Source organism: Spinacia oleracea, chromosome 1, assembly GCF_020520425.1.
Source record: "Spinacia oleracea cultivar Varoflay chromosome 1, BTI_SOV_V1, whole genome shotgun sequence".
Taxonomy (NCBI): Eukaryota; Viridiplantae; Streptophyta; class Magnoliopsida; order Caryophyllales; family Amaranthaceae; genus Spinacia; species Spinacia oleracea.
In genome coordinates this window covers 63442166-63503113 of record NC_079487.1, presented here as the reverse complement: position 1 = coordinate 63503113, position 60948 = coordinate 63442166, and the positions used below count along the sequence as shown (strand labels likewise).

At 38.2% G+C, this 60948-nt stretch overlaps 3 protein-coding genes across 3 annotated transcripts; all 3 read right to left on the bottom strand.

Annotated features, from left to right (window-relative positions):
• Nucleotides 1–4685: 4685 nt before the first annotated feature.
• On the bottom strand, nucleotides 4686–6052 carry LOC130465402 (uncharacterized). Its single transcript, XM_056834144.1, has 3 exons — nucleotides 5519–6052; nucleotides 5395–5454; nucleotides 4686–5183 (listed from the first exon to the last, which is right to left on the bottom strand). The coding sequence occupies exons 1-3, from the start codon at nucleotides 6050–6052 to the stop codon at nucleotides 4686–4688; spliced, it is 1092 nt and encodes a 363-aa protein (XP_056690122.1).
• Nucleotides 6053–7230: 1178 nt separating this feature from the next.
• LOC110793237 (uncharacterized) lies at nucleotides 7231–8204 on the bottom strand. The gene is made up of 2 exons (XM_021998092.1): nucleotides 7560–8204; nucleotides 7231–7455 (listed from the first exon to the last, which is right to left on the bottom strand). The coding sequence occupies exons 1-2, from the start codon at nucleotides 8202–8204 to the stop codon at nucleotides 7231–7233; spliced, it is 870 nt and encodes a 289-aa protein (XP_021853784.1).
• Nucleotides 8205–13028: 4824 nt separating this feature from the next.
• Nucleotides 13029–15899, bottom strand: LOC110793236 (uncharacterized). Its single transcript, XM_021998091.2, has 3 exons — nucleotides 14735–15899; nucleotides 13513–14300; nucleotides 13029–13373 (listed from the first exon to the last, which is right to left on the bottom strand). Exons 1-3 carry the CDS (start codon nucleotides 15897–15899, stop codon nucleotides 13029–13031), a joined length of 2298 nt encoding a protein of 765 aa, XP_021853783.2.
• Nucleotides 15900–60948: the final 45049 nt, after the last annotated feature.

Below are 60948 nucleotides of genomic sequence, written 5' to 3'. Positions count from 1 at the left end.
TTTTTAAACTCAATATTACTTGGACCTAGTTGTTTCTATGTTGGTTCGATTATTTAGTGAACTTAAAACTAATCGATTCATAGGAAACAACCTGTTCATGCAAAGCATACATACATTCATACATTCACGCATAATATATATATATATATATATATATATATATATATATATATTAAATTCCATAAATAAATGGTGATCTAGTATGGCCCAAAACATCTTGTCTTGAAGCTTCCAATCTTCATCACCTCCTTGTTAGCTTGGCATCGTCTTGAATCTTCGTTCAAATGCTAACTTAAAGTTCTAAACTTAGAAATACTTGAAAATAATAAAATTACATCAAAATTTCCATGGTACGCAGACCATATTTAAAACTTTAGATTCAAAGATAGAACGGTACGCAGACCGTATTTAACTATCCTAAATTGGCCATACTAGTCACTTGGAGTACCTGCATTGCATAAAATATATATTCTATGCATTCACCCATTCGTATGCTAAAACGAATGGCCCATGTTAATATGCAAGTATTTACGTGAATTAATTAAAATTCACGTTCACATAAACGCGTCCTAAAAGATTAATCAATTTCCAAATTATTAATCCTTAGACTTTATTCTAATTAAAATTGAATTTAATTAAAATAATGCGACCTACGAAATAATTAAAATAATTATTTCATTTTAATTTCATTTAGTGGCTCCCACCCAAACCAATAATTATTCCGGATAATTAATTATGAAATATTAAATTAAAACTCGCGGCCCGGCCCAAGCAAATAAAATATTAAATTAAATATCCCGTTAGCCCAAATTAATGCAAATATGTGAAGCCCAACTAATTAAACGATTTTTAACAAAAAAAAGTCCAATTGCTAAATCGGGCTAGGCTTGCGCCCAACCCCGCCTTGCGTGAGGCCCAAGAGCACACGAGCAAAGCTCGCGCACCCCCATCCCCATCGCGCGGGCGCGCACACCGCGTCCCCGCAGCCATGCTGCCCCTGCGCTGCGTGTTGTGCATCGTGTGTGTGCTAGACGTCGCAAGGCTTGCGCCTCGCTTCGTCGCAGCCCCGCAAGCTCCCTCGCCTGCCCCTTCCTCGCCTAGCGCGCACGGGGCACGCAGCATAGCTGCTACTGCCCGTGTCGCATGGCTCGGCCTAAGCGCAATGGCCTTGTATGGCTCGACGAGCCATACTTCCATTATGCTCATGTTCGTGCCTTTGGTTCGTAATACGGACCAACTTAATTAAAATTAAATTTAATTCACGAACTTGCATTAATTTTATTTTTCAAAAAAAAGTTACGATTTTTATTTTCGAAAAACAACGATTTTTAACGATTCAATAAACTTTAACGACAATCCAATTTTGTAAAATTATTAAATCAAGGGCTAACAATATTCAAACTTTTATGAACGAACGAATCAACATTAAAGTTTGAACTTTTAATTAATAAAATCCGAAGCTTTAAATCGTCCATAAACAATTAAATTTCAGATTATTAATAATTTGGTTTAAGTGCGATTAAAATTAACGAAACCATTCAAAATTTTAATCCAATAAATTTTAAAATTAGCCACTGACCCATGAAATTATACCCCCTTCCCCAATTAACCGAATTATTAAACCAAAATTAATTAAAATTCAATTAGGGTTGCAAATTTTACGAATTGGGAAAAGGAAAAATTAGGGTTTATAATTATCGGAAAAATCTGAAATTTTTACCATAGATCAAGCATGTACCCAAAAACATTGGGTCAAAATTTCAAGCAATTCCGAGTAGTTTAGGTCGACCTTTTAATTGAATTACTGTCTGACACTTTTAATTTTTAATGAAAAATTAACAAAAACGCCAAAAAAACGATACTCCGAGGCCTGTTTTCGCAATTCTATTCTCATGAGTTATCTTAGAAAATCGTTTTCCATCAGATTAGGATTTTAAAAGTCGAAAAAGCGATGATTTTTGATTTCGGACCTGATTATACGCAATTCATCCAATAATTCGTAAAAAATTCCGAAAAATCAACAAAAAATCCAAAATTTCGACAGATGCAAAAACAATAATAAGCATGCTAATTCATGCTTTGAATACATAAGGCTCATGATACCACTGTAGGGGAATACAGTTAAACATAATAACATGTGTGGAACAATCCCCAAAGCCAGGAAACATGTATAAAGCACAGATTAAGCAAACTTACATTCGAAGCGTGTTTTCCACAATAACCTGTCAACGAACACGAACAAAGAACTCCACTTGTCGTTCCTCTACTTGGTTCACCGACACGACCAGATCCGTCTTGATAATGGTAGCTTAGACAATTGATCAAGATACTTTGCTTTTGGGAAGAACTCACTTTGGAGGCACAGAGAGAATTAGGGTTCTCTGTGTCTCTAGGGTTTTAGTAATATGAATTGTGTTAAGTTGGAAATTAGGTTGTAAGGTTATTTTCATAACCTTACTAACCGACCAAGCTAAGAAGCAAGGCCGGCTAGCAAGCCGTGCAAGCCAAGCAACACGGACCGCACGCCCGCGCCCAGCGACACACTGCAGGCCGAAGCCCACAGCGCGCGCGCCGAGCATCTGGGCCGTGGGCCTTGCTCGCTCGTCGCTGCTGTGCGCTATTGCGTGCTGTTGCGTGCTCGCGCCCAATGGGCTGGCCTTGCTCGCCTTTGCTCGCGAGCTTGCTGGCTCGGTGGGCCTTGCACGCTTACGTGCTTGGCTCGACGGGCCGGCAACTCCGATGCCCTTCGTATTCGCGATTTAATATATTTCCGATATATTATTTATCGTTTCGTATACGACGAATCACCGTCGTACGATACGATTTATTCGTGTCGCCCAGCTTACGAATATTCGCGATAAGATATACGATTCCGACAAAGGTCGTATCGTATAATACGTTTCCAACTAATTCCCGAAAAGCTATTAAATGAATTTCCTATTCATTTAATCCTTTATTTAATCCGGTGATCTGTTACGTGTCATTGGTGTGACCTTGTAGGTTCAGTCCAGAGTAAGTTTTGAGTTCAATATCCATTAGAATTCACTGATCGGAAGCATTGCTCCAGCTAGCTGTTCCAATCACTTGATCTCACTGAATTAATTGTTCGCAATTAATCTGAACCTTGGTATTAGACTTAATGCACCTTGGGTGAAGGACATATTTCCTTCAATGAGTTGCTAAGGGAGTGGCTAGGATTTGATTATATAAGTGATCCGGAATGTAAGGTTTAATACAATCTAACATCCATTTCCCATCGCGGATGATATCACACACAAACCAATGAGCTATCCTGTCGGTAATGTCCTTAATTACATACTTATAAAGAGGACCCGGACCCACCTAATGATGATACCAAAGAGAAGTAGCCCTCCCATTACCTATTCCTATAATTAGACCTTTTTCCAATACCGAACGTCCTTTCAAAATGTCCCTCCACATTGGAGATTGGCTCGAATTAGGGATACAACTTAAAAAGTTTGTTCATTTTAAGTATTTTTCCTGAAAAATGCGAACCCATAACTTATCCGACTTAGTAATCATTTTCCACCCTAACTTGGCCATAAAAGATAAATTCCATTCCTTGAGTCTCCTAATACCTAGACCCCCTTCATTCAAAGGCCTAGTAACCTTATCCCAACTTAGTCTAGCCAAATAACGAGATCGATCCACTGCATTCCATAAAAACTTTCTACTCCCCTTTTCAAGTTTGTCCAGAATGGTTTGGGGTAACAAGGTGGTTTGCATAGAATACATTAGGTATGAACTCAAAACCGACTTAATAAGAGTACATCTACCGGCCATATTCAACAATTTGGATTGCCATCCTTTAATTCTCTCCAAAGTCTTATCAAGAAGGCCCATAAAATAAGAAATTTTTAATTTATTGGGTCTAATGTCCACTCCCAAATATTTACCGAAACAGGAAGTGGTTTTAAAATTGTACGGGCCAGCAATAGAATCCCTAAGCACATGATTCATACGAATAGGAAAAATAACTGAAGACTTGGTCCTGTTGACACATAGACCTGACATCTCAGAAAAAGTGGAAAGAGTTTCCATAATGTTGTGCATATTAGTAACTGAAGCCTCCCCAAATAAAAATACGTCATCAGCATAAAAGACATGTGACAAGCGAATGTTATTCGTAACGCGTAAAGGGGTCCAAAGACCCTGCTGAACACGACCCTCTATTAAGGTAGATAATCTATCCAAACACAACACGAAAATATAAGACGACAACGGATCACCCTGCCTAATACCCCTAGTGGGACAAAATTCCTTACAAACCTCCCCATTCCACAAAACTGAGATTCGAGGAGTTGTAATACAACACATAATGAGACGAATGAAAGTAGGTGGGAAATTAAAACTAACTAAAGTATCATGGATGAAGCTCCATTCCAAGCTGTCATAGGCCTTGGACAAATCCAACTTTAGGGCCATGACATTTCTCCCTTTTTTGCACTTATGGAACATATGAGCAATTTCTTTAACAACTATAACGTTATCCTCGATACCTCGTCCGTGAATGAAGCTAGATTGAAGGGGGCTAATAAGTTTACTCAAAAGGGGGCGTAACCTGCCTGAAATAATCTTAGTAACGAGTTTGTAAATCGTATTACATAAACCAATTTGGCGAAAATCTCTCATTACCTCAGGATTATCTTTTTTTGGAATTAAAGCTATGTACGAACTATTAATCTCAGAAGGAATGGTATAGGTGGCAAAACAATGAGCACAGAAATCAACCAAACTCCCCCCAAGTCAGCCCAAAATTTCTGGAAAAAAATTGGTTGTATGCCATCTGGGCCTGGACTCTTTATAGGGTCCATTTGGAACAAGTTGGCCTTAACCTCCTCTATGGTAATGGGCTCTAGAAGCCTATTACTATTAGCATCAGACAAGGTACTATGATTCAAAGTGATTGACTTGAGACTACTAAAATCCATGGTAGTGGCAAACAGGTTTTCATAGAACCCAGTTGCCAAATTTTTAAGATCCTCTAACTTAGTAATCCAATCCCCATTAGAATTCTTAAGAGCCAGAATCTTTCCCCTACTTTTCTTAATTTTAGCTAGTAAATGAAAATATTTAGTGTTGTAATCCCCATATTTTCGCCAGTTTAGACCTGCTATTTGGGCCCAAATTAGCCTTTCTTTGCGAAAAATATCATTCAAATCCTTTAAAAGACTTTGTTCCAGATTAACCAAGAAATCAGAGTGATATTTTGCTAGTGCGATTTGGATACCATTAATTCTACCTAAGAGGCGTCTTTTTTGTTTATTAAGATTACCAAAAACATTAGTGTTCCAATTCTTAATATTTGCAAGAAAATTCTGTCTTCCTCGTAAAAAATTATTATCAGCTATTAGTTATTAAGGAAAAATTCACCAAAAGTAGGGTGTTCCATCCACACTTCTTTACATCTAAAGGGGAAAGGGCCAGCAACAACTGAATCAAAGAAAGAAATAACAATAGGAGCATGATCAGAGTTAGTACGAGGCAAGTGATGTACCTTTGTCTGGGGGAAAAGATCCAGTAACTTAGGGCTAGCAAGGGCTCTGTCCAACCTCTCCTTAATCATCTCAATACCATCACGAGCGTTGGTCCAGGTGAAAGGGCAACCACTGAATCCAAGATCAATCAATCCAGCCGCATCCACGAAATTTGTAAAATCACGACTTTGATTTCTCCACAGTTGATGACGCATTCCCGGAACACTCGGTGCATGCATTCCCGTAACAAGAACCTCCTGTTGGATATTTTTGAAGTGAAAGAGCACATGGAAGTGACTTGTCTCCGCCGTGAATAAAACCAAGTACACCTCGTATTTCCAAAGTAACCAAATACCCCCACGTTTGTCATTAGGGGGGATCACTCGATAATCATTGAACTTCAACTGAAACATCACCTCTTTCGCTCTGTAATCATCACTTTGGGTTTCAAACAAAACAAAAACATGAGGGTGCTGCTCCTCAATGATGGACCATACAGCTGGAAAAAAATCCTTTCGACACGCTCCCCTTACATTCCATAGGCAAATCTTCATCTTCAAGTTTGGCAAAGGTCTCTGTATTGTCACCCCTGGTTTAGTCGCCGGCCCTGCGTTCTCCGGGTAGTAAAACATCTCCCAATCCCTCCAATACTCCGTCACATCCATCATTCCCAGATCCTCCATTCGGATAGGAGTCACATATGCTAGAATCTTCAGGGGATTCATAAGTTTTTGGTAAAAGTTTCCCTGAATTTGAACCCCCACCACCTCTGGTTGAGTCACGTACACCGCCATACGGCGTTCTAGCCACCCCATATCTATGCTTTGCGTTTCGAATTGCAAAGGTTGAATGACGACCTCGTTTGGAGGAATTGGTGGAATATGAGGCCTCATGTTTATGGGGTTGAAATCCGGCCCTGTCCCCGTTAGATGAGTTAATGCATGTGTCGACTTCATCCCCCAATCCAACCTCGGCCGAGGAATCGCACAAAGGTTCTGCATCTCTTCCCGTCTCTGCAACGCTTCCACCAACTGAATGGAGGTGGGCTGCGCCGCGGACATCTTGCATGTGGCCGTCGCTGGTGGCGCCGGCGACCAGATGCTCGTATTTTGTTGTGGAATCGTCATGAAAACCTGGTGTACCTCCGCCTCCTTCTCCGGTGACTTGTTTCTCCCCTGAAAATGCCTCGGTCCTCGTTGCACCCAATTTTGCCTCTGTCTTCTGTTGAAATTGTTGCGTACTGGTGGTGTTGCCATGCATGTGGTCTGATTGGAACTGTGAGAACTCATGATTAACAGTAGGTGAAGCTTCTGAAGAACGAGTTTGAGAGAGAGAGAGAGAGTTGGGATTGGTAGAAATAGAAGGAGAAGTGTTATATATCTCGGATAACCCCTTGAATTAAACCAGAAGGGGGAAGAGAAAAGTTACTGGATGAATCATTGCCTTGAGCCAAGTGTTCAACTGTATTTGCCAAGTGTACCGCTTCCACTTCCTCCGACCTTTCATCTCCAGCCTTTGTATTAACTTCATTAGTGGGAGCATTAACCATTGTTTTGGAACTACACACCCTCGTTTCTGCCACATTACTTTGTTTATCACGCACTGACAAAATCTTTTTGGAAGATGATCCCTTCTTATACTCATTAATTCGGGCCTAATGTTCTTTTTGAGTTAAAAACCGACTTTTCATATTACGCTTATTGGTGACTACAATCCAAGGCCCATATTCTTCCTAGGTTGGGCTATCCTGTAGCCCATTACAAGAGGGCGCCACGTCAGCAACAATTCTGTGACCCAAGTCATTGTTATTTTGGTTTGGTATTAGTGGGCCTTCCAACACCGCTTTCCCCTTGTCCAGTTGGATTGGGCTATGCTGACCATCTTTCTCAATAGCACCTTTCTGAGAAGTTGGACTTTGACTTCGACATTTCTGCTTGTCGTGTCCAATTATTCCACACTTGAAGCACAAATTAACAATGTTCTCATACGTAATGTTCTGCCAACCACCCCCCACCCATACCCTAGTGACAAGTGGCTTGGAGAGATCAATTCAATACAAACTCTTGCAAACTGAGCACGAGCCACCTTGTCAGTAGCGTAGTCAACCCTAATGGGCTTACCAACCACCCTGGCTATGGCGAACAACGCTTCTTTGTCGTAATATTCAACTGGAAGCTCCTCGATGCGAATCCAAACTGACATGGTGTCGAATTGATTAATCGATGGACGAAAATTCGGCTTCCAAGTAGTAATCATCAGATAATGATCAAGAATGAACCATGGTCCCCAAAACAAAGCACGCTCATAATCAACCGTTTGAGTAAATCGAAATAGGAAGACGTTTTTCCCTAAATCTATGACTTCCATAGAGCCTTTGACTCGCCACATAGCTCGAACCCTCGCCTCCATGAAGTTAGGTCTAACATTAATGCCCATGCACTTACCCATTAAACATAGTTTCCATGGTGATCTCAATCTGTCCAACGTTAATTTACTAAACGGAACAGATAACTCATTTTTCGGCATCATAGTCTCACCGTCATTCCATTCCATAGTATTATCCACTATCTTTTTTGCCTCCGAGAACCATTGAGAAGAGGAAGCAACCGCTTCACGAAAACTACGGGGATGTAAGCCTCGACTAGGGGACGTGGATTTACCGCCATCCTTCTCCATCTGATTCTTTGAATACTTTTGCTCCGCCATGACTATGGCCTTGTTTGGAAAATGGCTTTTTGCTGGCTTTTTGGTTGGCTTTTGGCTGTTGGCTTTTTAATCTGGTCAAACAGCCAAAAAATGTGTTTGGTAACTGGCTTTTTAGCTTGCTGAAAAGCCAGCTTTTCCGCCAAAAATGAAAAGCTAGTAACACTAGCTTTTTGGAGTTGGCTTTTGGCTTTTCACTATCTAAATTACTTTTTTGTCCTTGTTTTTTACTAATTAACTAATAATTAATAATTAGTAATTAGTGATTAGTGATTAGTGATTAGTGATTAGTGATTAGTGATTAGTGATTAGTAATTAGTAATTAGTAATTAGTAATTAGTAATTAATAATTAATAATTAATAAATAATATTTAATAATTAATTATTTTTAATAATTAATAATTAATAATAATTAATAATTAATAATTAATAATTACGGAGTATTAATTAATAATGACTAAGAACTAAAAGTGAATAATTAATTAATCATTAATTATTAATGATTAATTAATAATTAATGATTAATAATTGTTATTAATTTAATTATTATTAATTATTAATTATTAATTATTAATCATTGATTATTTATTATTAGTTATTAATTATTACTCCGTAATTATTAATTAAAATAATAATTTATTCATACTATTGCATAAAGTAATTTATTTTTAATTTATATTTATTTATTTGTAATTACGTTTTACTCCGTACACAATACACAGTATGTATTGAAAAATGAATAAAAGACATTAAATGTCCTTAAATGTCATTTTACATAGCTACAGCCAACAGCCAACAACTGATTTTACCAAACATATTTGTAACCAATCCATAGTCAAACAGCCAACAAAAGCAGCCAACTTGAACAGCCAGTCAAACCAGCCAAGTAAAACAGCCGACAGCCGACAGCCAACAGCCAACAGCCAATTGCTCTCCTCCATCATCGCAAACAACTCTCACGTGATATCTCTAGCTGAGGTTTCTTAACTTTCTCTCACTAACTTTCTCTCACCAACTGTAACAAGTACCTGATCCAGACCCTTGAACCACTATCGAAACATAAGTTTATATATTTTTGGGGTCTTCAAACCAAACATATTCCACATCCAGTTGCTCCAAAAATATGACAACGAAGGGTTAACCGTTTAGTTTTTCTTTATTTTAAGAACCCTTACTATTTACAGTACCAAGTTAAAAAAAAAAAATTATAGATAGAAATTTTAAATAGTTAACTTTATATAAGAAACACATTTTAGGAAAATAATAAATTTTATAACTGAAAAATAGATAACTTTAATGTACATCAGGATAATTTTTAAGGATTTTGAGTTACTTTTTACTCCGATATACTCCCTCCGTATTTATTTAAGGGATACACGGCCTTTTCTGGCCGTATTTATTTAAGAGATACACTTGCCATTTTTAGTAACTTATCAACCCCACCCTCTAATTAAATAATATATCTACACCCCACCCCACCCTCCACTCCCTAAAATGACATGGTCCCCACTTGTTTTTCTTATTAAAATATCTACTTAACCCCACTTGTTTTATTACTTCATTTCATTCAATTCTTTTTCTTAATACCCGTGTCCGACCAAGTGTATCTCTTAAATAAATACGGAGGGAGTACAATATTTGTTGTACAACACCTTAAAGTAGAAATTTGTGAAAATAAAATCGACAACTTTTGTGTAAGACCCCCTTACCGAAAAGACCACTTTGATTACTTAACTAATCGGTTTCGTTGTTTAACTAATTAGTTTCAGTGCTTAAATAAATTAGTTCTAGTGTTTAACTAATTGATTCCAGTGTTTAACTAATTGATTCCAATGTTTAACTAATTGATTCAAGTGCCTAACTAATTGGTTTTATTGCTTAACTTATATGACGCCAATATATCTTTTGTGTAAGACCGCCTAATATTAAAGTTTGTAAAATGATATTGTCTATTCAATATTTTATTTTATAATAACATGATATTTATTAATTAATTAAACACATACTCCGTATTATAAATTTATATTAAAAACAACTAGTCTTGTGTCTTATCATTTGACACTATTGTTAAACCATATCGAATACTCCATAGTATGACAGACGGCTAGAAGATAGTTGACATGACATGTGAACTGACAGTAAAAATTATTAAACGATCTTAAAATTAATTGGGCCACGAACACGAGCATCCTGTATAATAGGGTCTCGGCTCGGGTCCGGGTATGGTTCCCTAGAAAAACTAGTGGTAACTCTTTGGTCGATCGGGTCCCTTATTACAACTGTCTTCCATGTTTACACAAACAAAATAGAGGAAACTCTTGTATTTTTCTCCAACATTCTCTTAAGCATTGCATGTTCATAGTTCCCCACTTCCAACTCAATAATACATCCCTCTTCTTTTCTCTCTTCTGCCTGTCTTCACAAACCAATGTAGGTTTCTACTTCTCTTTCTCCTTTCTCATTACAATATAAAGCTGCATTTTCTTGGATTTTTTTAATTGGAACTGCCCGTTACATTTAATACTGCACATTACCATTTGTTTCTTACTTTCATGTATATTCCGTATAATCGTTTGTACAAAGTACTCCATCTTTCTCGTAATAATGTTCTAATTTTTACTTTTCACATTAATCGATGTAACATTTTTGTCTCTAATATTTTTATATTATTAAAGTACTCATTTAAACGAATTATACAAGACCCACATAAATATGTATTTTTCTTATGTATTGGAAATTATTTCTTTGTAAATAGTGACAAAACTCTAAATTGAAATATCATTATGGAACGCAGAGATTACGGAACGCGAAGAGTACTTTGTAAGGTAAAATCAATATATTTTTATCACTTTTTTCTAAAGTACAAGCATACAACCAACCATCTAGGCAAAGAAATATTTTCTCCGTATATAATTAATTGGTGCACTTTTCATAATCGGTCGTATTAATTAGTGCACTTTTCAAAAATAGTGAAAAATTCCCCCCTTATTCTATAATTTACTTCTTACCCCTAAAGATCTCATCTATCTATTACATTATACTAAAACAGACACCAGAAATGACACGTGTCACTTCCTGGTGCAATATTTTCTCACCAAAAATATTTTTCCTAAACAATATTTATTTTATTATTTTCTATTTTTTATAGTTAATTGTTTATGTATGGAAAAAAGTATTTGTTTATACATTATGGAAATAATATATGCCCCATAATAATAACTTGCTAAAAATGATTGATGAATAACATTTGTATAGGGTATTTTAGGCGCAATTAGGTTGCATTTCTAGGCATTAGTCTCATTTTAGTTGCATATAGGGCCACTTTTGCATAAGTTTCCGTTATCGTACTCTATTACGATCCGTTTGTGTAGTCTTTAATTCAAGTGATTTTACGGTCCTTTAGAGGTTTTCGGAGTGTCTAGAGGTGATGTGAATGATTATCGGATGTTTCATGTTGAAGACAACGTTTTGATTGAAGAATGGAGTTTTCGGGAATAATTCGCGGCGGCGAGCCATGGGAATGCAGCGACAATGCCTTGAAATTGAGTGTGCGTTGGCCCAATAGCACGCTCAAACATCCAGCGAGATGGCTCGACAGCCAACGAGAGATCTCTCGCCATCCCTTGCACGCGAAAACCAGCACCCATCCAGCGGGCACGCTGGCTTGTCAATCTCAAATTCTGTTGATTCTGCCTTGCCCGCTGGCAATCCAGCTCCCACGCTGGATTTGCCGCCCACCATTCTTCGTTGCACAAAGCTTCACCTAGCGAAGGATGTCCCGCTGCGTTACCCCCCTGCAAGCCCACACCAATCTTCGTCGCCCACATCGAGGTGCTTGCGCCACAACGCGCTCCTAGGCCTACATTACTTGGGACTTTGTACGTGGCCTCGTGATACAAACGTTATCGCTCGTCTCGCTTAGTTATCGTTCATCGGCCAATCATTGATGACTTCTACTTTATTTTCTTATTTTCTTTTATTTACTTTTTATTTTAGAAAGTAGAAAATTATAAATACTAGAAGGGATATATTTTATTTCCCTCATGCTTTTAATTCCTAGAATTATTTTTCTACGTTATTTTGGTTTTCTCTCTTAATTGTTGAACCCTAGCTTTTTCCTTTCTTCAATTCATCAATCTAAAGGTACTTTTATAATTGTTTTTGTTATATTTCATTCTGATTATTTTCGTTCTTTAGATTAATTTGTCCATTGATTATGAAATTCGTATTTATAATCTTTTTCATGCTTGGAGATTTAATTATGAGCGAGTAGTCGTTTTTTTAGGTCTAAGTAAGGGAAGCCATATTTATACCATGATCGTCATGCATTGAAGTTTGTTAATTTATAGATTATGCTTGAATAATTTTAATTGATTTGTGCTTAATTGTTGATTTATGTAATTGGCCAATATCGTGGATCGATTATTTAGATAATAGGAAAAAGAATTGAAATATCGTATTCTTAGAGGCTTGGTACAATTGACAATTCTAATTATGTTAGCGAACGTACTGTATATGTTGGATTTAAAGTGTTAAGACCCGACCGTAGGATTAACATGTACTTTAATTATTCGGCCTAGTTTATTTATTTCCGGATTGATTTGTGTTCTTGGATTGGTATAAGCATGGTGGACCTAACATACGCCCTAGACTTTTTATTCATTGATAAATCCTACATTTTTTTTTGACAAGTAAGAGAGGATTTTATATATTAATCAACCAACTATTACAAACTAAGCCAAACTAAAGGGAGACAAACCTTCTAGGAAGGACTCCCTCCACTTTAGCAGGCAAACTAGAGCTCAAAAGAGCAGAAAACCAGAATCATTACAAGGAATATAACCAATCCTTGTCTCTAGTACTCACTTTCTTACCTAGGATACTCTTAATTCTATGTCTAACATCAAACTGAATACAGTTAACACTGCTATCCAGAGATGGAACCTTAACATCCCAAATAGCTGAATTTATTGCCTTCCAAATCTGATAAACCACCCCTGCAACAGCAGCATAACAAACTCTCCTTCTAAAACCACCCACACAGTGCCTATGAGCCCATTTGAGGATCATGAACAAGCTTGTTCTGTGAGTGTTGAACCCCCAACCAGTGCAGAACTTTCCTACAACATTCAGTGCTGTAGTGACAGGAGAAAAACAGATGAGAGCTATTCTCTGTATGTAAGCCACAGAGAGCACACAAATCATCATCAGTAACCCCATAAGGGAACAACCTGGCCTTAGTTTTTAACCTGTCCTGCAGAGCCAGCCAAAGAATGACCCTATGTTTTGGAATGGTGAATCTATTCCATACAAAATGAGACCAATTGGTCTTAGCCTGTTGCTCACTCAATTGCTTATACATGTCACCAATAGAGTATTTTGTGGTTGTCAGCCAAGAGTCAGAATGCAGCCTATTGGTACAATCAAGTTTGACTTTGCAGAGATACTTTACTGCCCCACTAGCAGCAATAGAGGGCATGTACACCAACCAGTTCTTCTGTTTAACATAGACTGCATGCACCCATTTTACCCATAAATTATCTTCTTTCTGAGCAATGGACCATGCCAGTTTTCCAACAGCTGCTTGGTTCCAAATAGCAAGGTTTCTAAACCCAAGCCCACCCTGTGTTTTTGAAACACACAGGTTAATCCATGCCACTGGACCGGGCCTGCTATCATCATACGTACCATGCCAAAGATAGGCTCTGCATATAGAGTTAATTTTCCTAATAACACTCTTAGGAAGGATGAAAATCTGGCACCAGTACACACTGACACTCATTAGAACTGAGTTAACAAGCTGCATTCTTCCAGCAAAAGAAAGATGTCTTGAGCTCCAAATTTTAATTCTAGCAACCATTTTGTTCACCAGTTGGTCACACTCACCAGCCTGAAGTTTCCTGGTACTGATTGGTACACCCAAGTACCTAAAAGGTAGCTCTCCAAAGCTGAAACCAGAAACAACGCTGATTCCTTCTTTGTCAGTATTAGAGATACCACAACAGTATACTGAGGATTTGCAGGGATTTGCTTGCAAGCCAGTAGTGTTTGAGAATAGGTTAAAACTTTCCAAGAGCAGACTAACTGAAGTAATGTCACCTTTACAAAACATCAAGAGATCATCAGCAAAACACAAATGATTCAACTGAATAGTTCTACACCTGGTATGGAAATAAATTGAGGGTGTTCACCAACTGTAGACATGGCTCTGGAGAAATACTCCATGCATAGGGTAAAGAGGAGGGGGGAGAGAGGATCCCCTTGTCTGAGTCCTCTTTTAGGTTGGATAAGATCAGAAGGGCTACCATTAATGAGAAGAGAGTAACTTGTTGTTGAAAGACAAGTCATGATTAGTTTGGTGAAGAAAATAGGAAACCCAAGCTCAGTCAACATTTCCTCAATGAATGCCTACTCTACTGTGTCATAGGCTTTCCTAATATCAACTTTCATCAAACAGCAAGGAGGGGTGTGAGATTGGTTATACATCTTAACTATATCTTAACAGATCAGAACATTATGCAGAATTGATCTACCAGAAACAAAAGCTCCCTGATTGGGAGAGATTAGCTCAGGAAGCACCAAACTGAGCTTGCTGCAGATGAGTTTGGATATGCACTTGTAGATGACAGAACAACAAGCTATTGGCCTGAAATCACCCACAGCTGCTGGAACTGGGATTTTAGGGACTAGAGTAATTGATGTAGCATTAACTTCTTTGAGGATTTTCCCTGTGGTAAAGAAGTCAGTAATTGCCTTATAGAGATCATCTTTGACAACATGCCAAGCAGTTTTAAAGAAATAGCTATTGTAGCCATCCATTCCAGGAGCCTTGTGGTTAGGAATCGAAAATAGAGCCTTCTTCACATCATCCATTGGGAAAACACAATCCAACAAGGATTTCTGAGACTCATTAAGTGTTGGCCCTCTACTAATAATCACAGGTTTGACATGAGTTCTGTGTTCCATTTGAGTACAGAACAAATCAGAGTAGAACTGAGTGAAGGCATCTTTCACCCCTTCAATTGTTGTGACCCTATCACCTTGCATGTTCTGAATTGAGTGAATTGTATTGTGTCTTCTTCTCTGCTTGATACTCTGGTGGAAAACTCTAGTGTTCTCATCCCCCTGAGCTAGCCAATTAATCTTGGCTGTCTGATGGAGATAAGACATATAAGCATTGTGAGCCTGTTTATAATCAGCTGCAGCTAACTTTTCAGCATCAGCCAAGCTTCCATCATTTGGGGTGGCATGTAATCTAGCTTGGATTTGTAGTAAATTAGAGTAGAGTTTGGTGTTTTCAGCTTCAACATTACTAAAACCCTTCTTGTTCATTTTCTTTAGGTCCACCTTTAACCACTTGAGTCTCTGTAGGATTCTGTACATGGTACAACCAAACAGAGGTTTCTCCCAATTGGTTTGAACAACATCAATAAAGTTCTCAGCATTAGCCCACATATTAAAGAATCTGAAAGGCCTTTTTAAGTTATCATTTTTGTGAAAGCAAAGCAACATAGGGCTATGGTCAAACTCACCTTCAGGGAGGTAGTTTGCTTCTGTAGTAGGGAATAGATCCAACCAGCTAGTATTGGCCAAAACTCTATCAATTCTTGAAAAAACTCTTGCCTCCCCTTCTTGCTTATTGTTCCAGGTATATTGTCTACCCACTGTCTTAATGGTGGAGAGATTGCAGTGGAACATGTTAGGTTATGATACATATGACAAAACATAAATCATGCGGAAAACCTTAATGCCTGGAAACATATTATTTACACATAATCATATAGCATAATTTAGGAGCATACACTTTGTAGCGTGCCCTCCCTAGCTGCGCCCGAACCGAACAAGAACAAGTCTTTAGGACTCCAAATGTCGTCCCTCCGTAGATAGTCCACAGTACGTCCGGATCCGCCTCAAGTTAGACCAACTAGAATCGCCCTTAAGGTTACTAGGAATTTCGGCTATTGTGTTTGCAAGTGTATGGCTGATTTTTCTTTCAAAAACTTACCCTTTGAATACTTCAATCGTGTCTATAAATTATGACCCTAGGCACTTATTTATAGAGGTACGGAAAAGGAATTATAATCCTATTAGGATATTAATTAGTTTAATTAGAATCCTGCTAGGACTCTATTAAATAATCATTATCTAATAGTTTTAGGATTTAATCATATTTCGAATCCCGATTGCTTTAGGATTCTCGCACAAGCATTGCACGAGCACCGTACACCCGCGCAAGCCTTGCGGCCCACACTAGGCGCACAGCGCTCTGCCCACTGCTGCTGTGCTCTCGCGCGCGCGCCCCAGGCCTTGGCTGGGCCTGGTCTTGCGCTAGGCCTGGTCGAGGCTTGGCGTGCGATGGTGCGTGTTGGCTCGCTGGGCGATGGCCTGGCTTCGTGCTGGGCCTTCGTCTAGCAGGCCTCGTCCGATGCTAATTCGTACGATACGCTTCCGATTAAATTCCCGAATCCGAAATTCATTTCCGATACGAACAATATTTAATATTTCCGATTCCGGAATTAATTTCCGTTTCGAACAAATATTTAATATTTCCGTTTCCGGAATTATTTTCCGATTCCGATAATATTTCCGATTCTGACAATATTTCCGTTTCCGGCAATATTTCCGATTCCGGCAATATTTCCATTTCCGATAATATTTTCCGATACGTACCATGTTTCCGTTTCCGGCAACATCTACGACTTGGATAATATTTATTTTTCCGATAAAGACCATATTTTCGTTTCCGGCAATATCATCGTTTCCGGAGTATTCATTTCTTGCTTGTGACGATCTTAGCTCCCACTAAAACCAAGATCCGTCGATTCCGAATATCCATAGATAGAGTATTTAATGCCAGTAAATACTTGATCCGTTTACGTACTATTTGTGTGACCCTACGGGTTCAGTCAAGAGTAAGCTGTGGATTAATATCATTAATTCCACTTGAACTGAAGCGGCCTCTAGCTAGGCATTCAGCTCACTTGATCTCACTGAATTATTAACTTGTTAATTAATACTGAACTGCATTTATTAGACTTAACATTGAATGCATACTTGGACCAAGGGCATTATTTCCTTCAGTCTCCCACTTGTCCTTAGGGACAAGTGTGCATTTCCTAATTCCTTTGTCGCTCGATGCTTGCTCTTGAACATAAGGTAAGAGTTGTCATCCTTATTATGTCTAGAGGTGTTTCTCGGTTTCAGAGTTCAACTGATCAAATAAACAGATAATCATAGCCTATGATTCATCCGAGCACGGCCATGCATTTCACAGTTTCTAGCTCTCCGAGTGGCCTTGTACAACTTTTAAGCATCTCATCCCGATTTATGGGAGGACAATCCCAATCTTGCGATCTTGAGATTAGACTTCGTTTGATAGGTGATTACCTGAGCGTTGCCTTTATAGCCTCCTTTTACGGTGCGACGGTTGGTCAACGTCAAAGCAACCAGTTCTCAAACAAGTAATCTCAAATCACTCAGGTATTGAGGATTTAGTGTCTAATAATTTTAATGAAATTTACTTATGACAGATTTTCATCTCTTACAGTAAAGTTTCATAGGTCTGTCCGATACTAGTCTTCCCAAAGTAAGTATCTATGCAAATGATTATGACATTGCCATGTCCACATAGTTCAAGAAATAGAACTACTAGTCATCTTGCATTCTAGTCGTCTAACGTTTTCTATGCGTCCAATTTTTATAGAAAAATCCGACCAGGGACCATTTTCAACTTTTGACATTCAAGTTCACTTGATAGACACAGGACTGGTCCTGACAGTCTATCTTGAATATATTGTCAAATTGAAGGGACTCATTATTTAATAAACCACAAATTCTATTCATTTATTGTGAATGATTAACCAATAATGTTTTACAAAGATTTAAACTCTAAAACTTTAAAACATTAAATAAGGACATCAAAGCCATTCTCCAATATGCTTGATTCCCATGGCTGCAGTGTGCGAGTTGTGCTTCGCCTGCGGCAGAGGTTTAGTCAATGGATCTGATATGTTGTCATCAGTTCCAATCTTGCTTATCTCGACTTCTTTTCTTTCAACGAACTCTCGTAGAAGGTGAAATCTACGAAGTACATGCTTGACTTTTTGGTGGTGTCTAGGCTCCTTTGCCTGTGCAATAGCTCCGTTATTATCACAATATAGGGCTATTGGTCCTTTAATGGAGGGGACTACACCTAGTTCACCTATGAACTTCCTTAGCCATATAGCTTCCTTTGCTGCTTCATGTGCAGCAATGTACTCCGCTTCAGTTGTAGAATCCGCAATGGTGCTTTGCTTAGCACTTTTTCAGCTTACTGCACCTCCATTGAGGTAGAAGACAAACCCAGACTGTGATCTGAAATCATCTTTGTCGGTTTGGAAACTTGCGTCCATATAGCCTTTAACAATTAATTCATCATCTCCACCATAGACCAGGAAGTCATCCTTGTGCCTTTTCAGGTACTTCAGAATATTCTTGGCAGCAGTCCAATGTGCCTCTCCTGGGTCTGACTGGTATCTGCTCGTAGCACTGAGTGCGTACGCAACATCAGGGCGTGTACATATCATAGCATACATCATTGAACCAATCAATGATGCATATGGAATCCCATTCATTCGTCTACGCTCATCAAGTGTTTTTGGGCACTGAGTCTTGCTTAGATTCATTCCATGAGACATGGGTAGGTAGCCTCGCTTGGAGTCTGCTATCTTGAACCTATCAAGCACCTTATTGATATAAGTGCTTTGACTAAGTCCAATCATCTTTTTAGATCTATCTCTGTAAATCTTGATGCCAAATATGTACTGTGCTTCTCCTAGATCCTTCATCGAAAAACATTTCGCAAGCCAAATCTTGACAGAGTTCAACATAGGAATGTCATTTCCGATAAGTAATATGTCGTCGACATATAATAATAGAAAATCAATTTTTCTCCCACTGACCTTCTTGTATACACAAGATTCGTCTGCGTTCTTGATGAAACCAAAGTCACTGACTGCTTCATCAAAACGTATATTCCAGCTCCTTGATGCCTGCTTCAATCCGTAGATTGATTTCTTTAGCTTGCATACCTTTTTAGCATTCTTTGGATCCTCAAAACCTTCAGGCTATGTCATGAACACAGTTTCTGTTAAAACGCCGTTTAAGAAAGCGGTTTTGACATCCATCTGCCATATTTCGTAATCGTAATATGCAGCGATTGCTAACATTATTCGAATAGACTTTAGCATGGCAACTGGTGAAAAGGTTTCATCGTAATCCACACCGTGGACTTGCCTGTAACCTTTTGCAACCAATCTAGCTTTGAAAACTTCAAGTTTCCAATCCTTGTCCTTTTTCAGTTTGAAAACCCATTTGCTTCCAATGGCTTGGTAGCCATCTGGCAAATCGACCAAATCCCATACTTCTTGCCTAATTCAGATTGCATGGCTTCTTGCCATTGCTTGGAGCTAGGGCTCGTCATAGCTTGTTTGTAAGTCGCAGGTTCATCACTTTCAAGTAATAGAACGTCATAGCTCTCGTTCGTCAAAATACCTAAGTACCTTTCCGGTTGAGATCTATATCTTTGCGATCTACGCGGGGTAACATTTCTAGATTGACCATGATTCTCACCAGATTCTTCTAAAGATCTCTGAGTTTCATCCTGAATGTCATCTTGAGCATTCTCTAGAGTTTGTTGTTCGACTCGAATTTCTTCGAGGTCTACTTTTCTCCCACTTGTCATTTTGGAAATGTGATCTTTCTCCAAAAAGACACCATCTCGAGCAACAAACACCTTGTTCTCAGATGTATTGTAGAAGTAATACACCTTTGTTTCCTTTGGATAGCCCAGAAGGATACATTTGTCAGATTTCGGATGAAGTTTGTCTGAAATTAATCGTTTGACGTATACTTCACATCCCCAAATCTTAAGAAAAGACACATTTGGAGGCTTTCCAAACCATAACTCATATGGAGTCTTTTCGACAGCTTTAGACGGAGCTCTATTTATAGTGAGTGCAGCTGTATTTAGTGCATGTCCCCAAAATTCTATTGGAAGTTCGGCCTGGCCCATCATTGACCTAACCATGTCTAGCAAGGTTCTGTTCCTCCGTTCCGACACACCATTCCATTGTGGTGTTCCAGGAGGAGTCAATTCTGATAGAATTCCACATTCTTTCAGATGGTCATCAAATTCATAGCTCAGATATTCACCGCCTCTATCAGACCGCAGTGCCTTAATCTTCTTGCCTAATTGATTCTCTACTTCACTCTGAAATTCCTTGAATTTGTCAAAGGATTCAGACTTATTCTTCATTAGGTAGACATAACCATATCTACTGAAGTCATCAGTGAAAGTGATAAAGTAGCTGAAACCACCTCTAGCATTTGTAATCATTGGTCCACATACATCTGTATGGATTAAACCCAATAGTTCAGTTGCTCTTTCTCCAATTTTAGAGAAAGGTTGCTTTGTCATTTTGCCAAGTAAACATGATTTGCATTTGTGAGGGGGTCGAAAAAGCACGAGGCTAATGCGTGACCTCGTCCCTCGTGGGTGTGACGATTCTTTTTATTCAATCAAGTGTAATTGGATTTCCTGTGAGTAATTGACTAGTAATATAGGAGTCACCATTCAGTTTTTAACGACAATGAGAAAAACTGACAAAACCCGGTTATCGTGACATAAAGGGAGTGCAATTATGTTTGACCACGACGGCCGTAGGTTCCCTTGTGATCCCTGGTGTGGGGATCTCTCAACATACACCCGCAAGGTAGAGATTGAGGGTTCGGGGGACTGTAACTACCGAGAGGAGTACTTCGCTCGTCGATAACTCCAGAGGCAGGATATCCTTACTAGCTCAGCATAAATAATTAAAGGGACATGCGTTAACTATTAAACTAATCTGAATTGATTTTAGCAATATGCAACATATAATACTAATTCGATCGTGATTATCTGATTTAAATAGCATTAAGGGACCTAGCATGATAATCCGATTTCCCAAAAATATTATATTTGTTAGGCGTGATAGAACAATCAGATTAGGTTAGTTTAACAGTTCATAAAAAGGGCGAGGAAAGTAGTTAAATCATCGAAAAGGGACACATTACGACGCACCCTTGAGAGGTGCGTCACGGTTCTCAGAAAACTAACCACTTTGACTTTGCTATTTCTCCTTTTTATTTAAAGAATCTCAATTATGGGACAGGATACGTTCTGTTCGATTTATGGATCGATTGCGACAGAACGCGTGAACAATTTCGCAGCGAGAGGCTTAGGCTAAGGGTTGGAGTCAATACTCAGAATATAATTATGTGTTGTGTGTCATTGTTGTGTGTTTCACGTCGAACTTAGGGGTCTATTTATAGGAAAGAGTTTGTGGAAAGATAGAATTGCAGAACTCTAATCCTCGAGGAATTAGGAAAAAACACGTCCCGAGTATTTTCAGCGCCCAGGGCTGGGCGTCAAAGATTTCGGCGCCCAGCTCTGGGCGTTGGAAATAGGATCCAGGCAATTTCAGCGCCCAGGGCTGGGCGTTGAAATTGCTGTTTGGGCCGTTTCTTTGTCAGATTCAGATTCTTAGAATCCGGAGTGTATGAGACTTAATCGAGTCTTTTAGTGCGTATCAATTTTATGACGGAATGCGTCTGGGCCCGTTACGAACTCTAGGCTCGTTAGGATTTTAATTAATACGTAACTCTTATTTCCGAATCTTATTAGGAATAGGATTCTCGCAGTTTTCTATCTCATTTAGGATTTATGTTGGAGTGCAACACCTAATTCTGACAGGTTTCTATCTTTTATGACTTGTGACTTTTAGAAGCTACCCTTTACGGCAGTTACTATTTTTAGCAGGTTTCCATAAGTAGCAGGTTTCGGGTGAAATGAAAAGGGGAATTGAGATTCGTCTATTTTATAGGAGATGCGTTGTCAAGTGGAGATTTTTTCTTTCATCATCGAACCTTTCCCTTTCGGGAATGGGGACAAAAGTAGGTGTCTACAGTTAGCCCCCACTTTGAATGAGTCTTGGAGTAAGACGATGGTCAAAGTATTAGACGGAGTGCGTCACACAAGCCATGGTGTATGTGACCTGTTTTGCGAGGGTCTCACGAGCCCCCGAGTGATAACATTTTACTTAAGGGTCATCACTTGAAGTGTCGACATATCCCTCACGTGTCATTGGGATTTGTCAACTGATAGTATAGAATACTCCCTCACTTTGTCATTAGAAGTATCTAAAGAGGCGTAGAAACTCCCTCACTTTGTCATTGGGAGTAGCTACAGATGTTTTCGAAATCAAAGCTATAAAGTGTAATCGGGCCTGGCCAAGCCTAATCACGAGGTAAAAATGTTTTTAAAGATTCTCATTTTCAGGGCTAGCTAAACGAGAAAACCCCCTTGTTTTTATGGGATGTAAAACGAAGGAAAATCTAGCACCCTTGTTTTTATAGGACGTAAAACGAAGGAAAATCCAGCACCCTTGTTTTTATAGGACGTAAAACGAAGGAAAATCCAGCACCCTTGTTTTTATAGGACGTAAAACGAAGGAAAATCCAGCACCCTTGTTTTTATAGGACGTAAAACGAAGGAAAATCCAACACCCTTGTTTTTATCGGACGTAAAACGAAGGAAAATCCAGCAAAAGTTATCGCTGCAGCGACTAAGGACCTGCGCGGTTTTAATGGCGCAGACCCCGCCGGCTAAAGTGGCGAGCCTGTCCGCTAAGGGTGGACACCCCATCCGTTAGAAGTGGACGAATCTATTTTTTTGAAATTTGAAAATAAGGACCTACATAGACCCCGCCGGCTAAAGATGGCGAACCTGCCTGTTGTTTTGAGGAAATTTTTGAAGATTATATTTTTGAAGATTATATTTTTCGAAAACTGAGGACCTACGCGGCTAGTGACGCAGACCCCGCCCGCTGAAGGTGGGCGAGCCCTGTCCGCTAAGGGTGGACGCCCCGCTCGCTGGAGGTGAGCGAACCTGAATTCGTCTTTTCGATTTGGGATTCGTGTGCCGCGATCTTGCCCGATTGAGGTGGGCAAGTCCCTATTTCATTTCTTTTCTTGTGATTTCTTTTGAGAATTTCTTTTCATTTATTCTTGCAGGAGCGAATTCTTTCGAGGGATGCTCCGATTTAGTTGCAACCTGAATGTGGGTTGACAACATGCTTAGACGGACCATTGTCTTGTGGTCATCATCCTTTATGGTTTTGAGTTAGTCCTTACGGCTCAATTTTGCCACTACCTAGGTCCTTGATTAGGGGACTATGTATAGGTATCAACGGTGACCTTTGTCTTGAGGTCGTAAACCGGTTTATTTTTTATTTTTTGAGACATCCAAACACGGGACTTCGTATAGCGTAGTCCGGGAATATTGTTTTTAACTTTGTATACTCTATATTTTCTTTCGAGCCCCCAAGAATTCGTGCTTGACGGTCATTTCTTGTTGAAGAGGTTCCTTGGGGATACGCATTTCGTAATGTCCTTGATCGTGTTTGGGATTGCGCTCGTAAGTGCGAGCGATCTTTGTAGTGGCGTGCTACTTTTAACAAAGCCGTGAGGTGCGACTTTCGGCAATTTTAAAGTCGAATGAATATGGCAGGGCCCTATAGAAGTCAGAGCTGTTTTTTTTTGGGTCTGTGATCATTTTCGGCGCCCAAGCCTGGGCGTTAAAGATTTCGGCGCCCAGCGCTGGGCGCTGAAAATAATTTCTGGCGAGGTTTCTTGATGACATAGTTGGCCTCTTGTTCATTCGCTTATTTCACTTGGAAGTTCTATGTATTCTCTCTTCTTTTATTTTTTTCTTTGTTTTTAGAACGTGATGATTTTCTTGAGAAGCCGTAGCCGATTGGTGGACTACGGTGCTTGTTGCTTTGGGGCGATTATTTTAAGGAACTGTTGCTCTTAAGGCGTACAGTTATTGTGACAGTTGGGCGAGTCTATATGGCCCGAGGAACATACCTTGAAGCGTAAGACTTTGAGCGCTCTTGTTGTTGTATATTCCTTTTGAACGCGTTCGTGAATGTTCGATACTTAGAATGATGATATGTATGTGCGAACGAGCGTTCATAGAATGGCCGTTGTTTGCGGTCCATTAATCAGTTTGCTTGAATTATTTTTTTTTGAGCAATGACTGATTTTGAATAGTTTGCTTAGAAGCTTGATAGGGTTCAGGCCCATTCATGAAGTGGGCTCAAACATCGTACCCTTTTGATTGTTCAAACATTTGCTTCGAGATTTTTTATTTTGCTATGGTTGTTTCGTAGCTTGGAGCCCCCAAGTATGCATGTTGGGATGCTTCCTTTTGGCGTACGATTTTTGTAGGTTCTTGCGAGAAAGATACCTTGGGGTTCCGCTCGTGTAGGTGCGAGCTATCCCTTTCGTGGTAGGTAATATTTTGCTACCTTTAATCCTTAATGTAGAAGTCGTGGGGCTTGCATTTTGATAAGTAGTCTTTGCCTCTTTTACACATGTTCCTTAGTGCAATATGCCTTACTCTTTTTTTCTTAGACTTGTATCGTGGGATGGTTGAACTTATGGTTCGACGTAGGCTTGTGGCCTAACGGCGTGTCTTAGAACATTCTTCCAGGTGTTGGGATATCATTTGCATTGGAGTATTTCATCATGCCTTGTTCAGGTGCTCGAATAAGTGTAGCACCTTCTGCGTGGGTTTGCACGGCTTATTACTTCGTTCGATGCGAGGATTCATAGGTGTTTGTTTCTTGTTTTTATATCAAGGCAAGATTTAGCAAGCAGAGATATTCAGCGCCCAGGCTGGGGCGTTAAAGATATCGGCGCCCAGCTCTGGGCGTTGAAAATGATTTCTGGGCAGAACTTTGACAGTTTTTTTTTGATTTTTTTTTCTTTCGCTTTTGCTTTGGAACGATGTAGACTGTGTAACGGGCGCTTTATAGGGCGAGCGTTATGTGCAGTGGTTTGATCGGAGTTTTAGTGACTCGCGATTTTCAGTTACCCTTGTTAGTGGGATGACTTTATATATTCTAAGTAGTGCTTTAGAATTTGGGAGGGGTTGTAGCCATTCTAAGGTTCGTTTTGCACGATTAAAGCTTTAGGATTGAGCCCCTATGACATATGTATAGCATTAGCGTCGAGAATTTGCGATAAAATCGTCATTTCGAGCATTTTTAGAGTGTTTTTCTCAAGCCCCCAATTGTAGCTACGGGATTGGCTTGGTGCTATAATGCTTTGCATACGTTTTTATGCGTTCATGGTGACACGGATCATGAATAGTTTGAACCAGACTCGTTTAGTGCGGGGTATGTTCGAGTAGTGATTTGCTACTTCTCTTGTAAATGTCGTATTGTGCGACATTGCCATGGTCAAGGTAGTCACATGTTGAAGTGTGCCTTGACTAAAAGCTAGGTGCCTTTCTTTACCCATAATCATATTTAAAAATCTTTTTGACTCACTTGCAACGTTGAGATGGACGCACACTGAGCTTAAACCAACGACACTTTATTTGTCCGAAGAAGTCTTTAAAAATCATTTGAAAATTATTTAAAATCCGAGTCCTAATGTGTACAATCCGAGGTGTCCTAAGTAGGTTGACTTATAGAAGGGTTCGTACAGGATTACATGAGTGAATCAAAATACTGTTACGATTTTTGGAATGCTGTCTAAGGATTTGCTGGAAGCCAGGGTGCAGGCGTCAAGATATACTTGTGCCCGTTTGGCATGTGCTTTAGGCTTTTAGGGCCATCTTTTCCAGAATTGCGGGAATATAAACCGTTTTCAAATTGACTTAGATTTACTTGGTGTATGTCTGCACAAAAGGTCAAGGTATACTTAGTTCTTTCCCTAGCTCTTTCATTTCACTTTTTAGCCCCCAGTTGTTGGTATGTCTTCCGATTAATGATGCTTTCAGATTTCGATTTTAGATGCCCATGTCATATTCCTGAGTAGGGTGAGCCTTGGTTAAGTGCCAAGTCCTTATTGAAAATGTACCATTTTTTTTTTTTCAAAGGGGATTAGCAAGCATTTGAATTACCATGAACGGGTGCCCTGAGTTCGAAGGAACGATGGGGCGATGCCGTAGAACAATCCTCTTTATTGCAAGCTTACTGCCCTTACTACTTGTTGGCGATCATGACTGTGTCTAGTGGTGAAAGAAGGTCTTTAAGCGAACGACTATGTCTAGTGGTGAAAGAAGGTCTTTAAGTGAGTTAGTTCGCTTTAGGGAGGGTCAAGTCGAGTACTTTAGAGGTCATGGACGCTGTCGCTAGCCCCCATTCAATTGAGGCAGAGCGATCTTTTGAGTCTTGGCTAAGTGCCTAGAAGTGTGAGTGCTCCTTCTAGCAAGAGTACGTGCCTTTATTATTTTTCGATGTGTGCTCATTAATTTTGGCATCTTGGTGACTTGGATTCTTCCTTTGACTTAAATTTTTCTTTCGACTTGGGTTGCAAGTAATTAAATTTCAATAAGGGACTTCTATTTTTATTCTTGTTATTCTATAGGCTTTAATATTTTTGCAAATTGGTTGGACCGAATCATGGATTGCCTACGTATCCGCCTTAGATAGATTTAATTTGGAATCAGGTCTTGCATAGTTCTTAGCCTAGAAAATGGTTTCTTAGAATGCCGAATTCGATAAGTATGTTCTGAGGTGAAAACATATTATTTGAAACGGTAGAATAAATGAAGTTTGTTATTAGTTTAATCCGCTGCTTTGCCGTAAGCCAAAAATTTGTTTTGTATTTTTTTTGATTGAGTACATGTATTTCTTTGGTGGTACGTATATCTGAATACGTGCTGTACCCCTCCAAGTGTTCGTTATTTTTCCGTGCATGTGCGGATAAAATGACGAGCACTTCTGGACAAATTTTAGCAAGCAGAGAGATTCAGCGCCCAAGCTGGGGCGCTCAAGATTTCGGCGCCCAGCTATGGGCGCTGAAAATGACTTCTGGGAGGATCTTTTTTGGTGCACTAAATGCTTATTTTTCTTTTTAGACTAACTTTAGAGGCGCTTTGCAAAGTTTCTTTTTTTTATTATTCACATTTTATTTTTTAATCTTTCTTACGTTGAGCGTAGAATGTACTTTTTATTTGTCTTTTTTTTATTTGTGACTCAAGACGGATTGAAAGATGGGTTGAATGAGATTGGATAAGTTGTATAGGTATTGGTCAAGCATAAGGATTACATCTTCTAGGACTCACAATTTGCAGCCTCAAGCTAGTGTCATGAGTTTACATCAACCAAGGCCAATGAGTAACATGGGGACGGCTCAAGGGTATATCAACAGGATGTATCCACACAAGTTATATGGTCATTTTGCTAATGGTGGTGTAAGAACAGGTTTGGGCTTTGGAAATAATGGGCATGACGCACGTGTCAATGGCCGTGCGTGGTTTGCGGTTGACAACAAGTTCGAGAACAAGAGTCGAGGTAATGGTTTCTTGGGTTATGGAGATGAGAACATGGATGAGCTGAACAGGGGCCCCAGAGCGAAGGCATCTAAGAACACAAGGATTGGAAAGGGTAGACATCGTAGAATTTTATGATTTGGATTGGTTGACTCGATTCTTTTCCTTCGTTTACTTGGGTAAATTCCGTACTTTGGGAGGTACGGGTTAAGTATTTCATGGCTTGGTCTCTTCGCTCTCCCTTTTCTCTTTCTTTTTAATATTTCATGGTTTGCTCTTTTCTCTCTCCCTTTTCTCTTTCTTTTTTGCTTGGGATTTATCCCCAACATAAATCCTTCAAATTTTTTTTATTTGGGCTGAAAGGTAGATGGTTGTGGTCTTTGAGTCACGAGGCGAGACTGAGTGAGCCTCGTTTGGTAGGCCTATAGTGGACCTTTAACTTTAGTGGGCCTAGGGTGGACCTCTAGCTTTAGTAGGCCTAAGGTGTACCTTTTAAATTGTCTTACTTTGCAAGCGTATTTAGTCGTTTCTTAAAATGTGCAAATAGCGTAGATTCAAAATGTTATTTTTACCTTATTGAAATTTAACGAAAGAATTACATCGAAGATAATTTTTTGCTTCTTTTCAGATTCCGGTTTCCGGATTTAACTGGAAGTTGTGATTTAGACTCAAGCTTTCATTAATCTTTCTGATTATAACCCGTGTATGAATACAAGGAGGTGGCCTAGACTCAAAATAATGACATGGCGTAAGCCTATAATACTTGACCAAGCGACTCTCAGACTTAGGCTAATTGGACCATAACTTTCGTTGGTTGACACTTTAGATTTTAACCCTTGGGTGTTCATTTGTCATGCGCCATTTTGTTTAATGTTGGCAAGGTAGTTAATTGGGGAGATCGAATTTTTATTTTTGCAAGACTAGAATCATTAGTGCGGCTTCTCTCTTAGTGTGTATTGCTTTACCCCAATGGTAGCCCTATTGGTATGCCGATTTGGGTATTTTCATGGTTGGTCATGTTGCATTCATGGAAAATCTTTTAGTCCGTACTTAATAGTATTTCAAGGAGTGAGTGACTCGAGAGGACTATGATAGTCGTGACCCAATGTGATTATAAGCCTTGAGGCCATTAATTTTTCTTGCCAATGGTATTGACACCTTAGGTTCACTTTGGGGTTGTGCGACTATGGGGGATGATTTCCAGAATGTGACTGTTTCCATTTTGCAAATACTATAGTATATTCTTTTTATTGGTGAGAGAGTATTGAGGCCGTGGATTCTTAGCAAGGGATAACAATTACATATGGGTGCTTATTGATTTAAATGTTAGGAGGGGAGACTCAATATGGTTTAACCTTTTAACTTGCAGAACGACACCAAGCATTGGGACCGATTCTATGGATAAGACAACTAAGACTTAGGATTTAGATTGTACTTTGGCATAGCCTAGTCTAGACTCGGATTTATTTTTTTATTCGAACATTATTTTTCTTGAAGACTCTATTTGAACATTATTTTTTGAATACTTTGCCCATGTGACATTCATAGTTATTAGCATGTTCGGTTTTGGTGCCGAGCATTGTCGTCGTAGGAGGCCTAACAACGACACAAAGAATTATTTATTTTTATTTTTTAGTCGCTTTTAGAATCGAGTGCCTTTTCATACGCTCTCGCAGCAATTTTTTTCGAAAAGTTTTTTTTTTTTGCTACGTATATTTTTTCATGCGCGGGCACCGAGGCTGCTGTGCCTGACCAAAAGGCCAGGCAGCAACTTCAACGCCCAGCAGTGGGCGTGAGAAATTTTGGCGCCCAGCCAGGGGCGTTGAAAATGCGTCCCTGGCTGGTTCTCGTTTTCTGTTTGCGTATGCTTTTTAGTTTTGCGTGCTTGCCTTATAACGTCCTTTACGCGTTGTGCAGCGTTTGTGGGATTCGTTACCGGCCATCCCGAGCGTCGCTTATTTTTGTGGCGATCGTTCGGGCTTGCGGAATACGTATTTTGGTATACCTCTTTGGCCAATTGGTTCATGAATGTTTGGGCAACTTTTTTTTAGGTCGTTGGTTTTCTAGCATAATTTGTCTAGCATTATTCGTACGCACAATCATAACATAGTCACACAGTTCGCTACACATAACTACATTACAAACATGGATTTGAAAATTAAATATGTCACGTAGTTTATGATAGGCTTCTATGGGTAGTTATTTGCGCCTGGCTTGGTACCGCTTCTATCGTAGATCCAACACATGCCCCGGTCGAGGTAGTGTCTTCAACAGACGAATTTCGCCCAAGAGGCCAACCCGCAAGTGCAAGCCAAGGGGGCATGCAGGCGAGAGGGACCTAATGAGCGAGCGATTGGGTTCGGGATAGGTGTACTACCTGCACAAGTACCGAGTGGGAAACATGCGCGGCGTATGCACCCCCCTATTGGCGGAAAAAGGTATCCTTAGTCCCAACTCCCGAGGGAGCCGAGATTCGTTATGAGGTTCTGCCCGTTCACATTAATATGCTGATTTTCAGGTCGTCCCAACTTGATGGGGAAATAAACGCGGGGTAGGATCGTTTCACCCTTCGGCTATTTTGATTACCTACAAGCACGAATATTTCCTTCACTATCCCCAGTGGAGTCGCCACTGTGAGGGGGTCGAAAAAGCACGAGGCTAATGCGTGACCTCGTCCCTCGTGGGTGTGACGATTCTTTTTATTCAATCAAGTGTAATTGGATTTCCTGTGAGTTTACACCCAATTGACTAGTAATATAGGAGTCGTCATTCAGTTTTTAACAACAATGAGAAAAACTGACAAAACCCGGTTATCGTGACATAAAGGGAGTGCAATTATGTTTGACCACGACGGCCGTAGGTTCCCTTGTGATCCCTGGTGTGGGGATCTCTCAACATACACCCGCAAGGTAGAGATTGAGGGTTCGGGGGACTGTAACTACCGAGAGGAGTACTTCGCTCGTCGATAACTCCAGAGGCAGGATATCCTTACTAGCTCAGCATAAATAATTAAAGGGACATGCGTTAACTATTAAACTAATCTGAATTGATTTTAGCAATATGCAACATATAATACTAATTCGATCGTGATTATCTGATTTAAATAGCATTAAGGGACCTAGCATGATAATCCGATTTCCCAAAAATATTATATTTGATAGGCGTGATAGAACAATCAGATTAGGTTAGTTTAACAGTTCATAAAAAGGGCGAGGAAAGTAGTTAAATCATCGAAAAGGGACACATTACGACGCACCCTTGAGAGGTGCGTCACGGTTCTCATAAAACTAACCACTTTGACTTTTCTATTTCTCCTTTTTATTTAACGAATCTCAATTATGGGACAGGATACGTTCTGTTCGATTCATGGATCGATTGCGACAGAACGCGTGAACAATTTCGCAGCGAGAGGCTTAGGCTAAGGGATGGAGTCAATACTCAGAATATAATTATGTGTTGTGTGTCATTGTTGTGTGTTTCACGTCGAACTTAGGGGTCTATTTATAGGAAAGAGTTTGTGGAAAGATAGAATTGCAGAACTCTAATCCTCGAGGAATTAGGAAAAAACACGTCCCGAGTATTTTCAGCGCCCAGGACTGGGCGTCAAAGATTTCGGCGCTCAGCTCTGGGCGTTGGAAATAGGATCCAGCCAATTTCAGCGCCCAGGGCTGGGCGTTGAAATTGCTGTTGGGCCGTTTCTTTGTCAGATTCGGATTCTTAGAATCCGGAGTGTATGAGACTTAATCGAGTCTTTTAGTGCGTATCAATTTCATGACGGAATGCGTCTGGGCCCGTTACTGAAGGAAATAATGCCCTTGGTCCAAGTATGCATTCTATGTTAAGTCTAATAAATGCGGTTCAGTATTAATTAACAAGTTAATAATTCAGTGAGATCAAGTGAGCTGAATGCCTAGCTAGAGGCCGCTTCAGTTCAAGTGGAATTAATGATGTTAATCCACAGCTTACTCTTGACTGAACCCGTAGGGTCACACAAATAGTACGTAAACGGATCAAGTATTTAATAGCATTAAATACTCCATCTATGAATATTCGGAACCGACGGATCTTGGTTTCAGTGGGAGCTAAGATCGTCACAGGCAAGGAATGAATACTCCGGAAACGATGATATTGCCGGAAACGGAAATATGGATCGTATCGGAAATATAAATATTATCCAAGTCGTAGATGTTGCCAGAAACGGAAACATGGTACGTGTCGGAAAATATTATCGGAAATGGAAATATTGCCAGAATCGGAAATATTGCCGGAAACGGAAATATTGTCAGAATCGGAAATATTACCGGAATAGGAAAATAATTCCGGAAACGGAAATATTAAATATTTGTTCGAAACGGAAATTAATTCCGGAATCGGAAATATTAAATATTGTTCGTATCGGAAATGAATTCCGGAATCGGAAAATTTAATCGGAAGCGCATCGTACGAATAAGCATCGGACGAGGCCTGCCGGACGAGGCCCAGCACGAAGCCAGGCCATCGCCCAGCAAGCCAAGCGCGCCGCACAAACAGCCACGCCAGGCCCAGCGCAAGGCCAGGCCCAGCAGGCTGCGCGCAGCGCGCAGCGCGCACAGCGCGCACAGCACGCGCAGCGCGCACCGCGCGCGGGCGCTGAGTGGGCTGCTGCTCGCGCGCACGCATGGGGCCCATCGTGGCTGCCGTGCGTGTGTGTGCAAGTGTTTGTGTTCGTGCACGTTTCCTAAAACATGCAGAGTTCGGTTAATGATTAAATTCCTAATTCTATTTGATAAATTAATTAAATTAGAGTTCTTGTAGGATTCTAGGTTTGATTAATTTGTATCTGAATAGGATTTCGATTCCCTTTCCATACCGCTATAAATATGAGGCTAGGGCTCACAATTTATAACACAAGTTTCAAAGTATTCAAAGTGAGTTTTTGAGAGAAAAATTCAGTCACACATTTGCCTATAAAGTGCCGAAAATAATAGTACCTTAAGGGCGATTCTAGTTGGTCAATCTTAAGGCGGATCCGGACGTGCTGTGGACTATCTACGGAGGGACGACACTTGGAGTCCTAAAGACTTGTTCTTGTTCGGTTCGGGCGCATCTAGGGAAGGCACGCAACAAAGAGTATGCATCTAATCTATGCTAAATGATTATGTGTAAATAATATGTTTTCCTGGGTTTATGGTTTTTCCGCATGATTTATGAATTGTCATATGTATCATAACCTAACAGTGGTATCACGAGCCCCTTATTATTTTCATAATCTAAATTGCATGAACATGGTTAAATATTACAAATTTGCAAGAATTAAAAGGGGTGATTAATTTTCGTAATTGTTAATTAATTGCAAATTGCGTTTATTTAATTATACGTACGCAGTTTTTCGGCAGTTTCTTCGTTACTCATCCGAATTGAGTGATTTTTGTGTCAATTCCGCATGTAAAAGGCATTCTAAAATTTTGACAAAAATAGTATTTTTCTGCCGAACCCAGAATTCTCAAATTCGAAGCCTAACTATGACTTTTCGAAGGTTTTAGTTTTTCGAATGCAAAATTTCGTAAATTTAAGATGTTAAATTAAATATTTGCGATTCTTGTTGATAAATCTTGAATTTTTGATTGACCTACTGCATATGTTTAACAAGTTTGAATGCCTAGTCTTGTTAATTATGCAATCTAATTTGTAATTATGATTAATTTGTTGAAAATTAGAATAATTTAGAATTAATTTGATTTTCATAATTAATTGTAATTTAATTAGAAACCTATGATTAAAAACCACCATAAAAATTGTAAATTTACGATAAATTTTAAATTTTTTATGACCTAGACTTGAATCCATAACAATCGGAAATCAATTGGATAATAAATTTTCGATTTTTTCGCCCTAAAATTATGAAATTAATATTATTTATTAATTTGTCATTAATTTTAAATATAAATTTTAAATTTTTATGCGATTCGTTCATATAACTTGCACGCACGAAGCAATGGACGCTTCGTGTTACCCTTAAGGGGTGTTGTATAATGCGGGCATGCGACGACGAGCAAAGGAGCTCGTCGCCCATGCGGCACGAATGCAATGAGCAAGGGCGTAGTGCACGAGCACAAGGCAGCAGCCCTGCCTTGTGTCGTGTGCCACGACCAATGGACGAATGGGCATGGGCGTAGGGCGAGCCAAGGCAGTCGCGTGTGGGCAGCAAGCGAGCTGCGCCACAACGCGCGCTGCCTCGCACAAGAGCGCGCAGCCTCGCGCGCAGCGAGCGCAAGCTCGCCTGCCACGAGCGCTGCGCCTAGCATTGCTCGCGCGCACAGCGAGCGATGTTGCCCGCCCAGCGAGCGATGTCGCGCGCCCAACGAGCGATGGCTCGCGCGCCCAGCGAGCGATGTCGCGCGCCCAGCGAGCGATGTCGCGCGCGCACTGCGAGCGATAGCCCGCGTGCGATGAGCGCTGGCGCGCGCAGCGAGCACCAATGCGTGCGGAGGCTTGCGATAGGGATGCAGCAGCTATGCGACGAGCGCATGGGCTGCGCGCACATGGCCAGCAATGGCTGTGTGCGTGCGGCTCATGGGCGTGCAACGCGTAGGGTGTTTGCGTTACGATTAGATCGTTTTGAATGTTTAATTTGAAAATTTCAGTTCACGTAATTTTAATTAATTTTAAAATTAATAATTTAAATTATTTTCTTGGATTTTAATTTTGAATATTATAATTATAATAAATGTTATTTATTCTAATTATTTTACTAAAATTAAAATCATGAATTAATTTAAATGCGACTGAAATTAAATTAAACTTTTTGGATTCAATTATAAATTTATATGAGCTTTAAATTTTAATTAAATTTGTATGTTTCCGGTTAGACTAGAAATACATTTTTATGTTTAAAATTGGTAAAGCATATGAATTTATTGGTTTAAGTGGGAGCGCTTTTTAGTCATAAACTCTTGATTAGGTCTACAAATCCTTAAGGTTAAAACAACTTGATTAGAATTAATAAGGACTGAATAATTGGTAGATTATTGGTGCCCTTGATTAATTGCTGCAAATGTTTACGTGATGCATAATGTGTTTTACTAACCAGCTATGTGGGCCATTCATGATAATGAATGGGTGAATGGTATATATTGTATATGTACTGTTTTGCAGGTTATGAAGTGACTAGTATGGCCCAAATAGGATAGAAAATATGGTCTGCGTACCATTAATTTGAATGTAATTGGTCTAAAGTACCAAAGTTATTTTTCAATTCAAATATGGTCTGCGAACCATCAAATAGTTGTAATTAGTTATAGCTTATCCTATTTGAAGAAAATGGTGCCTCCCACGGAGATTTTCAAGACGGACTTTGAAGTCAAAGCTTCAAGATGAAGTCGGGCCATACTAGATCACAAATATCTTATGCATGTTTTAAGTTATTTATTGCTTTAAATATGTCTTAAAATGCATGAGATCAAAAGCTTGATTATGTTGCATGATTAAGGATTTTAGTTCACTTAAAATCTAACCAACATAGTAAGAGCCTTAAGTTCCAAACTTAAAAATTGAGTTAAAAGGTGCCATGCCAAAATATACACTTGCTTGGATATCCTTTACATCAATCTAGTAATAGTTTTCGCTCAGCGAGGTGTTACTTATTGGTCCTAAAGGGGCAAGGTACACAAATAATTGTGAGTACATGTTAGTTTTGGTGAAACTCAACGATATAAGTAAGGAGTCCTTTTATGTCGTGGCAAATTCGATAGGTTTACCTAATAAGTTCTTAGACGTACCTATCAACCAAGAATAGTTTCTAGACTATTAGCAAAAGGCTTTTGCTTACCTAAGATGTTCTAGGATTAAGTCGACAAACTGTGCTTAGTTCTTCAATGATTTTAGGATCTTGGAATCATTTTATTCACACCTGCCGGAACACATAAATTGAATAAAATGCTTAATAAACATTGAATTATGCATGTATGCTAGAATTTAAGTTTATTAAGAGAAACTGTGAATGGTTATTTATTTGTTTATTCTTTTCAATTGTAGTTTTTAATATGGCAAACAACAATTCATTCAACATTCGATCAATTCTCGAAAAGGAGAAGTTGAACGGGAAAAACTTCCTTGACTGGCAAAGGAACTTGCAAATAGTTCTTATGCAGGAAGAAAGGGAGTATGTCCTAGATGAGGCGATGCCCGAAGCTGCAGGCGACGGGGTCACTCAGGCAGCCCTCAATCGTTGGATTGATGCCAACAAGGATGTGAAATGTCTAATGCTCGCCACCATGAGTGCGGATCTGCAGAAAACGTTCATCAACTCAGATGCTTTCACAATCATCAGTGAGTTGAAGAACATGTTCCAAGATCTGGCTCGAGTCGAAAGATTCGAGACTCATAGGCAAATTCTTGAGACCAAGCTCAAGAAAGGCGAGCCCGTAAGTCCACATGTTCTCAAAATGATTGGACTCATTGAGAATATGAGTCGGCTGGATCAGCAATTTTCTCAGGAAATGGCTATAGACACCATCCTCCATTCTCTTCATAGCGGGTATGATCAGTTCAAACTGAACTACAGTATGAATAGTCTGGACAAAACGCTCACTGAGCTTCACGGTATGCTGAAGACCGCTGAAAAGACGCTCAAAAGTGATAAGCAGGATGTGCTTATGGTGCGTGGGGGCAAGTTCAAGAAATCTGGAAAGAAGAGGAATGCTAAGAAAGGTGGCAACAAAGCCAGCCCAACTAAGCAAACTGGCGCCAAATCTGCAAAGAGAAAGGTCATTCAACCCACTTCTGAATCCGAATGCTTCTACTGCAAGAAGAAGGGGCATTGGAAGAGAGATTGCTTGAAGCTAAAGGAAGATCAGAAGAACGGAACAGTCGTTCCATCTTCAGGTATTTTCGTTATAGACTGTATACTTGCTAATTCAACTTCTTGGGTATTAGATACAGGTTGTGGCTCACACTTATGTTCCAATCCACAAGGACTAAGAAGAAGTAGAAAGTTAAGCAAGGGTGAAGTCAACCTACGAGTGGGAAATGGAGCACGGATTGCTGCATTAGCTGTAGGAACTTACTATTTGTCGTTGCCCTCCGGGCTAGTTTTGGAACTGGAAGAATGTTTCCATGTTCCAAGTCTTACTAAAAACATCATTTCAGTTTCTTGCTTAGATGCTAAGGGATTTTCCTTTATAATAAAAGACAATAGTTGTTCGTTTTATTTTAAAGAGATGTTTTATGGATCTGCTAGATTAGTCAATGGACTTTATTTATTAGATCACGACAAACAAGTATATAACATAAATACCAAAAAGGCCAAAAAGGATGATTCAGATCTCACCTATCTGTGGCATTGTCGATTAGGCCATATAAACTTGAAACGCTTAGAAAGACTTCAAAGGGAAGGAATTCTAGAACCATTTGACTTAGAGGATTATGGTAAATGCGAATCGTGTTTACTTGGAAAAATGACGAAGCAACCTTTCTCTAAAGTTGGAGAAAGAGCAAATGAACTATTGGGTTTAATCCATACAGATGTGTGTGGACCAATGAGTACAAATGCTAGAGGTGGTTTCAGCTACTTTATCACTTTCACTGATGACTTCAGTAGGTATGGTTATGTCTACCTAATGAAGCATAAGTCTGAATCCTTTGACAAATTCAAGGAATTTCAGAGTGAAGTAGAGAATCAATTAGGCAAGAAGATTAAGGCACTGCGGTCTGATAGAGGCGGTGAATATCTGAGCTATGAATTTGATGACCATCTGAAAGAATGTGGAATTCTATCAGAATTGACTCCTCCTGGAACACCACAATGGAACGGTGTGTCAGAACGGAGGAACAGAACCTTGCTAGACATGGTCAGGTCAATGATGGGTCAGGCCGAACTTCCATTAGAATTTTGGGGACATGCACTAAATACAGCTGCACTCACTATAAATAGAGCTCCGTCTAAAGCTGTCGAAAAGACTCCATACGAATTATGGTTTGGAAAGCCTCCAAATGTGTCTTTTCTTAAGATTTGGGGATGTGAAGTATACGTCAAACGATTAATTTCAGACAAACTTCATCCAAAATCTGACAAATGTATCCTTGTGGGCTATCCAAAGGAAACAAAGGGGTATTACTTCTACAATACATCTGAGAACAAAGTGTTTGTTGCTCGAGATGGTGTCTTTTTGGAGAAGGATCACATTTCCAAAATGACAAGTGGGAGAAAAGTAGACCTCGAAGAAATTCGAGTCGAACAACAAACTCTAGAGAATGCTCAAGATGACATTCAGGATGAAACTCAGAGATCTTTAGAAGAATCTGGTGAGAATCATGGTCAATCTAGAAATGTTACCCCGCGTAGATCGCAAAGATATAGATCTCAACCGGAAAGGTACTTAGGTATTTTGACGAACGAGAGCTATGACGTTCTATTACTTGAAAGTGATGAACCTGCGACTTACAAGCAAGCTATGACGAGCCCTAGCTCCAAGCAATGGCAAGAAGCCATGCAATCTGAATTAGACTCCATGTCTGAAAACCAAGTATGGGATTTGGTCGATTTGCCAGATGGCTACCAAGCCATTGGAAGCAAATGGGTTTTCAAACTGAAAAAGGACAAGGATGGGAAACTTGAAGTTTTCAAAGCTAGATTGGTTGCAAAAGGTTACAGGCAAGTCCACGGTGTGGATTACGATGAAACCTTTTCACCAGTTGCAATGCTAAAGTCTATTCGAATAATGTTAGCAATCGCTGCATATTACGATTACGAAATATGGCAGATGGATGTCAAAACTGCTTTCTTAAACGGCGTTTTAACAGAAACTGTGTTTATGACACAGCCTGAAGGTTTTGAGGATCCAAAGAATGCTAAAAAGGTATGCAAGCTAAAGAAGTCAATCTACGGATTGAAGCAGGCATCCAGGAGCTGGAATATACGTTTTGATGAAGCAGTCAGTGACTTTGGTTTCATCAAGAACGCGGACGAATCTTGTGTATACAAGAAGGTCAGTGGGAGCAAAATTGCTTTCCTAGTATTATATGTCGACGACATATTGCTTATCGGAAATGACATTCCTATGTTGAACTCTGTCAAGATTTGGCTTGGGAAATGTTTTTCGATGAAGGATCTAGGAGAAGCACAGTACATATTGGGCATCAAGATTTACAGAGATAGATCTAAAAAGATGATTGGACTTAGTCAAAGCACTTATATCAATAAGGTGCTTGATAGGTTCAAGATGGCGGACTCCAAGCGAGGCTACCTACCCATGTCTCATGGAATGACTCTAAGCAAGACTCAGTGCCCAAAAACACTTGATGAGCGTAGACGAATGAATGGGATTCCATATGCATCATTGATTGGTTTAATAATGTATGCTATGATATGTACACGCCCGGATGTTGCGTACGCACTCAGTGCTACGAGCAGATACCAGTCAGACCCAGGAGAGGCGCATTGGACTGCTGCCAAGAACATTCTGAAGTACCTGAAAAGGCACAAAGATGACTTCCTGGTCTATGGTGGAGATGATGAATTAATTGTTAAAGGCTATACGGACGCAAGTTTCCAAACCGACAAAGATGATTTCAGATCACAATCTGGGTTTGTCTTCTGCCTCAACGGAGGAGCAGTAAGCTGGAAAAGTGCTAAGCAAAGCACCATTGCGGATTCTACAACTGAAGCGGAGTACATTGCTGCACATGAAGCAGCAAAGGAAGCTATATGGCTAAGGAAGTTCATAGGAGAACTTGGTGTAGTCCCCTCCATTAAAGGACCAATAGCCCTGTATTGTGATAATAACGGAGCTATTGCACAGGCAAAAGAGCCTAGACACCACCAGAGAGTCAAGCATGTACTTCGTAGATTTCACCTTCTACGAGAGTTCGTTGAAAGAAAAGAAGTCGAGATAAGCAAAATTGGAACTGATGACAACATATCAGATCCATTAACTAAACCTCTGCCGCAGGCGAAGCACAACTCGCACACTGCAGCTATGGGAATCAAGCATATTGGAGAATGGCTTTGATGTCTCTGTTTAATGTTTTAAAGTTTTAGAGTTTAAATCTTTGTAAAACATTATTGGTTAATCATTCACAATAAATGAAAAGAATTCATTTTTCCATTTAATTTGTGGTTTATTAAATGATGAGTCCCTTCAATTTGACGATATATTCAAGATAGACTGTCAGGACCAGTCCTGTGACTAAGAAATGTCTATCAAGTGAACTTGAATGTCAAAGGTTGAAAATGGTCCCTAATCGGAGTTTTCTATAAAATTGGACGCATAGAAAACGTTAGACGATTAGAATGCAAGATGACTAGTAGTTCTGTTTCTTGAACTATGTGGACATGGCAATGTCATAATCATTTGCATAGATACTTACTTTGGGAAGACTAGTATCGGACGAGACCTATGAAACTTTACTGTAAGAGATGAAAGTCTGTCATAAGTAAATTTCATTAAATTATTAGACACTAAATCCTCAATACCTGAGTGATTTGAGATTACTTGTTTGAGAACTGGTTGCTTTGACGTTGACCAACCGTCGCACCGTAAAAGGAGGCTATAAAGGCAACGCTCAGGTAATCACCTATCAAACAAAGTCTAATCTCAAGATCGCAAGATTGGGATTGTCCTCCCATAAATCGGGATGAGATGCTTAAAAGTTGTACAAGGCCACTCGGAGAGCTAGAAACTGTGAAATGCATGGCCGTGCTCGGATGAATCATAGGCTATGATTATCTGTTTATTTGATCAGTTGAACTCTGAAACCGAGGAACACCTCTGGACATAATAAGGATGACAACTCTTACCTTATGTTCAAGAGCAAGCATCGAGCGACAAAGGAATTAGGAAATGCACACTTGTCCCTAAGGACAAGTGGGAGACTGAAGGAAATAATGCCCTTGGTCCAAGTATGCATTCTATGTTAAGTCTAATAAATGCGGTTCAGTATTAATTAACAAGTTAATAATTCAGTGAGATCAAGTGAGCTGAATGCCTAGCTAGAGGCCGCTTCAGTTCAAGTGGAATTAATGATATTAATCCACAGCTTACTCTTGACTGAACCCGTAGGGTCACACAAATAGTACGTAAACGGATCAAGTATTTAATAGCATTAAATACTCCATCTATGAATATTCGGAACCGACGGATCTTGGTTTCAGTGGGAGCTAAGATCGTCACAGGCAAGGAATGAATACTCCGGAAACGATGATATTGCCGGAAACGGAAATATGGATCGTATCGGAAATATAAATATTATCCAAGTCGTAGATGTTGCCGGAAACGGAAACATGGTACGTGTCGGAAAATATTATCGGAAATGGAAATATTGCCAGAATCGGAAATATTGCCGGAAACGGAAATATTGTCAGAATCGGAAATATTACCGGAATAGGAAAATAATTCCGGAAACGGAAATATTAAATATTTGTTCGAAACGGAAATTAATTCCGGAATCGGAAATATTAAATATTGTTCGTATCGGAAATGAATTCCGGAATCGGAAAATTTAATCGGAAGCGCATCGTACGAATAAGCATCGGACGAGGCCTGCCGGACGAGGCCCAGCACGAAGCCAGGCCATCGCCCAGCAAGCCAAGCGCGCCGCACAAACAGCCACGCCAGGCCCAGCGCAAGGCCAGGCCCAGCAGGCTGCGCGCAGCGCGCAGCGCGCACAGCGCGCACAGCACGCGCAGCGCGCAGCGCGCGCGGGCGCTGAGTGGGCTGCTGCTCGCGCGCACGCATGGGGCCCATCGTGGCTGCCGTGCGTGTGTGTGCAAGTGTTTGTGTTCGTGCACGTTTCCTAAAACATGCAGAGTTCGGTTAATGATTAAATTCCTAATTCTATTTGATAAATTAATTAAATTAGAGTTCTTGTAGGATTCTAGGTTTGATTAATTTGTATCTGAATAGGATTTCGATTCCCTTTCCATACCGCTATAAATATGAGGCTAGGGCTTACAATTTATAACACAAGTTTCAAAGTATTCAAAGTGAGTTTTTGAGAGAAAAATTCAGTCACACATTTGCCTATAAAGTGCCGAAAATAATAGTACCTTAAGGGCGATTCTAGTTGGTCAATCTTAAGGCGGATCCGGACGTGCTGTGGACTATCTACGGAGGGACGACACTTGGAGTCCTAAAGACTTGTTCTTGTTCGGTTCGGGCGCAGCTAGGGAAGGCACGCAATAAAGAGTATGCATCTAATCTATGCTAAATGATTATGTGTAAATAATATGTTTTCCTGGGTTTATGGTTTTTCCGCATGATTTATGAATTGTCATATGTATCATAACCTATCAGTTACGAACTCTAGGCTCGTTAAGATTTTAATTAATACGTAACTCTTATTTCCGAATCATATTAGGAATAGGATTCTCGCAGTTTTCTATCTCATTTAGGATTTATGTTGGAGTGCAACACCTAATTCTGACAGGTTTCTATCTTTTATGACTTGCCACTTTTAGAAGCTACCCTTTACGGCAGTTACTATTTTTAGCAGGTTTCCATAAATAGCAGGTTTCGGGTGAAATGAAAAGGGGAATTGAGATTCGTTTATTTTATAGGAGATGCGTTGTCAAGTGGAGATTTATGCTTTCATCATCGAACCTTTCCCTTTCGGGAATGGGGACAAAAGTAGGTGTCTATAGCATTTACCATAATCCTCTAAGTCAAATGGTTCTAGAATTCCTTCCTTTTGAAGTCTTTCTAAGCGTTTCAAGTTAATATGGCCTAATCGACAATGCCACAGATAGGTGAGATCTGAATCATCCTTTTTGGCCTTTTTGGTATTTATGTTATAAACTTGTTTGTCGTGATCTAGTAAATAAAGTCCATTGACCAATCTAGCATATCCATAAAACATCTCTTTAAAATAAAACGAACAACTATTGTCTTTTATTAAAAAGGAAAATCCCTTAGCATCTAAGCAAGAAACTGAAATGATGTTTTTAGTAAGACTTGGAACATGGAAACACTCTTCCAGTTCCAAAACTATCCCATAGGGCAACGACAAATAATAAGTTCCTACAGCTAATGCAGCAATCCGTGCTCCATTTCCCACTCGTAGGTCGACTTCACCCTTGCTTAACTTTCTACTTCTTCTTAGTCCCTGTGGATTGGAACATAAGTGTGAGCCACAACTTGTATCTAATACCCAAGAAGTTGAATTAGCAAGTATACAGTCTATAACGAAAGTACCTGAAGATGGAACGACTGTTCCGTTCTTCTGATCTTCCTTTAGCTTCAAGCAATCTCTCTTCCAATGCCCCTTCTTCTTGCAGTAGAAGCATTCGGATTCAGAAGTGGGTTGACTGACCTTCCTCTTTTCAGATTTGGCGCCAGCTGGTTGCTTAGTCTGGCTGGCCTTGTTGCCACCTTTCTTAGCATTCCTCTTCTTTCCAGATTTCTTGAACTTTCCCCCACGCACCATAAGCACATCTTTCTTATCACTTTTGAGCGTCTTTTCAGCGGTCTTCAGCATACCGTGAAGCTCAGTGAGCATTTTGTCCAGACTATTCATACTGTAGTTCAGTTTGAACTGATCATACCCGCTATGAAGAGAATGGAGGATGGTGTCTATAGCCATTTCCTGAGAGAATTGCTGATCCAGCCGACTCATATTCTCAATGAGTCCAATCATTTTGAGAACATGTGGACTTACGGGCTCGCCTTTCTTAAGCTTGGTCTCAAGAATTTGCCTATGAGTCTCGAATCTTTCGACTCGAGCCAGATCTTGGAACATGTTCTTTAACTCACTGATGATCGTGAAAGCATCTGAGTTGATGAACGTTTTCTGCAGATCTGCACTCATGGTGGCGAGCATTAGACATTTCACATCCTTGTTGGCATCAATCCAACGATTGAGGGCTGCCTGAGTGACCCCGTCGCCTGCGGCTTCGGGCATCGCCTCTTCCAGGACATACTCCTTTTCTTCCTGCATAAGAACTATTTGCAAGTTCCTTTGCCAGTCAAGGAAGTTTTTCCCGCTCAACTTCTCCTTTTCGAGAATTGATCGAATCTTGAATGAATTGTTGTTTTCCATAATTAAAACTACAATTGAAAAGAATAAACAAATAAATAACCATTCACAGTTTCTCTTAATAAACTTAAATTCTAGCATACGTGCATAATTCAATGTTCATTAAGCATTTTATTCAAGTTATGTGTTCCGGCAGGTGTGAATAAAATGATTCCAAGATCCTAAAATCCATTGAAGAATTAAGCACAGTTTGTCGACTTAATCCTAAAACATCTTAGGTAAGAAAAAACCTTTTGCTAATAGTCTAGAAACTATTCTTGGTTGATAGGCACGTCTAATAACTTATTAGGTAAACCTATCGATTTTGCCATGACATAAAAGGACTCCTTACTTATATCGTTGAGTTTCACCAAAACTAACATGAACTCAAAATTATTTGTGTACCTTGCCCCTTTAGGACCAATAAATAACACCTCGCTGAGCGAAAACTATTACTAGATTGATGTAAAGGATATCCAAGCAAGTGTATATTTTGGCATGGCACCTTTTAACTCAATTTTTAAGTTTGGAACTTAAGGCTCTTACTATGTTGGTTAGATTTTAAGTGAACTAAAATCCTTAATCATGCAACAAAATCAAGCCACAATCTCATGCATAATTAAGACATATTTAAAGCAATAAATAACTTAAAGCATGCATAAGATAAATATGATCTAGTATGGCCCGACTTCATCTTGAAGCTTCAACTTCAAAGTCCGTCTCGAAAATCTCCGTGGGAGGCACCATTTTCTTCAAATAGGATAAGCTATAATTAAACTAATTACAACTATTTGATGGTACGCAGACCATATTTGAATTGAAAAACAATTTTGGTACTTCAGACCAATTACATTCAAATTAATGGTACGCATACCATATTTTCTATCCTATTTGGGCCATACTAGTCACTTCATAACCTGCAAAACAGTACATATACAATATATACCATTCACACATTCATTATCATGAATGGCCCACATAGCTGGTTAGTAAAACACGTTATGCATCACATAAATATTTGCAGCAATTAATTAAGGGCACCAATAATCTACAAATTATTCAGTCCTTATTAATTCTAATCAAGTTGTTTTAACCTTAAGGATTTGTAGACCTAATTAAGAGTTTATGACTAAAAGGGCTCCCACTTAAACCAATAAATTCACATGCTTTACTAATTTTTAACATAAAAATGTATTTCTATTCTAACCGGAAACATACAAATTTAATTAAAATTTAAAGCTCATATAAATTTATAATTGAATCCACATATTTAATTTATTTTCAGTCGTATTTAAATTAATTCATGATTTTAATTTTAGTAAAATAATTAGAATAAATGAAATTCATTATAATTATAATATTCAAAATTAAAATCCAAGAAAATAATTTAAATTATTAATTTTAAAATTAATTAAAATTACGTAAACTGAAAATTTCAAATTAAAATTTTAAAACGATCTAATCGTAACTCAAGGCACGCAACATCACCACGCAACGCACAGCCATAGGCCACACGCACGCAGCCATCGAAGGCCATGTGCGCGCAGCCTATGTGCTGCGTCGCATCTGCTGCTGCTCACCATCGCAAGGCATCATCGAATCACGCTCGCTGCTCACCATCGCTGGGCGCGCGCCAGCGCTCGCTGCGCGCGAGGCTTCGATGCTGTTGTAGCGCTCGTCGCACGCGAGCCAACGCTCGCTGCGCGCGAGGCTTCGATGCAGTCGTAGCGCTCGTCGCACGCGAGCCAGCGCTCTCTGCGCGCGAGGCTTCGATCGCTGCGCGAGGCAGTGCGCGTTGCACGCGACTGCTCGTTGCCTTGCTCTCGCCCTTGCCCACTCGCCCATCGCACACAGCACACGACACAAGGCAGGGCTGCTGCCTTGTGCTCGTGCACCATAGCCTTGCTCATTGCATTCGTACCGCATGGGCGACGAGCTCCCTTGCTCGTCGTCGCATGCCCGCACTATACAACACCCCTTAAGGGTAACACGTAGCGTCCATTTCTTTGTGCGTGCAAGTTATATGAGCGAATCGCATCAAAATTAAAAATTTTATTTTCAAAATTAATGACAAATTAATAAATCATATTAATTTCATAATTTTAGGGCGAAAAATCGAAAATTTATTAATTAATTCATTTCCGATTAACATGGATTCAAGTCTAGGTCATAAAAATTTAAAATTTAACACAAATTTACAATTTTTATGGTGGTTTTTAATCATAGGTATCTAATTAAATTATTAACTAATGATGAAAATCAAATTAATTCTAAATTATTCCAATTTTCAACAAATTAATCATAATTACAAATTAGATTGCATAATTAACAAGGCTAGGCATTCAAACTTGTTAAACATATACAGTAGGTCAATCAAAAATTCAAGATTTAACAACAAGAATCGCAAATATTTAATTTAACATCTTAAATTTACAAACTTTTGCGTTCGAAAAAACTAAAACCTCCGAAAAGTCATAGTTAGGCTTCGAATTTGAGAATTCAGGGTTCGGCCGAAAAACACTATTTTTGCCAAAATTTTAGAATGCCATTTACATGCGGAATTGACATGGAATTGACACAAAAATCACTCGATTTGGATGAGTAACGAAGAAACTGCCGAAAAACTGCGTACATATAATTAAATAAACGCAATTTGCAATTAATTAACAATTACGAAAATTAATCACCCCTTTTAATTCTTGCTAATTTGTAATATTTAACCATGTTTATGCAATTTAGATTATGAAAATAATAAGAGGCTCGTGATACCACTGTTAGGTTATGATACATATGACAAAACATAAATCATGCGGAAAACCTTAATGCCAGGAAACATATTATTTACACATAATCATATAGCATAATTTAGGAGCATACACTTTGTAGCGTGCCCTCCCTAGCTGCGCCCGAACCGAACAAGAACAAGTCTTTAGGACTCCAAATGTCGTCCCTCCGTAGATAGTCCACAGTACGTCCGGATCCGCCTCAAGTTAGACCAACTAGAATCGCCCTTAAGGTTACTAGGAATTTCGGCTATTGTGTTTGCAAGTGTATGGCTGATTTTTCTTTCAAAAACTTACCCTTTGAATACTTCAATTGTGTCTATAAATTATGACCCTAGGCACTTATTTATGGAGGTATGGAAAAGGAATTATAATCCTATTAGGATATTAATTAGTTTAATTAGAATCCTGCTAGGACTCTATTAAATAATCATTATCTAATAGTTTTAGGATTTAATCATATTTCGAATCCCGATTGCTTTAGGATTCTCGCACAAGCATTGCACGAGCACCGTACACCCGCGCAAGCCTTGCGGCCCACGCTAGGCGCACAGCGCTCGGCCCACTGCTGCTGTGCTCTCGCGCGCGCGCCCCAGGCCTTGGCTGGGCCTGGCCTTGCGCTGGGCCTGGTCGAGGCTTGGCATGCGATGGTGCGTGTTGGCTCGCTGGGCGATGGCCTGGCTTCGTGCTGGACCTTCGTCTAGCGGGCCTCGTCCGATGCTAATTCGTACGATACGCTTCCGATTAAATTCCCGAATCCGGAATTCATTTCCGATACGAACAATATTTAATATTTCCGATTCCGGAATTAATTTCCGTTTCGAACAAATATTTAATATTTCCGTTTCCGGAATTATTTTCCGATTCCGATAATATTTCCGATTCTGACAATATTTCCGTTTCCGGAAATATTTTCGATTCTGGCAATATTTCCATTTCCGATAATATTTTCCGATACGTACCATGTTTCCGTTTCCGGCAACATCTACGACTTGGATAATATTTATTTTTCCGATACGATCCATATTTCCGTTTCCGGCAATATCATCGTTTCCGGAGTATTCATTTCTTGCTTGTGATGATCTTAGCTCCCACTGAAACCAAGATCCGTCGATTCCGAATATCCCGAGATAGAGTATTTAATGCCATTAAATACTTGATCCGTTTACGTACTATTTGTGTGACCCTACGGGTTCAGTCAAGAGTAAGCTGTGGATTAATATCATTAATTCCACTTGAACTGAAGCGGCCTCTAGCTAGGCATTCAGCTCACTTGATCTCACTGAATTATTAACTTGTTAATTAATACTGAACCGCATTTATTAGACTTAACATTGAATGCATACTTGGACCAAGGGCATTATTTCCTTCAGAACATACAGTTCCTCATAGCCTGAATATCACCAAGCCTAACAGGCCCACCAATTCTATCCTCAATCTCCATTAGTGAATTAAAGTCACCCATAATGACCCATGGTTGCTTACAGTTATCAGCAATGTGAGAGAGAGAGTTCCAAAGGGGCAATCTCTCATTTTTCCCATTCATCCCATATATGAAAGTGCACTGAAAACTGACACCAGTGCTTTTTGGTTTGATAACACTATGAATGTGCTGGCTACTCATGGACATTATATCCACATCAAAAGTAGAAGGATCCCATGCCAGAATTATTCTTCCTACAGAGGAACAGCTAAGGTTGGTAGTGAAATTCCACCCTGGACAGATATTGAGGTACAAGTCACCCATTTTTGGTGCCTTGACCTTTGTTTCAAGGAGACTGAAAAGTTTAGCCATGTGAGAATGGATAAACCTCCCCACTTCAGATTGTTTGGCTCTTCTATTCAGTCCCCTCACATTCCAGCAAAGGATATTATCCATTAGACCCAGGGGCAATCAACCCCTGATCTAACAGACCATCCCCAAACACCTCAGTATCAGAGTCATGTTCACCATCATTATCATCAGTGAACCCCAGTGTCTGAAATCTATTCCTTGTGTTCACTGGTTTCAGTTGCTGACATTGTTGCCTGCTGAAAGAAGTTGCCGGCATGAACCCTTCAGCATCAAGAGTAGTGACAACTTGTTCATTGACTTGCTCTTCTGTCACCTGTGTTCTTTGAACAGCTTTGGGTTGCCACACTTTTTTAACAGGCTTGCTCACCACCTTGGCAACCTTGTTCTGCTTTGGGTTGTTCTTGGAACAAGCATGGCTAGCATGCCCAATCCCCCTGCAGTGGGTGCACTCAATGGGAAGCCAGTCATATTCCACACTTTGCTCCATTAGTGCCCCTTTCTCATTCACAAACTGAATGCATTTAGGGTAGTGTTGACCAATTGTGACCTCAACTAGAATCTTTGCAAACATTAGCTTATCCCTATTCTTAGTTGCTTGATCAACTCTAGTGGCTTGTCCAACTTGTCCTGCAATTTTAAACAAGCTATTCTCTCCCCAATATTTCACCTCAAGTCCAGGCAGCTTAATCCACACAGGAACCTGTTTGATTGGGTCTTTAGCATAGTTAATCTCTTCAGACCATGGCTTGATGATCACTGGTTTGGAATCAAAGACCTGAGTACCTCCATTGATCACCTTCTGGCAATTCTCCATAGTGGTAAATCTAATGAGGAACAGTCCCTTCCCACCATTGCTACCTTGTCTACTCCCAGTTTCCCCCAAATTCGATGTACATACCCCTCCATGACATGTTGGGGAGGGTTAGCTCCCAACACATAACAAACAATTGTTGATTTCCAGAAAGTAATTTCATCCTCAATATCATCTAGTTCAATAATTGCAGGGGTTATTAGATTTTCATTATCAGTTGTAATCTCAACATCAGGCAGCGCATTAGTTGCAGTATTATGATTAATTGATTTCGCAGGCAAAATATGGGTGTTCGCGCCAATTCTTACATTTGAATGAAAAAGGGTACGAGCATCATTACCCGATTGAAGGCCATTAATCCATTCATTGAAATCATTTCGGACCTGTGAACGTTGTTGTAAAGCAACCAGTGATGATTTTGGAGTAAGAATTTCGTGTTCCTCGAAAATCAGATCATCTGGGTCTACAATCGATTTTCCAGAAATTTCATCATCCTCCACCATTGATGGAGCTTGGTGGTTCTTAACAGTTGCTCGAGTGTGTGGTTTAGGAATTACACCTTCATCCTGTTTCTTCGACTTTTTTCCAGAAGATTTGGGCTGAGTTTTCCGAGGTCTTCCCATGGTGACGAAGAAGGTGATCGCCTCTTCGAAACCTCTCAAACGCAGCTTGCAAATCCTACATTTATATTATAGTTTTAGTTTCATTAGTTATTGTTTCGGTACAAATACATGGATCCTTGACTAATGAGTCGTACGGTAAAGACGACGAGAGGTCTTCAAGAGTCTTCTTCCTAGGCCGGAGTTAGACGGGGTTTCTGGGCTCAAGTTCCAGAATTATGTTTAAGGTTCATTGATTGCGTGCCTTCTGATGTGCATCTGGGCCGTATATATAGGAATATAGGATAGAAACCCTAATCTGGTTCCATGGTCAACACAAACTCTTTGCCCAGCCGGCTTCTGTTAGGTTTGGGAGCCCATCCATTCGGTGGAGTATAATTGGACGATCTTAATGACTACGTGTTGCCGTTTGTATTCCCATACATTTATAAACCAAAAATCACTTTTTGTTTATTGAATTAGTATATATAATTGGGAAAAAAACTAAAAGAACTTGTCTCCTTATGGGGTCTACCGGTAGTTGCTAAGTATCTGCTAACAACAGACACCGTGCACTTGCGGTATCACTTTTTAATCTATCAATGATTTTTTGTAATATTTTAGTAAATAGATATATTAATATTGGAAGCTATATCCACTTAATATTGTAGTCAAATCAATATATTAGTATATCAAATATTTAAGCGTGTCAAGCTTATAAAATACGAATTATGTAATACATAGTAGGACGAAAATTACATACTCCGTACCTGGTAAGATGATTAAATGAGTATGTTCAAGATTTGTTAATTGTGCAATAATTTTAGGGATCAATATATTCAAGCTTAATATATTACAGAGTATTAAAAAATTGGTCAAATAGTTTAGAATATTCGTGCATGCACGAGATCTAATTTAGTTAGTAATATTTCATTTATTTCTTATATTTTCTTTCATTTGAATATTTTAATACCCACTATCTTTTACTTCATATTCTACTCCCTCCTTATTTAATTAATGGATACGTTTTCTATAATCTTCCGTATTTAAATAAAGGACACATTTATCTGCTTCTTTGTGGTTCATGCACCTACTCACATCATCTTTTTACTATAAAAAAAATATTAAACCCGCTACCCCACTTTTATCTATTTTAATAAATTCAACTCACTATGCTAAAACTACTTGTCGGTCAAAGTGTATCATTTAATTAAATACGGAGGTACTAATTGTTTATTCTCCATTTACCCCACTTACTTCATATTTTAATAAAATCAACTCGCGTTTATTGAACTCTGTGGTGGTCAAAGTGCATCACTTAATTATACAGGGAGAGAGTAACTTATGCCCTTTTTAAATCACCTTATTTCAGAAACTTAGATCATATCAGAAAAATTAAGTTCATATTAGATTATTATTAGGTCAGAACCGATATGTCCAGATCAGAACAAATATGTACAAATCAAGTTAAGATCAAAACCGAACTATACAGATCATGTCTAGAGAACCGATCTATCCAGATCAGAATTAGTATGATCAGATCAAGTCCAAATCATAACTGATCTGTATAAATCAGAACCATCTGTACAGATCATGTGTAGATCAAAACCATTATGTCCAGATCAGAACTGATCTATACAGATGATGGTCATATTTGTGCAGATCATTTCCAGGTCAATATCGATATATACAGATCATGTGCAGATCAGAACCAGTATATACAGATCATGTCCAAATCTTAACTAATATGTATAGATCATGTCTAGATCATAACAGATCTGTATAGATCATGTCAAGATCATAACCGATTTGTATATATCATGTCCAGATCAACATCGATCTGTACAAATCATGTCCATACCAAAGCCGATATGTCCAGATCAGAACCGATCTGTACATATCATGTCAATAGTAGATCCGGTATGATTAGATCATGTCCATATCATAAATGATTCATAAGATCATGTCCAGATGAGTATCAATCTATACAAATCATGTCCAGATTATAACCGATCTATACGAATCATGTGTAGATCAAAACCAATCTATACATATCATGTCCATATCAAAACTGATATGTACAGAACATGTCCAGTCAGAATCAGTATATGTAGATCATGTCAAGATCCGAACCATAATGTATAGACCAGAACCATCATGTCTAGATCAGAATCATTATGTCCGGATCAGAACCGATATGCGTAGATCATGTCCAGATCAGAACCGATCTGTACATGATATGTCAATATTAGAACCAATCTGTACAACACATGTCCAGTTTAAAACTGATATGTACATATCATGTCGAGATCAGAATCGATCCATACAGATCATGTGAAAATCAGAACTGATATATACAGATCATGTCCAAATCTGAACCAATCTACCCATACATCCAGATCTGAACCGATATGTCCAAATAATGTTCATGTCATAACCATTATGTCCAAATAATTCCCATGTCAGAATCATTTGTCCATATCATAACTGGTATGTCCAGATCATGTCCAACTTAGAAACAATATGTCCATATCATGTCCAACTCAAAATCGATCTGTCCAGATCATGTTCAATTCAGAATCGATTTATCCAGATCATGTCCAAGTCTATATAATATCCACACAATTAAATAATGACTAAAGTTCAATAAAAAATGTGTAATTTGTAATAACAATATTATAAATTTGTATAAAATTTATTTATTTGTAAATCATTTAATATTAATAATTGTAGTTTTTACTTAAATCTTAATTATAAAAAATCAGATCGAATCAGATCAACTCAGCTCATATTGGATCAGCTCAGATTAGATCAGACTAGATTACTTCAAATCAGATAAGGAGAAATATATAACCTAATATATATATATATATATATATATATATATATATATATATATATATATATATATATATATATATATATATATATATATATATATATATATATATATGTATTTTTATTTTTGGAGAGTATTCGTAGCGCCATGTAGGATTTTCACGTTATCATATACGTATAACTAATATTATTTTAGATTTATTAAAATAAAAATAAAAATAAAAATAAAAATAAAGACCCGATAAAAGATAATAACATATAAATAAATAAATACTTAGTAAAAGATAATAAGAGATAATTTAATATGAGTTTCTAAGAGTCCAAATAGATAAATACATAATTAGTAAAAGATAATAAGAGATAAATTTAACTAGGAGTCAACTACCATGTTCTATTTAATGCAACTACATTGCAAAAAATAAAAAATAAAATCATTAACGAATCAAATCCAGCCTTTTAAGTGAAACAGTATCTAAGTACCGACATGATCGATATATGACGACCCCTTTCACGACGAGCAATCACGTTGTAATTGTTCTTTTAGCAAATGCCGTTGTTATTACTTTTACCATAAAAAAGTAACAAATTATTCATTAACTAGTATTGAAGCCCGTGCGATGCACGGGTTTGTCAATTTTTGTAAATTTTTGTCTTATTATATCATCGTAAAATAGGTGTTTTATAAATTATACCCATAATAGAAAGTTAAAATAGGTTTATATTCAAGTTGGAGTATACATATGTTTTTAATATTTAAAATATTTATGCATAAGGCACTCATAAAAAAATCAAGTTATGAAATGGTTAGTTCAATGATGCTTAAACTCGAGTTAGTTATTCATGTGATCTCAAAAAAATCATTGCATATACTTTGTATAAGTATAGACTCCCTCTGTCCTTCTTTTTTCGCCCCATATTCTATTTAGTCCATCTCTTAGAGATTGCTTCATTTTTGTATGTTGTATTAAATCCTCAACATTTACCCCATTTTCTCTCCATCTATTTCTGTCTTGCTGGGTTATCTTTCTAAAAGTTTAACATGGTATCAGGCAGTAAGATTGTAGCATTTTTTTTCTTTCGATCATCATTGATAGATATTACATGATCTTGCTGATTAAGCCCTTTTCCTTTATCTGATTTCGTCACATTCAATCCCTAATTTCTCTGGTTTGGTTCCTAATCTTCTCTGAATGTTTGCAATTTCTTCCCTATTTGTTGTTCTAATTGTTGATATTACTTCAATTTTGTAGTAATTTCACACAAATTTCTCTGAAATTCTAGTGGTTTAATCTGGAAATTGCCAATTAATTTCATGATTTCTTCCTGAACAGTATCGTGTTTACGTCAACTTATCTTGTTGAACTAAATTCTGAATTAATTTCAAGAATTCTCGACCAAATTTTGACATAATTCTTCGATTCTCAACGCTAAAATGACAATCGATTCTGATTCCTCAACTCTAACTGAAACTACTCAAAATCCTAGTACTATTTACTACTTGCATCCTGCTGAAAATTCGTCTCATCAACTAGGGTCGCCTCCCTTTGATCTTTGGTAGGTATTAATCTATAGTTTAGTTTAAAGATTCCAGCTTGGTTGGTGATTATGAAGAATGTGTTTGATGTTAAACTCTTTTGATGATGATAAAAAAAACAAGAATATGATGATTAATAAAGATTTGGTCTCATACTTGTATCTAAGTACCAATACGCTAATCATGAAAAAGATAAATACAATCCTTATCTTTTTACCTCTTAATTATTTTAATTCTAACTAAGCTAAATAACTTTAAAAAATAAAATAATCAACTTCGTATGTGATTGATTTGCTTAAGCTTTGCAAATGATTTTGAAACAAATAAATTAGAAAGACTTAAAAAAGTACCAGATCAATCATTCAAATAAAACAAAATCATAATTTTTAGGGACAAATTAGATATAAAAATGAATAACAGATCCATATAAAAGTAATTATGTGATGATCGATAAATACTCGTGCTTTTCAGAGTGATAAAATTACTACTTAAAAACACATTGACAAAGTACGTAAGTAAGAAGTATTAAACCAAATTGCATATTGCATGTTTTATTTGTAAAACAAGGACAAGAGAATATATATATATAGCTAGATCTAGATTACTTAGAGTCGATCATAAAACTTTATGTTTTGATGATCAAACTTGGTAGAATCATCCATGCATGTTTCCCCGGCTCCTCTACTATCGTGGCCTCGTGGAGATTGTGCCTTTATCTTTCTTTAAAAGAATAGTTACATCCTGAACTATCATCACCTATCCGGGCTATATCAACAAAGAAAATTCATCATAATTAGTATAATACAATAAATCATTACAACCATTAAAAATAATATGAAAGAAAGTAGAAATATGGAAGAACAAATGCAAAATCATCTATATAATATACTAAAAGAGAGGAAATCAATGTGGTGATGACATTTGTCACTCATTGATTGGCCTCTCTTTTTAATATAAGTAAATAATTAAAAAAAATAGTATCTAGGATTTTATTACTAAATATACAAAGTGCATATTTATTAGCAAAAAAATTACTGTAACCAAACTTTCCATATTAACCTATATAGGTCATAGATTTTATATTCAAAGGAAACAATTGAAAAGAAACAAGAATTAAAAAAAAAGTATCGAATACTTCTCCAACCCAAACAATAAGGAAAGTACCATATACCAATTTAGGTAACAGGTTTGTATTTATAATTTACTAACTTCTCCAACCAAAAAAATAAATAATAATTTACTAACTTCTATAAATTAAATACGTCTATATAGTATATAGGTGAATAAAATTAAATATACACTATTATATTAGAATCTAAGGAATCAAAGACATATTTCGTACATAATAGTAGTAGTTATATAGGAGTACTCGATCCCTTCGTAATTTTTTGCCCCATGCATGCACCAAAAATGTTTTTGTGATGAATTGGTTGTACTATGAAGTTGAGAATAAATAAAAGTGGTGGGACCAAATACATTTTATGTGAGATTAAAATTGTAATGAGTCAATATTTAGGAAAGTGGGGAATAATTAACAGATTAAATTGAGCCTGTTTGGTATACTAATTTATAAAAAAAAATGAATAACATATTAGACTAGGCCTATTTGGTATACTATTTTTTAAAAGTTAACAAAGGCCCATGCCCCTTTGGATCCTTAATAACTTCGTCATTGTCTTAGTATATTTTATTTATAGGATACTTCCTCAATTCGTTGAATATTTTAGTATAATCACGCACCTACTAACCTTCCCCAAATTCTTGAATATTTTATTGTACATATTAAGTATTTTTTGAATTTTTATAACACGTGTAATTAATATTTTAAAAAATATATGTCAAAATACTCAAAAGTATATTATATACGTAGTCCTTAATAAGTGTCTGTTTTCGAGATTTAACTTTGATCGTTCATATCAATATATTTAGAGGAAAATAAAAACTTATGGAGTACTTTGTTAAAGTTATTTCTTAATATAAATTTCGCTCTATGATTTACGACTCTTTTAATATAAATAATTAAAATAAAATAATATTTTTGACTTTATTACAAAATATACAACCAAGGCTCCGTTCTATTCGACTTATTTTATCTGAAGTGAACTAATATGAACTTATCTGAACTTATTTTGCCTAAAATAAGTTAAAATAAGTCAAACATAACAAAGCTCAAGAATATAACAACACAACTCATAATTGATAATTGTTATACTTTGGTCAAAGAAAATCATTAAGTATATGCATGATCATATTCTCGACTTTAAAACGACAATACATTACTCATTCATTGAATATTCAAACTTCTTGCTTTATAACAAGTTGCCACGCTGATAGGAGTAATAAAAAATCATAGTTATGGATAGACGAGTGAGTGTAGAACAACTTTTTAAACGCAAGAATTTAGAGAAAAAATATGTAAAACCGGAATCATAGACTAACTAATTAAACTTTCTAGCTAGGTAGTTTATCCCAATGTAGTGTATAATTATTGAATTTGAAACATTGTAATTTTGATTATTGAAAGTTATTATTCCTAAAGTTTAGAGTTATAAAAGTTCGACTATTAAGAAAAAAAAAACTTTTCTTTAGTTTTTTCCTGCTTACTAAATATCTTAAACTTGAAAATCCAATGACATTATTCAATAAGTATGAAAGGGAAAATGAATATTTTGACTTTATTTCAAGAGTTGACTCATATAGGGGGATTTCTCTTCAACTTTCTCTTCAACTTATTACCTGAATTTATCTGAACTTATAGGACCTGAAACTTATTTCAATAATTAAGGTCATATTAGTTGAAAAGAAGTCAATAATAAAGATAATTGTGGTTAAAAAAATTAAAAACCCTGATCAGAAAAATGTTTTGTATGCTAGAAAATGTGATTATTTTTTTATTGGACGGGAAGAAAATGTTCTTATACCATGAAAATAGTCATGTATTTTTACTAACATACAGAACATGTATTATAAACTTTTTTTCCGTACTTGTTTTTTTAAAAGAGAACATATTATTGTAAAAAAATTCCTTAATTTCAACGTGAAATTAAATATATAGAGATCAAAACATAGATTTTTTTTAAAAAAAAAGTGCTTCATATATAATAAGTTGGTGGTGAAATCAAGATACATTTTATATGTACCATGGTAAGGATCGGAGGATATGGGTTGGGGTTACACGCGACATGTCCCACACACCTACTAATTTTCCCCAAATCCTTGAACATTTTATTGTAAGTATTAACTATCTTCTTGACTTTATAACAAGTGTAATACTAAAAATATTATATGTCAAAATGCTCGAAAGCAGAATATATACATAGTCCTTAGTAGTGTCACTTTTCAAGATTTAACTTTGATCGTTCATATCAATATATTCAGAGAAAAATATATAAAAGATTTACTGAGTATTATTTTATATTTTAATTCTTAATACGAAACAGCTGGTATATGATATTGTTTTTACTACGTATGAGTGTATTTTATGAACGACCTAACTAAGGTCAAAGTTGGTGCTTGGATAAAGTAAACCGATTGTTATTTAGGAATGAAAAAAGTGAGTTCATTCGAGTAGGGCTTATTTACGGGTAAGAAGACTTCCGTTTCGGATATTCAAGTACAAGTCCGGAGGGTAAGACATTTTATCAAGTTTATTGGTAAGTTATACATACTAAAGTGTTTATTCGTGTGGGTTAAAAATGAGTAGAATGAAGATGTGTGTTAGGATTTGTTAGTACATAAGCGGGTGTGTATGACAAGAATAATTTTAATTATGTTCCGACCACCGTTGATAAAAATAATAAATTTACTTCCAATGTATAGTTTTCTCATTTTTAATTAACGTAATAAAATATCAAATTATTATAAAAATTGAAAAAAATTATAAGGTTTATGGGTAAGATACTAAGGTGGTACGTAATTCGGGTGGAAAAAAAAGATGAGTACGGTCCGTACAAATAAAAACGAGTGTTATGACAAGAATACTTTTATATTTTATTCCCCTAGCGGATGATGAATTGAATAGAACCACTTTCATCATATAATTTACTAATTTCTATTAATGTAGTAAAATATTAAATTCCTATAAAAAATTAAAATAGACATGCACAAAAATGATGGGTCAAAGCCACAATGGTGGTAACGATTGACCTACTCTATAATTTATAAGCATTTTTTCAAATGTTTTTTTAAAATATATAAAAATATTTAGTTTTTAATACCCGGAATTGAATCATTTTATTATAGGAGCTACGTATGACCATTTACCGAAAGTCAAACGTTTAAATAAGACGTTATTTTTTTTTATTGAATCTTCTTCTATACTTCCTCCGTTTCATAATGTATGGTCAAAGTAGTGCATAGGAGACCGCACATAATGAAAAATCGGAAAATATTATGGAACGGAAGGAGTACTTAACAACACATTTAGGGGGGAAATGACAAAAATATTATTCGAAACCTCATTGATTAATTAATTTATTGGTTAATTTTGCCATCATATTGTAATGATTAAATTACTATGTATATTAATACAATACTGTATTTTTTTTTTGAAGGATAAGGATAATAAACATAAAATCTCCGCATGACAGTCACTACTAAGTAAATACAATATTATATTGGTGTAAGAAAATCCCCTATATATGATATATTTTCTACAAATTTGATATTATGATTTTCAAATCGTGCATCGCACGGGTGTTATACTAGTTGATTTACTATTTGGTGGTGGCCATAAACCACAAGAAACAGCCATATCCTTGTAGATTTGCAACCCTTCGAGTGTCTGTACAACCACATACATCTTAATTAGGCCTATCTTTCGGGTTTAGACTCACACATTGTTTAGCCTATTGATCCATATCTTTAGCTCCTTTCACCGAGTACTGCCCTCCTAACCTTGGGTCAATAATGTACCTTAGTTTCCTGCTGCTAGACAAGTATGGCATTGTCCAATCGACTAAGTGTTGTTCTCCCTTTGGTCTTAACTTTTCCATTGACAGTCTTCCGGTAAGTAGTTCTAGCAGTACTACCCCGAAACTATACATATCGCTCTTTGTTGTCTAGTGTCCTGTATAACACACATACATAAGGTGCGATCAAGGGTAATAAAAAGCGGAATATTACCAATTATTAAATGGACTTGATCCACACTAAATGTCACTATGAGTGTTAAAGAAGTGCTAGAGAAAACTATTGATTTTGGGTCCACACTAATATTATTGTGGATCCTGTCTACGCAAGAATAATCGATACCAAACATAAAGAATAATTAATGATATGTGATGACATGAAAATCCTACGTGGACGCTTTAAAATCTCTTAAAAAACTTCCCATAATAGAGATATATATATTAGATTTCCTCGGTAATTTTACTTTATTAATTCGTACATTGCACGGACTTAATTCTAGTGTGAACTAAACGGGGCCATAATCCTGTCATGACGCTAGTCGCCTAGTGTCCGTGGGTAAAATGATTGCAGGTCCCACGGAGGAAAATACTTGTTACAAATGTCAACCAATTAGAATTTTATGAGTAATTTGGAAAGGTGTAAATTCAGGTATGAACACCAAGTGTCTTGCAGTAGCACATACGTAGTACTTCGTACTTCTAGATATTAACTATTGCTTTTTCTTTTCTTGATAACAAGTACATTGACTGTTCCGGTGTTGTAAAGATGGAAACAATGGGATTCGAATGAAGGCCCTTTCGTATGTGTTGAAGATCTTGTTTGCTTGAATGAGTCGAGTCCGAATTCACCTGCACAATAGCAAAGTTACTAGCCTCGGGGATGTTTCCGAGGAAAGCCCCTCCGATGCCTAAGTAAGAACGATGCTCAGATTCTAGAGAGAAGTTCTCTAAAAGAGTAGTCTTAAGGCGATAAATTGGACGTACCTTGAGGTGTGAGCCTTCGTGGCCTATTTATAGTGTTTGCATAATAAATGCCCATAGGTCATTTATTGCTATTGGGCCTTGGGCCTTAATGGATGGCTGAATAGCCATAGTGGTAAGGTTTGATGCTGTTGTTTAGAGCCATTGGGCTTTGGACTTAGTGGCCCAATTGAATATCAATTGGGAGCCCAAACAACATGCCCCCCAGACCCGGTCCATTTAGAATTAAATGGGTGGGTTTTCCAGTTGTCAGAAGTCCAAAAGTTCCCTCTCTTTTTTTGAAAAGGGATGATTTGCATTGATGACAAGTGTTGGGACTTGTATTATGTCGTGGAGATCGTGGGTTTGAAAAGAAGTTGATGCGCCTCCTTTTTTTCTATAAATACTGGGCGCTTAGCTCTCTTCAAACTTTACTTTCTCTCTCTTTCAAACACATTTCCTCTCTTTTTCTGGCGATCGCAGTTTTCGAGTTTCTTCAGATCTACGGAATTCGGTCAGTTCTGGACTTCGGGAACTTGTGTCGTTCGCTTTGTCGGCGAATTCCGCTTCGGAAAAAGGTAACTTGCTTCTGAATTTTCCTTACTTTTTCGCTCTTTCCTCTACTCCTCAATCTAAACCCTAGACCGAGAATTCGCGATCATGGCAAAGAATAAAGGAAAAAGTAAGTTCGTCGTTGGTTCCTCTAGCGAGAGGGAGGATGTGCCCTCGGGAAGGGTACAGAAGAATTCAAGGGGTGGACACTCGGAGAGGCCGGTGGAGAAACGTTCGACTGGTTGGGATGCTTCCAAAGATGGTGCTGTTGGCGGGTCTGGTGTGTCTGAACGTGCTACTTCTGGTAAGAAAGCTGGTTCTTCGGGTGTACGCCGTTCTTACCCTGAGTTTCCAGTTCATTGGACTGAAGCTGATCCGAAGGGCAAGTATGCCCCGATCTTGCATGAGACCACCAAGATCGATGGTCCGTTGGAGAAATCGGTCAGTGGTGACTGGTTGGTGGAGGCGAAGCTGGGGAACTACCATCGGAGGGCCGAGGAGCTATACGGAATCCAGCACGCCTTGGGGTACTGGTGTGAGCTTCCCGATCAGGAGCGTCCTCGGGTGACTCATTCGCCGAGGGGGTTCATCTCTGTGTACACTCATCACTTG

Coding starts and splice junctions, on each gene's coding strand:
- LOC130465402 (XM_056834144.1), bottom strand. CDS start 6,052: ATGAAGATTTGCCTATGGAATGTAAGGGGAGCGTGTCGAAAGGATTTT. Junction 5,455..5,518: donor ATCTTTTCCCCCAGACAAAG/GTACATCACTTG, acceptor TCTTTGATTCAG/TTGTTGCTGGCCCTTTCCCC. Junction 5,184..5,394: donor GATGGAACACCCTACTTTTG/GTGAATTTTTCC, acceptor AGTCTTTTAAAG/GATTTGAATGATATTTTTCG.
- LOC110793237 (XM_021998092.1), bottom strand. CDS start 8,204: ATGGCGGAGCAAAAGTATTCAAAGAATCAGATGGAGAAGGATGGCGGT. Junction 7,456..7,559: donor CTCGTGCTCAGTTTGCAAGA/GTTTGTATTGAA, acceptor TTGTGCTTCAAG/TGTGGAATAATTGGACACGA.
- LOC110793236 (XM_021998091.2), bottom strand. CDS start 15,899: ATGTTCCACTGCAATCTCTCCACCATTAAGACAGTGGGTAGACAATAT. Junction 14,301..14,734: donor TCAGGGAGCTTTTGTTTCTG/GTAGATCAATTC, acceptor TGTTTTGTAAAG/GTGACATTACTTCAGTTAGT. Junction 13,374..13,512: donor AGACCAATTGGTCTCATTTT/GTATGGAATAGA, acceptor GCTTACATACAG/AGAATAGCTCTCATCTGTTT.